The sequence below is a fragment of the Notothenia rossii genome, assembly GCF_949606895.1.
Source record: "Notothenia rossii genome assembly, chromosome: 3".
NCBI classification, from domain to species: Eukaryota; Metazoa; Chordata; class Actinopteri; order Perciformes; family Nototheniidae; genus Notothenia; species Notothenia rossii.
Window position 1 is genome coordinate 45977961 of NC_136901.1, and position 72089 is coordinate 46050049.

Genomic DNA, 72089 nt, shown 5'->3' on the forward strand with positions numbered 1-72089 from the left:
TACTAAAGACTGAAACACAGATTCAGACTAAAAACTGCAACACAGAGTCAGACTAAAGACTGAAACACAGACTCAGACTAAAGACTGAAACACAGACTCAGACTAAAGACTGAAACACAGACTCAGACTAAAGATTGAAACACAGACTCAGACTAAAGACTGAAACACAGACTCACACTAAAGACTGAAACACAGACTCACACTAAAGACCTTAACACAGACTCAGACTAAAGACTGAAACACAGACTCACACTAAAGACCTTAACACAGACTCAGACTAAAGACTGAAACACAGAGTCAGACTAAAGACTGAAACACAGACTAAAGACTGAAACACAGAGTCAGACTAAAGATTGAAACACAAACTGAAACACAGAGTCAGACTAAAGACTGAAACACATACTCAGACTAAAGACTGAAACACAGACTCAGACTAAAGACTGAAACACCGACTCAGACTAAAGACTGAAACACAGAGTCAGACTAAAGACTGAAACACAGACTGAAGACTGAAACACAGAGTCAGACTAAAGATTGAAATACAGACTAAAACACAGTGTCAGACTAAAGACTGAAACAAAGACTAAAGACTGAAACACAGACTAAAGACTGAAACACAGACTCAGACTAAAACACAGAGACAGGCTAAAGACTGAAACACAGACTAAAGACTGAAACAAAGAGTCAGACTAAAGATTGAAATACAGACTGAAACACAGTGTCAGACTAAAGACTGAAACACAGAGTCAGAGTAAAGATTGAAACATAGAGTCAGACTAAAGACTGAAACTCAGACTAAAGACTGAAACACAGACTAAAGACTGAAACACAGAGTCAGACTAAAGACTGAAACACAGACTCAGAATAAAGACTGAAACACAGAGTCAGACTAAAGACTGAAACACAGACTCAGAATAAAGACTGAAACACAGAGTCAGACTAAAGACTGAAACACAGAGTCAGACTAAAGACTGAAACACAGACTCAGAATAAAGACTGAAACACAGAGTCAGACTAAAGACTGAAACATAGAGTCAGACTAAAGACTGAAACTCAGACTAAAGACTGAAACACAGACTAAAGACTGAAACACAGAGTCAGACTAAAGACTGAAACACAGAGTCAGACTAAAGACTGAAACACAGACTCAGAATAAAGACTGAAACACAGAGACAGACTAAAGACTGAAACACAGACTCAGAGTAAAGACTGAAACACAGACTCAGACTAAAGACTGAAACACAGACTCAGACTAAAGACTGTAACAGAGTCAGACTGAAACACAGAGTCAGACTAAAGACTGCAACACATAGTCAGACTAAATACTGAAACACAGACTCAGAGTAAAGACTGAAACACAGAGTCAGACTAAATACTGAAACACAGATTCAGACTAAAGACTGCAACACAGTGAGAAGACTGAAACACAGACTAAAGACTGAAACACAGAGTCAGAATATAGACTGAAACACAGACTCAGACTAAAGACTTTAACACAAAATCAGATTAAAGGCTGAAACATAGACTCAGACTAAAGACTGAAACACAGACTAAAGACTGAAACACAGATTCAGACTAAAGACTGAAACACAGAGTCAGACTAAAGACTGAAACACAGAGTCAGACTAAAGACTGAAACACAGACTCAGACTAAAAACTGAAACACAGACTGAAGACTGAAACACAGAGTCAGACTAAAAACTGAAACACAGAGTCAGACTAAAGACTGAAACACAGACTCAGACTAAAAACTGAAACACAGACTGAAGACTGAAACACAGAGTCAGACTAAAGACTGAAACACAGAGTCAGACTAAAGATTGAAACACAGACTGAAACACAGAGTCAGACTAAAGACTGAAACAGAGACTAAAGACTGAAACACAGACTCAGACTAAAGACTGAAACACAGAGTCAGACTAAAGACTGAAACACAGAGTCAGAGTAAAGACTGAAACACAGACTCAGAGTAAAGACTGAAACACAGACTCAGACTAAAGACTGTAACAGAGTCAGACTGAAACACAGAGTCAGACTAAAGACTGAAACACAGAGTCAGACTAAAGACTGAAACACAGAGTCAGAGTAAAAAATGAAACACAGACTAAAGACTGAAACACAGACTCAGACTAAAGACTGTAACAGAGTCAGACTGAAACACAGAGTCAGACTAAAGACTGAAACACAGAGTCAGACTAAAGACTGCAACACAGAGTCAGACTAAAGACTGAAACACAGATTCAGACTAAAAACTGCAACACAGAGTCAGACTAAAGACTGAAACACATACTCAGACTAAAGACTGAAACACAGACTCAGACTAAAGACTGAAACACAGACTCATACTAAAGACTGAAACACAGATTCAGACTTAAAACTGCAACACAGAGTCAGACTAAAGACTGAAACACAGACTCAGACTAAAGACTGAAACACAGACTCAGAATAAAGACTGAAACACAGACTCATACTAAAGACTGAAACACAGATTAAAGACTGAAACACAGAGTCAGACTAAAGATTGAAACACAGAGTCAGACTAAAGACTGAAACACGGACTAAAGACTGAAACACAGTCTAAAGATTGAAACACAGACTAAAGACAGAAACAAAGACTCAGACTAAAGACTGAAACACAGAGTCAGACAAAAGACTGAAACACAGACTCAGACTAAAGATTTAAACACTGAGTCAGACTAAAGACTGAAACACAGAGTCAGACTAAAGACTGAAACACAGACTCAGACTAAAGACTGAAACACAGACTGAAACACAGACTCAGACTAAAGATTGAAACACAGACTAAAGACTGAAACACAGAGTCAGACTAAAGACTGAAACACAGACTCAGACTAAAGACTGCAACATAGAGTCACACTAAAGACCTTAACACAGACTCAGACTAAAGACTGAAACACAGACTGAAACACAGACTCAGACTAAAGATTGAAACACAGACTAAAGACAGAAACAAAGACTCAGACTAAAGACTGAAACACAGAGTCAGACAAAAGACTGAAACACAGACTCAGACTAAAGATTTAAACACTGAGTCAGACTAAAGACTGAAACACAGAGTCAGACTAAAGACTGAAACACAGACTCAGACTAAAGACTGAAACACAGACTGAAACACAGACTCAGACTAAAGATTGAAACACAGACTAAAGACTGAAACACAGAGTCAGACTAAAGACTGAAACACAGACTCAGACTAAAGACTGCAACATAGAGTCACACTAAAGACCTTAACACAGACTCAGACTAAAGACTGAAACACAGAGTCAGACTAAAGACTGAAACACAGACTAAAGACTGAAACACAGACTGAAACACAGACTCAGACTAAAGATTGAAACACAGACTAAAGACTGAAACACAGAGTCAGAGTAAAGACTGAAAGACAGAGTCAGACTAAAGACTTTAACATAGAGTCACACTAAAGACCTGAACAAAGACTCAGACTAAAGACTGAAACACAGAGTCAGACTAAAGACTGAAACACAGACTAAAGACTGAAACACAGAGTCAGACTAAAGATTGAAACACAGACTGAAACACAGAGTCAGACTAAAGACTGAAACACAGTCAGACTAAAGACTGAAACACAGAGTCAGACTAAAGACTGAAACACAGAGTCAGACTAAAGACTGAAACACAGACTCACACTAAAGACTTTAACACAGACTCAGACTAAAGACTGAAACACAGAGAGAAGACTGAAACACAGACTAAAGACTGAAACACAGAGTCAGACTAAAAACTGAAACACAGACTAAAGAGTGAAACACAGACTCAGGCTAAAGACTGAAACACAGAGTCAGACTAAAGACTGAAACACAGAGAGAAGACTGAAACACAGACTAAAGACTCAAACACAGAGTCAGACTAATAATAATAATACTTGGGACTTTTATAGCGCTTTTCATGAAATTAAGAAAAGACAACAACAAAAACAAAGAAATACAAAAAGAGATAAACAAAATAGAAAATAGGGGGGGCGGGTTGTTCAATGGTTGAATGCAGTGTTGAACAGGTGGGTTTTGAGTGATATTTTGAATGCTGTGAGGGAGGAAGAATCTCTGATGGATTGGGGTAGTGAGTTCTCATCCTGTCTCTGTTTAGGAGAAGGCTCGTAAACTGGACATTGAGGCGCGTGATCACGCTCAAACCTGCTGAGGATTGAGCGGAGGTGTGTGCAGTGCTGTTCACACAGAGCGTAATAACAGCCCTGGGCTCATTACGACCGCGTGTAGTATAGGCACATCTGGGACAGAGGAAAAACCGTGCTGCTATAACCGACAGGTTAGCAGCTGCACGGGAGGAGAGCTGTCACTTTCTCCATTCTCTGCTGTGAGAGTCGCGCTCTCATGCGGGCTGAGTTCAATTCCACTCCCAGTTAAATGTCTGGGAGGGAAGAGGACAGCTCTTCTTCCAGTTGATAATGAAACCCAGGTTTGACAGATGAGATACGAGCTGTATCGTCTGAAAAACCGCTTCCTCCCTGGAGCGAGCCAGCCACAGCCGGTCGTCCAGGTAAAATAACTCTCATCCCCATTCTGAGTAGCTGCTCCAGCCGTCTCCACCCACTTTGAACAAAGTGCGTGGAGCCAGGAATGAGAAACGCAGGAATTTGCTGTGTTTCTGGATGATGGTTACGTGAAGGTAAGCATCCTTCAGGACTATGGATGTGAACCTCCCTGGTGAACACACTCCAGCACCTGTTTGATCGTCAGCATGGGAAAAGGCCATTCCCTTGTTGGACACTGACAGATCAAGGATGGGTCTCATTCCCCCCGCCCCGTCTCCTTCGGGACCAGAAAATAGCGGGAGTAAAAACCCCGATTTTCTTCCCCTTGAGGAACCCTGGAGAAAGGCTTTCTTTAACCCGAGTTCCTGCCGCTCTGCATGGAGCACGAGACACTGTTCCTGGGATGACAGGACTTCCTGTATCCTGGGATAGAGGACAAACCGTGCTGTTATAACGGAAAGGTTAGGAGCATCAGGTTTAACCGTCAAGCCCTGCTTTCTAATAACCGACTGGTTAATTACAGCTGGCTTGTGCCGCGAGCCCCGCTGTCTGCTAACCGACAGGTAGCAAACAGCTGGCTTATGCACCTCCACACGCTGTATTGCACAGCGGCTCTCACCATGTCGCCGTTTAGGAGGAAACTCGTAAAACGGACATTGAGGTTCACGCTCAAACCTGCTTGAGGAATGAGCGGAGGTGTGTGTAGGAGGTATATATGACATAGGAAACAAACCCGGCCTGTCTAATTAACCGACAGGTTTAAAAGACAGCTGGTTTGAGCCGTGAGCTCTGCTGCCTCACAGCCGCTTATGCAGCTTTTGTTATGTCATCTGGAGGAGAGCTCTCCTGAACCGGGGGAACAGGGAGATCTCATTAGCCGACTGCCTTTCCGATGATCTCCGGGAGCTCCTGGAGAATACCGCCTATCAACGGCAGAGCCGTGATGGTGGATAGAGGGACCCGTTGACCCGGCGTCAGCCCGGCAGCCGAACCTAGGCTCGGCTACCGGGCTGACACCGGGTCACCGCCCCGTCTCCCCCGCAGATGGAGAGGGAGACAGGGCGGGGGAACCACATGGTGATCCCTGAATGGAGGGGACGTAGTCGTCCGACTCGCGCCCGCCACTCGGATCCAGGAAGTCAAGGGCTTTGTCCCCGGAGTACTCCCCCTGGACGGGCCAATCGTCCTCGGCGGCCGCAGCCGCGAGAGCGTCCGCTCTCTGCTGTCTGAGGGCCAGCGGGAGACGGGCACAATGCGAGCATGATACCCTGGGAGTGAGAGCAGCGTTCGCGTGCTCTAATCCCAGGCAGGACTCACACTGTGAGTGCCTGTCAAAGCTCATAATGTAACCCGACCCTTATACGAGGCACCTTGACTTTCCTGCACAGTCTCCATCTTACCAGAAAAACAAATCGGCAAGTAGCTCTTAAAAGAACTGGTTTTGCCTGACAATGCTTCTGCAACGGAGTGCTGAAGAAAAGTGGGAGTAGATGGTAGGGCGTACTTCCTATTTATACGGAAGTGAGCCCGGAGGTGCAACCCAGTCTCACTGCATTTCGTGTTCACCAACACGATTTTTAATCTATTGATTCGTGTTCACCAACACGATTTTCCCCTTTTTTTCGTGTCACACAGCACGATTTTAAAAGCAATGTATTTCTATTGGTAGTCTTTCCCCTTTTTTTTCGTGTTGCACAGCACGATTTTAAAAGCAATGTATTCCTGTTGGTAGTCTCACGGCATTACGTGTTATAGGAAGACCGGAAGCTGTGTGGTTCATAAAAACATGTTCTTACTCAATATCAAGCCACGATTATTGCTTTTATTTAAAATCGTATCATTTCGGACTTTTGTTGCCGTCTGTGAGGAAAAGAAATGGGGCTCATTTTTCCTTTTAATTTGTTATTCTTTTCAAAATAACACACTGTTATTTAGTCAACAATAACACACAATTATCCTTGTTTTTATTTGTTTAATTCTATAATCTCGGGCTTTTTTGCCGTCCTACAGGAACTGAATTTCAAAATAAAAATAACCGGAAACAGACGTAGATCTATAAGGGACATTTCGAGCATCATCGAGTTTAGGATGGCCGAAGACACTACACTACCCATAATCCCCAATTAAAATGAACCGATTAAACATCTCTCTGACACAGTTTAAACGCATTTCAAGTGGAAGAATTGTTCGTGTCTCCTCTTCGTGTCTCGGGAAGCTGGAAGCTGTATTATTTTCAAAAAAAAAAAAAAAGAAATATTTTTTTTAACCATAACGGGTACTTTACACAACATTGAGTCAAACTTATCCTTGTTTTAATCCTTGTTTTATTTATGTTAAATTGTTGTTGTTGTTTAATTTTCCATTTTATTTACTTTGGTTTAAGATATCATTATTTTTTATTTATTATTATCATGTTAGATGTTTAAACTTTTCTGCATTTTATAAGGCAATATATACATTTTTGTTTTTGTCCGTAGGCTACTTAGGTTATTAAAGAGTTATCGTGTCAAAATATAGGAAATGTATTAATATTTTATTGTATAATCGGTACAGGAAATTACATCATTCAGAGCACCACCTATTGGCCAAAGACGCTGCCACCGGCATTGCGATCCATCCTCTGACAAAGTAAGTTGGGTCACTAAAGTCTGATACAGTTTTGCTTTTTTTTAAGCCTTTACTCGCATGGTTCATCATACACACTGAACTGTTCTAAGTCTGAGAAATGCTTTCGCCATAATCAGCAAAGCAACATTAATGTGAAATTATTCTTGCGGGCGGCTAGCTAGCTAGCTCACGTTCAACATAAGCTTAAACTAGTTTAGCTACATTTATATCAGCTCATAAGTGGTGTGTGAAAAATATTTGTCTTAATTACGGCTACATACGTCGGTGTTAAAGTGTGAGTTATACGTTATCTTAATCGCTTTTGTTTTACACATGACAGTACTAACGCTGGCCGACATTTTAATATATGTTTGGGGGGGAGGGGCATAGTCCACGTCCATGTGCTTGTTACGCGTATGAAACAGGAAACACGTAAATGAACTCAGTCTGTCTAAAGTAGTTAAACCGTCACAATGTGCATTTAAAAAAACTAGTTTCACTACATAATTCACTTTTTCTGTTCTCTCCTGCAGCTCCCGTACCCACACCACAAACCCATAAACTGATCTACACCATCATAAAACCAACGGCACTTTTAAGAGCCAAACTCAACCTATCTCTCTGTCTATCTACCTACCTTTTTCTATCATTCATTATCTATTTCTTCATCTATCCATCTCAATCTTACAATCTGTCTCTCTATCTCTGTTTGTCTCATACAGCAGCTGTTGCATATCTGTTGTGTCTGTCCGTCTGTCTGGCTGGCTGTGTTGCAATGGCAACAAAACACAACCCAGACCCCAATAATCCCACATCCAAAGAAGGGAAACGCATGGCTCTTGAGCTGAAGCATGAACACATGCTAGCTGAAGCTAAGGTTGGTGTTTTAACCCATATGACCTTATTCATTTCCCACTTGAATTTGGCACTATCTGTTATCCAAAAAATGCTGAACAGGCCAAGAGTAACTGGATTTTGGATCAATGTAAAGGGCCTTTGCAAAACGGTTCATCATTACATCATGGGGGGCAGAGGCTTACTAAATAAAGCTTGTTCAACTTGTTTTACTTCATTAGTTGTATATGGTAGGAAAAACTTGAAGCAAAAATGTTCTTCAAGTGAATGAATTTACTTTTATTTGTCCACTGTCATATGGTATCAGTTTATCAGCAACCTTACATGAGTTGTTACTTGGTCACAGAAAGCAGCTGAGGAGAGGAAACGGGCACGCTCTGTAGGAGACACTTTACAGTCCCCTAAAAGGGGCTGTGTAGGACGTGGCAAGCCGAGAGGGAGGCGTGGAGGGCGACGCCAAGGCTCAGCTACAGGTTGAAATCCCAATTATTTTTACATTTTTATGAATTTACTAAGTAAGTTGTTGTAAAATCGAAAAAACACAGTAATTGCTTGTTGAGGGTCTACAATAATTCCAATATATAAACGCATAGTGACACTACAGTCGGAGACATTCCCACTGTGGTGTCATAAGAACTATGCTTTATTTAATTTCACAAGCTTTTAAACAATAGGTAGATAATACAAATCATCAGTTATCTGTTGTTAACCCTCTGTGTGATGTTTTACAGTCACATCCCCCCCGACTGAGGGCTTCCAGTCTTCCAGTGTGGAGGTTCTGCGTACTGAACCTTCAGCACAACATGAATTTGGTAAATCACAAAAATGGCTTTAAGTTTAAAACTAAAATCAATTTCTAAATAAATTGTGTTAGTGAGAGAAAATAACCTTATACACAACTGACAGTTCAGGACTCAAACGAGGAATGTAATTCAGTAAAGATATTGGCCAGTTCCTTACTGAGCAAAGAAATGATCCTTGATTTTTAGTGTTCATCTTAAATATAGTCATTTACAGTTAAAGTTTCCCATTCTGTTCACAGAAAAGAATATGGAGAGACTCTCTGACATTCTTTCCTCATGTCCTCCTCCTGAGCCTCAAAGAAGCTCTGCCTCATCCTGGTCTTTTCGGCAGCAGAAAGCCTCAGAGCGCTGGAAAGAAGCGAGACCACACCACCTACAATGCCTTCTAGAAAAAGAGGCTGTTGGTCATCCCCTGTGTGGCCTCTGCCACGAGCCGGCTGTTATTAGGTGAGATAACATTTACCTTTATTTAAATTACTTTACCTAATTTTTATTTGTCAGTATTAATGCTCAGTGCCCTGCTTTTCAGCTAACATGCATGACTTTTGGGATGTTAGAAAGCTGGATACCTAGAGAAAACCCACATGAAAATGAAAGTAATTCTAGGATATTAGAATAATTTGGTATTTCCTCCCAAGGTGTAGAGCAGGGCTATTCAACTACACATTCAGTTGGGCCAGATTTTATAACTACAAAATTCAGCTGGGCCAGACATTCAGCGGCCTGTAAAAAGCGGGTAGTGACACATTTTAAACCAACACATATTACTGCGATGAAAAACATGCAATTTTTATTCATTGTTCATCTAACAAAGGTAGGTCAAAAAGTGCATAAAAACACAACAAATTAGCATTAATTTAACAGAATCTGAAAAAAAGTGCACAGTTGTAGCATTACATTTGTTTGCTTTAGAAGTCAAATATTCAGGTTCTTTTTTTTTAACCAGGCACATCACAAAGTGCATTTACTGAATACAATAATAGCAGTCTTAATAAATGTCCTCACATACAAAAAAAACAGCTAAAGAGCTCCAATGCAACACAAAGAGGTAGTACTGTAGCAATATTTTTTCACTTTTCAAGTAACAACAAAAAAATCATACGTTTTGGTCACATTTGACCCAGACACATTACAAAGTGCACTTAAATGAATACAGAAAGAACTGTCAAACCCTTCAGTGCACAAACCCATACAAAGGGATACGGGTAACTATATGAATGAATACTACACAACACGTCTACTATAGTAAACTACTCTAGGTGCTTACTATCACCTCATTTGTGATTTGTCATCGCTGACTTTCTAAATGGGAGAAGGGACATTTTTTGTTTTGAACAAGAGCAGTGATTTTTGGCTCATAGGATGTCAATGCAATCCTAAGACATTGGTGAAGAGTGCTGTCAGTCAGGGAGCAGCGAGTGCTACTTTTGATTGAGTTCATGTGTGAAAAGCTTGATTCACATGTGTATGTTGATCCAAACATACTGAGCACACAGATCGCTACTTTCTGAACGTTAGGGAACTGCTGTTTTTTGACATCACTCCAAAACTTCGCTGGCCCGTTAGTGCGCTGCATGTCAATAAGCTCCAGTGTATATTTCCCCTTGTCGATGCAGGGGACCACTTCCTTTGCTCCGGTTGATACGTCCCCCTCTATTGCAACAGTGAAGGGGTCTCTGGCAAAGCCCATCATCACGTCTGTGGGCAGAGCAAGTTCATCCAATCGACCGGCAAAGTTCTCTTTCAACCTCGCAATGAAATCTGTCATCACATCCGTGATTTGTGCCGGAGATGTGATGTGTTTGGGGAGCGTCGGAAAATGCAGCATCCGACCCGTGCTCAAGTCGGTAGCGAAAAGGTCCAGCTTGACTTGGATCTGCTCCACAAGATCAATTACCGTTTTGTCTCTGTTTACGCTTCAGAGTTGAGAGGGACATGTTTTAGAGTTGCTATCATAGGACCACCGTTACTAGCACCACTAGGTGCACTTTCAAAAAACGTGCTGCGTTGTGGTTTGGTGGTTTCTATGCAACGCGGAGTGTTGCGTTCATGGTCTGTACTATTGTAGGAATTTGGCTACGGGAGGCTGGGCCACTCGGGAGTTGGTTCTGGGCCGCATCCGGCCCGCGGGCCGCCAGTTGAATAGGCCTGGTGTAGAGAGTGTCTCCCCGAGGAGTGGTTCTGTGGAGACTGTGATGTACTTCATCACAAGAACCAGCCACTCCACAACAGGGACAGTTTAATGAAGGTTTTTTTTAAACCAATTAGTCCAACAACGTGTGTTGTTAGAGTGGAAGGTGGATATGACACCCATGACCAAGGTATGCTCTCTCAAACTTGCATTTTGATGTTCACATGTCTCTTCAGCCAGCATATAATGGTAATTAGTGCTTTTCTTTTTTTTTTGACAGCTTGCATATTGCCAACTGTGAAGGCACCCAACTGCTCCTGTAAAGGCACAAACTTCACTGTGGTACCAGGCAAACCAGTGATTTTAATTACCATCAATGGTAAACAAATATATATATATTTGGATTTCTATTGAATTGTTGTTATATGTTTACTGTTGGGCTGAGGCATTGTGCTTCCACTTGGAGTAAAACCTTCATGTAATATCTGTTCATCTTTGACTATTTGTAGATGGAACTGTTGTAAAATGTGTCTTAATTATGTTTATTTACTTGTTCCAAGGGCGTTATGACTTGCATCTGCCACTATATCTCTGTCAAACTTGCCAGCAGCAGTGGACCCCCGACATGAAAGTCCTCCTTAAGAGTGGATACTGGCCAACTTCGGTCAGTATTTCCACACTTTACACCTTGGACCTCCTGAGCTCCTTTGAAGAGCTCAAGGTCATCTCTCTGGGATTCTCCAGACAGGCCTTTGCAAAGCTGCTGGAGCATCGCACAAAGTGTGGAGGAAGAGTAAGTGTAAATATTCTTTACCACATTATACATTATAACATTTCCGTAAATAGACAAAATCACAGCAATATATGTAATTATCTTCCAGTCTCAACGGAGATGCACTGCAGCGCAGCTTTCTGGAGTTCTCCTATGCCTCGTATGAGGAAGACCAGCTCTGCTGTGGTGCTCCTTTCATCTGCCCTGCCTGCACGCCGGAGATGTTGGCTGTTTCTGCCGATGGAAACAGGAAGCTGTATCGCTTTCGGCGAAGTGGAAGGTGCTGTTTTTACAATGTTGTTATTTAACTTTTTTGATTACTGTTTATATTTCATGGATATATTTGCTAATCTTTTTTTCCTCAGTTCTGATGGCAGCGCCTTTTTGAATGGGCTCTTTGTAGCAGAAGACAGCGCGGTGGCTGCATTTGTCGACAAAATACAGAGATCACTGAAAAATGCAAGTTTTTATTCGTTATTTTACCTTATAGGTATATCACAAAAATAGCCATGTATATCCGACCCTGACTTTCTTCAAATTCAGCTACTTCTCCTTACCATCTACTCCAAAATCAGATAATTAAAACAAATGTTGTAGATCGTGATTCCATTGCTTTTAACTGATTTGTCATGATGTAATGTGTGTCTTAGACCCAGGGAAGAGGCACATGTTGGGACTCCCAGTGGACAGCAGCGAGGGAGACGTCAAGGAAGGCTTTGAAGCTGGATGAAGAAGGGATGGAGGTGGCTGTATGTCGCCATGGGTTTCTTTTGAAGGCCTTAAATATGTACAGGGGGGAGATATTCGCCTACCCCCTGTATCTTCAAAAGGAACTCATGCCAGCCAAAGCCAAGTTCTTCGCCATGGATGTGGCTTGCAAGTACTGGCCGTACATGGAGAAAGCTGCAAGTGTCCTTCCTGCTCTCCAGGAGCTGACCACCATGAAGCCATTCCTCAGTGTAATGCATGCTCGAGCCCATGCTACCAAATGCGAGGTATGTGAAATATGTTTGTATCACGTACATTTATATTTTTTATATTTATAATACTGAAGTAGTAAATATCTAAGCTATACTGTTTAGTATAGTAGTATGTAGCCTCTTTGCACAACAATTCCAGCAACCTTTTACCATCAGATTATATGTAGTGGGAAGAACCAGGAGGGAGCAAGGATGACCGCTGGGGAAGAGGTGGAGCAGGTCAACAGCTACCTGTCCCGTTGTGCCCTGACAACAAAATACATGTCCAAAGCAGGTGAGTGGAAGGTTTTGCCCTATTATTGCATACTTTTTTAGATGACACATCATAACTTCATTGTTGCTTTCAAAAGCACGACTGGACATGCTCACACAGTGCATGCAATGGGATGGAACAGGAAAAAAGGTGACCCCCTTCATCAGGCACTTTCCACAAGACATGTGAAGGTGAGCCTCCTATTAAAGGTGTTGTTGTGTCCTTTGTCATTTGCACATGGCTTGTTGTTAATCATAGCAAGTTTTAATCTTGATAAATGTCCATCGTCTACTGTTTATCAGACTAGTAAGAGGCTCCTGGAAGAGACTGCAAGTCTTGAGGAACTCAAGACGGAGCTACATTGTGTCTCAGATGACATGGTGTCGACGTGGATTTCCGACGTGAAGGAATGGGCATCTAGTAATCACGACGAGATAACACCAGCTACATATCATTGTCCATGACTGTTTGAATTTACAGATTTGATCCTAAAGAGCAGCCAATTTTAAGGCAATAAGGCTGATTTTTCATGCCACGTAATGGGACCCTCACTGGATTTCAGTAGACAGGGACATAATCTTCAAGCAATAGCAAGCCAACTATGTGTCCATGTTTATCTCTGATATGTTCCAGTTTCCATAGTTGTACCATCAATTTGTGTTAAAAGGTGTTAAATATGTTGCACAACTTTGTTTCTCAAAACCGTTACGTGTTGTGTAACAGTACATTTTACTGCCAATATTATTTCTACAGGAACATCAGAAACATCGGGTACTTCTGAAGACATCCTTCAAACAGCACTGCAGCAAAGCATTGAGGGGCTTTACCTAAGTGTGAGGCAGTGGAAGCAATCCCTTTACCGACAGAATGGTATAACAATATAATGTTTTAGGTTGCAGATTCAACCTACTGAATTATATATATTTTTTGCATTTGCAAATATAGTTTGTCACATATCCCTATCCCACTACTTCATGTCTTTTTCAGACAGCAGCAAGCTTCGCCATCGACTTCGAAGGAAGCTTGCAGACGACAAAAAGCGCCTTAATGAGGAGGTACTGAAGTACAACCAGCTGGTACACGACTCTGCCAGAGGCATAGATGTTGCTGCGGTGGAGCATTCCCTCTCTGGAGAGAGCATCATGTCCGCGCTGTGGCCGTGGGAAGTTCATGGCATGGGTCAGTTTCAGATATTTCATAATAATTCATTTGAAGTTCTGTTATATGAAGGTATACCTTGCTGAGTTATGCACATATCATGTAGAGTGTTAGAACGTTCATTTAGTTTAAAGACCCAGTGAAGTGCATGTTTTTGCACCAAAATGAAATGGCAGTTTCATTCCTTACATATCATTGTGCCTGTTCATGTTGAAGGATTATTTGAATTATTTGAAGGATTAAAGTAACGGGGTATGACAGGAAAGTAAAATCTGGTATATTCATTTTGGTGTCACCTTATATATGTTCATGTGTGTTAAATTTGAAGGGACAAAGTATCCTTTCCTCCCCCAATATATTGAGGTGAGAAGGAGACACCATATTTGGGAATAGTGCCAGACTCTGGAATGTTTCCCTCGTAAAAAAAGGGTGTGTTTACACAGGCTTGAAGCAGATGTGTGTGTGTTTTCATTGCAGTAAATAGATCTGCTACAGGATTACTGGTCAACTATACCTCTGTTCTTATTCTTTCATGTGTGGGTACTAAATGGCTACAAACATTGTGGAGAAATTAGCTTAAACATCTTTTATTACTCTATGGGAAATGGAAGCAGCATGTCAAATGATCAGGGAAATCTACTTGTTTTAAATATATGTGTGTGGTTGATTGCTTTGTATTAATAATAGCAGTATGGGTAAAGGAAGCTGGAAATATGCAATGTGAAACCTTTTATTTGAAATAAAGATTCTGCAGGGAATATTCTTAAAGAACAATAGCTCAAGTGTCTGAAAGAGCTGCAGGCTAAATGAGTGTGCGGTACTTTTTACTGCTTGAGAGCATAGGTAATGTGTTCCTCGTTGTTATTGATATGAAAGTAATTAACATGTATTACGTATATTTAGCCAACTATAACAACTATATCTTAAAACATACTTTTAACTTGTGTGTGGCAGTCAGGAGGCGGGAAGATGGACACAGGAACCAAGGGCCATAAAGGAGATGTGTGTGTGCTGGCTACAAGCTGCTGTGTCGCACTGATTGGGTGCGACAGGCCATGTGTTGATCTCTGCCAATAAGATGACCTCTGGGGGAAAGCACGTACACCTCCTCCTGTGTTTTAGTATGAAAGACTGTGTTTTCCTTTGGTTCGCGCTCTTGTTTTTCACCGGCCGTTCCTGAGACCTGTCTGACACGGGTGGTAGAACCTGAGCCCGGAGTACTATGCAGAGTGCTTCGTGATTTCTTTGTATTTGTATTTTGTATCGTTACCTTGTATCATTAAAACCGGATTATTGTTTAACTTGTATTCTGGTGTTTCTTAATCCCTCCCTTTTCCCGAATTCACCTAGCTTGTCAAACGACACGCGGAGACGAGGTTGGTTTGCAACATCCTCCAAATCTCCAACAAATGGTGAACCCGACGTTTCTGAGTGGGGTGTTTTCGGGGAAGAGACCACCAGCGGCAAGAGGACGGAATAGTCCAGGGCTAAACATCTCGGCCTCTTCTGACAACTACAAACAGAGCTCTGTACAATAGGCTACCAGGTGAGCAGACACGATTTAATTCGAAACCTGTGATTTGACCATATTCCAAATTTTAGGGTTGTCAGACGAAGTTTACAGTGTTTTTTAACGATGCAAATGCGTGTTTTAGTTGTTAAAACCGAATATTGAGTTTCGGCAGGCCAGAAGGGTATTAAAGTCCCTGGCTTGGAAGTGGAGGTATAAGAGTCCCCACAGTTAAAATCGGATATCAAGTTCCGACAGGCCAGAAGGGTATTAAAGTCCCTGGCTTGGAAGTGGTGGTATTGAGTCCCCACAGTTAGACTGTCTAAGAGTAGTCAGTTGGTTGTATTAAGTCTCCATATAAGACTGACCCAAAATAACGAATCCACAGCTCGACGGGGCTGGAGATGAGTTATTTGTTATAAGTGATCCAAAGGAGAGTAACGCAAACTTCAGAAAGTCATTCTGAAGTGACCGGGCCTCACTATATCCTTTGGTGTGTTGTGAATATTTACTGGTAACAAGGACAGTAAGTCAGATCAATAGATATGAAGTCTGTGAATATTTACTGGTAACAAGGACAGTAAGTCAGATCAATAGATATGAAGTCTGTGAATATTTACTGGTAACAGAAACAGCCTAAGTCAGATGAATAGATACGAAGTCATAATGAAAGGAGAATTTCAACGGGAGGAGCGTGAGTTAAGAGCTTACGAGGACAGTGGGTTCAAGCAGAAAAATTGAATAAAAGGATAGCAGAAGTGTTAATTGTTGAAAGAAGCCCCCCTTTTCCAGAGGAGAGGCTGAGAGCTACAGCAGGGGAGAGAGAAGGGGGTGTCAGTATTTGTCTGTGAGAGTTCCCCCACCCTTTTTCCTCTCGAGAGCAGCAGCAGCAGCCCGGAGTGTGTCTGCTTGCTTTTTTCTCTAGTGATCTGAAGTTGGAGTGAAATACATAGAAAATTAACAGATCAAGGTGTGATTTGAAGTGGTAGATATATATTGAAATAAATAAGAAACAATGGTTTGCTGCTATTTAAATATAGTCTTTGAGAACTGATTGATACCGTTGCATTGCGTTGTGAATTTCATGGTATTTGTCATTAACAAAGGATTGTACTTAATTATATTCCAAGGGGAAAATTATATTAAATACAGGAACAAAAGAGTAGAAAGTAAAGAGAAGATTTTTGTGAGTTCGTCAGAGGGAATCTGTTAATGTTTAAGCATGACAGAGGTCCTGCACGAGGTTTTACTCCAGCCATCTCACACGGTTACACAAAGGGGTGATTTATGAGAAACTTGTGGTCAGGAGAAATGAGATGTTTTGGAGAGTAGACAGAGAGAGAGAGAAAAGTAAGGTTGTTGCTAAAATATAGAGAGTAAAAGTTATATAAAGTTAACTACTATTCGGGAGAATGTCATATTGTTGAATGAGTAACCTAAAATAAGTGAAGATGGTGAAATAGTTTGATTAAGGATACAACCGGTAACAACTGATTAAATACACAGTGATGGTGTACATGAACATTGAGAGTAGATTAAGTTGTTTTGTTCTTCATGCTTTTCACCAGAAGTCATTTGAATTGTTATTATTTTTAAGTCGTGTTGTTTTGTGTTATATTTCTAGACTATAATGTACCCACATGCATGTGGTTTCTTTGTCCCAGTTCATTTTAAAGTCAGCCGCCTCATGGCTAAATCTATTTGACCCCATGAGGTCAAGAGTCATTCTGTTAGACCACCATCTTGTGAAAGACAAATCATTGTTCTTTTGTCACATTTTGAATTAGAAAAGAGTTCATTTTGCTAGATCAATTTATCTATAAAGGTTGTAGTGGGAGTTTTGTGTTTGCTAACATTTTTAGGAACGACAACACCAGGAGATGAGTAAACTCAAGAATCCGTGGAGTGTAAATACATTGAGAAAAACACATTTTTATACTCTAACTTTTTGCACATCATAGACAAGGAATTTAGACAGTATAAATAAATATTCACCAAAAGTAATAAGTAAAATGGAAAGTAGACATGGGCCTACACTTGGGTCAAATTATATTACTGTGATCTGATCAGTGTGCTCTGCAGGTTTACTATTGTTCTAAGTAACAGTGGGATTTAAAATATTGGAGAAAGTATGGAGATGTTCTTTCGTAGTGTGTGAAATATGTAATGCTTGAAACAGGTATTTCAATTTATGGAAGAAAATGGTTTCCTGAAAGAGTCAGGTTGGGTAGATATGTAACAATGGATGAAACGATTTATAGAGGGAGTTTTTGTAATATCATTAGTAGACATTAATGGTGTTGTTTAGATGGCGTTTAGCAACTAAGACAGATAGTATGATTAGAAAGAGACAGAGTGGAAAGGGTTGGATTGATTCAATCTCAGTGTGCTAGATTTCTTATGGATAATGCGTCCCGGGACCTGGACTCCCCCTCTGAGTTAGAAAGGCTACGACCCCGTCCCTCCAAGCAGACAAAAGACCCAACCCAAAAGGAGGCTCCTCCTTCTCCATCAAACAGACAGAGAACCGGAGCTGAACCGTCTCCACCTGAGGCATCCAGAACCAAACCGCTTGCTGACATACAGAAATACTCTCATCAGTCCCTCAGACAGGGCATGAAGCTGAGCCACGAGATTTGGCACAGGAGCAGAGTGGGGGACATGAGAGCAGAATCCGCCCTCCAGGAAGCAGCAGAGAGGCTGTAAAGGGGAGATGAAATGCTAAGCAGTGCAAAGAACAGTGGCATGATGTGGGCTGCAGATGTGACTGGGCCAAAGGCTGCCTAAAACAGTTACAGCGGATGGATTCAAGAGCTGATGGACTGAAGAGAAGACAGAATCAGAGGAGTTGGCATAGTCGATTTGAAGTGAGGAGGTCGGGGTCACGGCTTGAGACAACCAGGGGAGGAGAAAAGGAGAACGGGAATGAGTGAGTTTACACATAAACACACTTATTCACAAAACGCGCATAGAAGACACCACATTTAAAGAACTTGAATTGACTTGATAAATAAGTAAAGATAAAAAGAGGTATTAACCATGAATTAATCGATTGGTAAATTCAAAATAGCAGTAAAGAGGAAACTATTAATGTAAAATGAGAAAATCATCCTAAAAACACACTGAGGGTTAAAGGGGGAGACATGAGGGAAATATGCACTACACTTTAAGCAGGGGGTGTTTTGGAGTAGCACAGTGTAGAACCATATTCTTCAATCTTTCCATCATATTAATAAATTATTCTTCAAGAGATTTTTATTCATGTGTGAATAAAGCAGTGATTTCATTTGTTACAATATTGATTTCACCATTGTGGCATAGTTATTACCATAGGAGGGCTTTAGGATGGAAACTGTTTTTAATCCTTGATAGAGTAAAGGGTGATGGTTGCATGTTCGGACACCCAAGGTTCCACACACTGCTAAAGAGTTTAACATTGTTTTTAAGTAGACCGGAATTGAAGATAAATGAGTATAATGAGCTATGAAATGCAGAGCTACACAGATCCTAGTAATGTTTTGACTTAAGATAATAGTTATGTACACAAGTTTCTGAATTAGATTTCTTAGACATTTTAGTACTACTTAGGTGTAAATAAATTGCAGTAGTAGTAGTACTATTATGAAGTGAGTTTTGTACCAAGTTGCAGGAAATGTGGGAAGCAGCCGTCCCGATGACAAGTTAGAGATATCTGACTTAAAGTGGTAATCGTGAATTGATAAATGATGGCGCTCCATATATGACTGATTTTTGTAGACAAAGGATACTGGCCTATGCTGAAATATCAAAGTCTCTGCAGAGCACGACACATGGCCAATGAAACTGAGACCAAATTACCTTTGACCCTGACTGACAGTGTGACTTGAGAAAAGCACTATCAATGACTGACTCTGGGGCTGACCAAACTTGACTTTACAACCTGACAGTGTGGGTGTGAATGAATTTCTGCATGTGATCAGTGTAACTGCATGATTCTAAAACAATAACTAACCGAGCATGTCTTTGGACTAATACATTATTTTGGAGCTCCATGGGAAACACAGGTTTCCTACAATTCCACGCATTTGGAAAAATGCACATGTGACCCGTTTCTAATTCCCACAGGAGTTGGCGGTTTGCAAACGTAAAACTCAAACTAAAATCTAAAGATTCTGTTTCTTTTAGGACTGCCAGCTGGAAATGAACACTTATTTTCCCTGGAGTGTTTACTGTGAAAGATGATGGATATACTTTTGTGAATGATGTTTGGTATTTTCTTATAACCACTGGTTACCTGAAGGTTTTCTTCCCATACAGGATTTTATTACACATGTTTACATGTGTAAAAAGGGGGAGTGCGGGATATTTTCATTTAGGGACTGGAAGAAACCTGCCGCCCCAACTCAGATGTTCAATCTGACCATTGATTGACAGTTTTAGATTTAACCTGCTCCATATCTGGGGATAAGATAATGTTTGATTAATGTTGACATGTTTCTAATATTGATTGAGTTATAACAGGTAACACAGATGCAGAATCAGTGGCCAAGGGGCTACTGAGAGAGGTCATTCCAGAATGAGAATGAGAAGGTGAACTGTGATAATGAAAACAATTTTGTAATATTTCAACAGGTATTAAAGTAACTGAGGTTTGAAGTGTAGAAAGAACATATTACAGCTAAGTTAAAACATAGTAATGTAATGAGATAGAATTTAATTTAGACAACATCTTGTAACTAGCCTGGTAAAGAAGTAAAAGCCATAGACTGTTTAGATCATTATGGGGATGTACATTTAATTTAAATTCATAATAGAAAGACATTTGATGACAGTATGTTGAATTTCTGTATTCATTTTTCAGCTTGATAATATCCAAGCAGTGACAGGTAGAAGCAGTCTCGCCTGGAAATTATTCACTTTGTCAGTATCATGATTTTAGTTGTTTTTAATCCATAACATTAGTGTGTTTCTTTACCAGAAACATTAGCAGTTCATATTATATTTAGATTTTAAATGGGATCTCAAGGATTTCATTTATAATAACACAGATGCTTGTCAGGAATTCAGAGCTATTGAGATATTTAGTTCACCTGAAGATGTTGGGGTTTATTTTGTTGACACAGGCCAAGTATTATAATTCTGAAGCGGCCTACCAGCGGTGGGTCAAACACCTGAGGGCCCAGAAGCACTGAGCGTAGACTTGAGGGGTGGGTATCAGATTTCTCCACACAGGTTGCTGACGCCAAAAGGGGGACCCGAGGAGCAGGAGGCCGACACAGCGGAGTTCGTCTAGCTGAAGGTCGTCAGGCCTACGTGACTCAACCCCAGGTTCTCCGGCCTCTACAGAGTGACCCAGAGGACATCTCATGCCGTCCGCCGAGGAGCAAAGGGGGACATCTGGTACTACTGGAGCCAGTGTGCGGCGAGGAACACTCCGGCTAGGACCTTGGAGGACATCAGGACGGACCTGGCTATCATCAACGCGGACATCCCTACAGCAGACGACTTGGAAGCAGGCATCAGCGGACTGGAGGAGAAGGACCTCGCGGACATCCCTACAGTAGACGACTTGGAAGGAGGCGTCAGCGGGCTGGGGGACTTCTCGAGGCAGCAGAGGAGTCTACTTCTCTCTGATCAGATTAATCAGTTCCACCTTTGAAGGAAAGGCCACATCTCCCCCTCCCTATCAGCTGCCCTTGTTGGCGTATTCTGCTGAGGGGGGGGGGCCTGATGATTCAACAACACGCAAGGATGCTGCTTTCTGGCACTCAGGCTCTCACTGATAGTTTCTTCACTGTCATTGGAGGTTGTTTTCTGTTCTCAAAGGTTTAATGAAGAGGGACGGACACAGTATCAAAGAATGACAGTAGTTTGTTTCAAATGTCTTATGTGTGTTGGTCTCGTTAATGCGAGACCAAAAGGGGGAAATTGAAGGATTATTTGAATTATTTGAAGGATTAAAGTAACGGGGTATGACAGGAAAGTAAAATCTGGTATATTCATTTTGGTGTCACCTTATATATGTTCATGTGTGTTAAATTTGAAGGGACAAAGTATCCTTTCCTCCCCCAATATATTGAGGTGAGAAGGAGACACCATATTTGGGAATAGTGCCAGACTCTGGAATGTTTCCCTCGTAAAAAAAGGGTGTGTTTACACAGGCTTGAAGCAGATGTGTGTGTGTTTTCATTGCAGTAAATAGATCTGCTACAGGATTACTGGTCAACTATACCTCTGTTCTTATTCTTTCATGTGTGGGTACTAAATGGCTACAAACATTGTGGAGAAATTAGCTTAAACATCTTTTATTACTCTATGGGAAATGGAAGCAGCATGTCAAATGATCAGGGAAATCTACTTGTTTTAAATATATGTGTGTGGTTGATTGCTTTGTATTAATAATAGCAGTATGGGTAAAGGAAGCTGGAAATATGCAATGTGAAACCTTTTATTTGAAATAAAGATTCTGCAGGGAATATTCTTAAAGAACAATAGCTCAAGTGTCTGAAAGAGCTGCAGGCTAAATGAGTGTGCGGTACTTTTTACTGCTTGAGAGCATAGGTAATGTGTTCCTCGTTGTTATTGATATGAAAGTAATTAACATGTATTACGTATATTTAGCCAACTATAACAACTATATCTTAAAACATACTTTTAACTTGTGTGTGGCAGTCAGGAGGCGGGAAGATGGACACAGGAACCAAGGGCCATAAAGGAGATGTGTGTGTGCTGGCTACAAGCTGCTGTGTCGCACTGATTGGGTGCGACAGGCCATGTGTTGATCTCTGCCAATAAGATGACCTCTGGGGGAAAGCACGTACACCTCCTCCTGTGTTTTAGTATGAAAGACTGTGTTTTCCTTTGGTTCGCGCTCTTGTTTTTCACCGGCCGTTCCTGAGACCTGTCTGACACGGGTGGTAGAACCTGAGCCCGGAGTACTCTGCAGAGTGCTTCGTGATTTCTTTGTATTTGTATTTTGTATCGTTACCTTGTATCATTAAAACCGGATTATTGTTTAACTTGTATTCTGGTGTTTCTTAATCCCTCCCTTTTCCCGAATTCACCTAGCTTGTCAAACGACACGCGGAGACGAGGTTGGTTTGCAACATCCTCCAAATCTCCAACAATGTCTAAAATAATGTTTAATAATTCATAATTAATGAATGAATGAATGATTAATTTTGCCGTCTGAGCCTAACGGAAGTTGCAGACGATAGTGGCTGTGACGTCATAAGATGTACCCAGTTGCGATTGTAAACATGGCGGAGACTTTGGAAAGTGATACTAGTGTGAGAGAAATTATTCATTTGGACAGCTTTTCGGACAGGATAGATGAGGAAAGTGATCAATCTGGTGCACTTTGAGGGCAACATTAAGAGATTTATGGATACAGCTCTCAACACTCATATGAAACATATATTTCAATAATCAAAAAACATTGGAAGGATTTCTTAACCTATTTTATACAACTAATATTACATAGATGGAAATATTTGTTTACATAGATGACCAAACCCACTGAGATAACTTAGGCTACAGTTTACCTCCCTGAGCTGACGTTATCTCTCTCAGTCCCACAGGAGAGCACTCTCCCTCTCCTTATTGTTGAAACAGCTAATCTTCGTTAGCTCCGAGCTAGCACCAGATGCTAACGACAACCCTGTAACTCTCTCAGTCTCTCTTTCTCTCTCTCTCGAATCGACCAGTGGCCTTTATTTATCATGATCAATCAAAGAATCTACGAAACAATGACACCAGCCAGGCTCACCTTCATCTTTTGGGAACAGAAACATCGCCACTTCGGCAGACTTGACATTACTACAGCCAGCGGCAATGCATCGTTTCCCCTGTGTTTTTCATCCCTCTTTCTTCACTGTCGCCTCAATTGTCAGGTTTTCTCGATTGGCAATCACTTCCAGTCGACTCCGACACACTTTCCAGGAAAATACTAGCTCAAAAACGTTGAGAAATTCGACTTTGAAAAAGAGAAAAAACGAACGGTGGTGAATGTAAACAGTGCGGCGGCGTCCATCTCGTGACGTCACGCAGTAGATCGCAAGCCACACCCACGAAGGCGAAGGTCGACTGCAGATTTCCCCGGCAAATTCAAAACTCGTCAAATTCGTTGCTATTCCAACATCCTTTGATATGGGTTCCAATGGACAATTTTGCTCATTACTATACGTATTAGCATAACAGATCATGCACAGGCGCACACTTCACAGGGTCTTTAAGGGTATATCTTCAGTTTTCTTATTGTGTATACATGTGATTATTTTGAAAGTACATGTTTGGAGTTTTAAACATATTGTTATGCTATAATGAAAATGTGATTCATGTATATACATAACTGTGATTGGATTTTAGCTAACTTTACAGCCAAGAAAAAGATACTTGATCAAGTCATGCTTACACGGAGACTGCAAGAGGAGAAAGGCATCCTATTGTGGGAGATGGCGCAGCATTGCACATGGTTGCAGAACATGGCAGTTGCTCTAAAAAATAAGGTGGCTGAGGAAGGTAAGTTGAAAGCAAAACTTAACCTACCTTGTAAAGTATGAGTTTTAAAGGAAAAAAAGTCAGCCCAAATCATTCTTGGTCACAGAAATTGGATGGAGTATAATGGCCTTTGCCCATTCGACTCGGCCATTTTACATAATGAAGTCCCTTGACAGTGACAATCATCTTTATATGTACATGGGAGAGAATATACTCCATTGAAGTGCTCTGGCCTCATGAAGCAATCTTACTTTATAGTATGTCCATATAACAATATTTTGTGTATTTTCAGATGTAGACAAGGGGAATGGAGGACTTGGGTGCACCCTAAGAAGGAAGCATGCTGAGGCGTTGGAGAGGTTGCAGGTGGTACTGAGCAGTACAAGACTGCTTTAGGTCCTGATGCTTGTTTCCTTCAACATGAAGAGGAAAGTCAAAGTGGCCTAAGCAGTCCAGACACCAGTCAAGATGAAGAAGGAAACATCATTTAGGTAATTTACTTATGAATTAATGTACAGTATCTTTGTTGATTTAGCCTCAACCTAGACATGTTGCTGTTACTTTTGTATTCATTCATGCTAAACATACATTGTGTATTCAAAAACCTCAAATTTGGTTTCTGATCTGCCCCTCTTTTTTTGTTTCTCTGTATTTCCCCAGATTGCTGCTGCTCTCAAGCACAAATATCCGCCAAGACTTGATGTGCTATCAGAAATGTAAATACTTTACTGACTTTATATTTAGAGATTGTATTCATACTCCTCAATGGAAGATCACCCTTGAATATGTTGACCATATGACTTTTCCCTATGCCGCAGCATCAGGCCAAACATTTCACTTGTACACAACTTAAATTGTATTGAAGAAAATGCTCAGCGTCCCTGGAATGCATCCTGAGCAATGAACCATTCACTTTTGATCCTTTTTGAAACACTAGAATGTAAATTCCTAAATCTCCAAGTATATCTTGCTGGTTACCATACAACTTGGTGAGCACATCATTGTCCAAGAGCAGGAGGTCTTTCCCTTTTTTTCCAGAACGGGATGCCTATGCATTATTATTTTCGATCTCTTATAGGATTTACCTGTCATTAACTTTATATGACTGCACCTGTTACACCGCAGGCCAATAACAGCTTTCCTCTAATTGTTCATTTTTGTTTCTTTTGCGTTACTTGCTTTAATTGCTTTGTCAGTTATATTTCCTTTTTGGTCTCCAGCTATTAACCTGATTGATTGAAGTACTTCAATCAACATGTACAATGCACAGTCTTTTAGGATGTATAATTAGGGACATTGATATAAACAACAAATAGTTTATTTGGTGAATCACCTCATTGTTGTTCTCAAAACCAAATAATACATTGTTATAAATTGTTATATTTGATTTACACATAGAATGTACATGTTTAATATACATAGTTAAATCATAAAAAATGGTTGTGTTGTATGATTTCTTAATACTGTATGTTATAACCGTTTGCATGACTTGATTTTATGTTCTGTTGTCCATGCTTTTCATGTTAGACTAACCCCAACGCTCTAGAGTCAAGACATACACCCTTATGGTGGCCTTTTACTTGTATTGTGGTGAAACACATAAGTAAACCATTGCCAGAGAGGACCATTTTATTGTTTTAAAAACAATGTTATTGATGTGGTTGGTTGATGAATAAATATAAATTAAGCATACCTCTGTGGTACTTTTTGTTGTTTACATCACACTGCATTATAATGCGTTTGGAAATAAATTCATTTAGAAGTAACAATATGGGTTAGCACTTGAATATTTTTGTAAAGAGATGATCCTCATCCGGAACACTGGTTGTTGGTTTAAGATAAGATAGAACTTTATTGATCCCAATTTGGGAAATCTTTGCGTTGCAGCAGCATTAAAACACATGGCATTATACAATACAAATAAAAAGACAAGAAATAAAGAAGAAAATATACATGTTGAATTTACAAATGAGCAATAACAAGATATGCAAGGTATTATATTCACATAACTATGTGACAGATGGAATATTAAATATTACACTGAATATGTCAAATGTAAAGTGAAGAGAGAAACTATGGAGCAGAGAGTTCTCTTCCAGCCAGAGGTGATTTGTTGTACAGCAACACGTTCTCACTCCCAACCCGTCACATGTTGACGGACGGTCAGGGCCCCTCCCCGTCACCGACTTGCATAGAGCTCCCTGAACGTTGGTAATAGACACGTTGGGATCGAGGCGAAATGCTCTCTTCAGATCTATTCTCACAGCGTTTATCAACCTTTTTCTTACTCAATATCAAGCCACACTTATTGTTTTTACTTTATTTTAATTGAATAATGTAGGACTTTTGTTGCCGTCAGTTATGGGGAGAGTAGGGGCTCATAAAACTGAAATGTATTCTTTCATCATTTTTTCATTCTAATTTTGTATTATTTTCTAAACCACACGGTTATTTACTCAACAACACATAATTATCCTTGTGTGTATTTATTTGTTTGATTAATAAACACAAGTTGCAGTCCGTCAGGACCAAGGGTCGGAGCAGCTCATTTGCTTTAGAGAATTTTACACCCGGAAGTAAGTATTCTCTCCGCTTCGCTTGACAAACCCATCCATGGACAAAGGTTATGGCTCGAAAGGATCCGTCTTGTGTAAAACTCTCGCGAGAGTTTGGCTGAATGTCACGTGGCTGAATGTTTACGTTTGGCAGGCAGCCTTTCAGTTACGATCGTTAACATCAGTGGGCCACAGCAAATGATGGTGAGAAGCTAAACTATCTATCAATGTCAATGACAGGGAGTGTGATTGTTGAAATAGGGTGTTAGCGGTCTTGTTGGTGTTCAAAGAAGAATGACAACACTGTAGATCACCAACACTATGGTTTATTTTTTATTCACAGGCAAGTCAACGTTGTCGCAGTAAAAGTCCCAAGATAGTTCCTGATGCAATAAAATGTTCCCTTGCAGTGTTTTACTATTAAGTCTGATGTTTCTCTATTAATATTGCTGCTGCATTAATGTGTATGTTGCATCATGTTACTTCTGTAGATGTGTTTCCGAGCCGCTCCGATTACAACGAGAGTTACAACGAGAACGTGACGTCATATTTACACTAGACCACTGGTTCTCAACGGGGGCGGTACCGCCCCCCAGGGGGCGTTCAGAGAACATCGGGGGGCGCTGGAAGCAATATTTTTGAAAGGGGGGCGTTGAGGTGTTCTTGGGGGGCGTTCACGCATAATGTCTTTTTGTCATGAAAAACGCTGGCCACAGCGTCTTTTCCTGTACAAAAAGCAGCTGTCAGCATCTTTTGTTGCTATAGGAAACCACAACTCTGCTTGCGATTGGTCAGCTGTCAGCAGTGTTATTACGGGTACGTTCGTAAATGCACGAACGGTCAGTCCGCTCGGACAACCCGTCTGTTCCGCCAGAACACCCAGCTGTGAGCGCTCAGAGCGCAGCGCTCTGGACTGTGGAACGGGGACGCTCGGAGCGCTCTGAGCGCATTTACGAATGTCCCCTACAAAAAGCAGCCGGGAGCGGACCGGAAGTCGTTGTAATTTTGGGATCGCGACTGTTAATAATCTGTGTCACTTTGTTAAATTTTGATATGTTTTGATATGACAAATTCCACTAACAGATTCGAACTAAGTGGTCAGTTTATGAAAATAATACCCGTTTCTATGTCTGCTACGACATGGAAGAGCTGGCTAGCCAGGCTGCTCCACACAGAGCTCTGTTTGTTCAAAATTACAACGACTTCCGGTCCGCTCCCGGCACGATGTCTTGTCATGTCACCAACTGGCCCACCACTACCCCCACCACTACCCCCCCCCCCCCCTAAATATTAGCATCATAAAACAACAAAAATCATATCACATCAGCAAAATGGCCGCGAAAAAGATAAAATGTAGACAGTACTCTATTGAATATCTTAGCTATGGCTTCATACCGTCTCCTAACAATGCACAACTCCCAATGTGTTTACTTTGCGAACATGTATTTTCCAATGAGGGAATGAAACCCTCACGTTTAAAGGAGCACCTTACCAAGATCCACCCGGATAAGGCAGATAAGGAGCGACGGTTCTTCCAGGCCCTCAAAGAGAAACATGGTAGGAGCACCATCAGCAGTCTCTTCGCTAGGAAGACCACCCAGACTGACAGCGGGCTAATAGCGTCATATAACATCTCCTTGCTGATAGCCAAATGTGGGCAGCCGTTCACAATCGGAGAGAAGTTAGTACTCCCTGCCATCAAAGAGGTCATATCTACTGTGATGGAGCGTGATCCCACACAGGTGCTGAAATCCATCCCACTCAGTAATGACACCGTAGCACGCAGGATTGATGAAATGGGCGCTGATACAGAGGAGCAGCTGTGTGCCATCCTGCGGGAAACTCCATTCAGCCTTCAGCTGGATGAGACAACCACTTCTGACAAAAATGTTCTGTTGATGGCCTATGTCCGCTATAGCACCTCCAACAGTCAGGAGATGGCTGAGGAATTTTTATTTTCCAAATATCTGGTCACAGACACCAAGGGCCATACCATTTTTAATGCACTGGATGCTTATCTACAGGAGAAGTCAATCCCGATCAACAACATCCTTGCATGTGCTACTTTCGGTGCGGTTGGCAGGTACCGTGGCTTCACCACTCTGCTGAAGGAGCAGGACCCGCATGTCCTCACAGTCCACTGTGTCTTGCACCGCCACAACCTTGTGGCCAAATCTAAAAGTCCACCTCTCCACGAGTCTCTCAATGTTGCAGTAAAGGCAATAAACAAAATAAAAGCCCACGCCCTGAATAACAGATTGTTCCGACAGCTGTGTCAGGAAAATGATGAGACCTTTGAGCGTCTTCTTATCCACACTGATGTCCGCTGGGTCTCAAAAGGAAACTGCCTTGCTCGTTTTTGTGAGCTGTTTGACAGCATCGTGGAGTTCCTGGAGGAGGTGGATGCAGCTCTCGGGGAACAGGTGTCATCCAGCCGCTGCGACATCATGTACCTCGCAGACTTCTTTGGCAAAATGAATGAAGTCACGCTGAAGCTCCAAGGAAAAGGAGTTACTCTGATCCAGAGCAAGGCGGTCATCCACAGTCTCACCTCCAGGCTGGATCTATACCGGCAGAGCATAGGCAGGAGGCAGTTTGCTCATTTCCCGCTGTTGACCAAGGTGATCTAGCCTAGGCTACTAAATAATGATAATAATAAATAATACATGTAATAAATGTAGGCTACTCTATGCAACACTATATTTTTGTTCCTGGTTAGTATAAATAACTTATGTTCTGAATGTATTATGAGAATAAAGAAACATCAATTAGTAAACTAATTAGCAATAAAATAACCAATTTAAAATCGGATGGAAACATTCTGCACCGATAACAATTTCCTGGTTATACTCATTGCAGGTGTCTGAGGCTCTTACCGATGAGCGCCTCCTCATTTACACAGACCACCTGTGGATGGTGAATGCCGACTTGAAGATCCGCTTCAGAGATCTTTTGGACCTCGATGTTCCCACCTGGGTGGTGCAGCCCTTTCAGGCGGACGTGGCGGAATGCGAGCCAGCAATACAGGAGCATCTCATCGACATCCAGAGTGATGATGAGGCCCAGGCTATTTTCCGCACCTCTGGCTGGGGCAACATGTGGGTCAAATACTCTCAGCGTTACCCGGCTCTCTGGAAGAAAGCGAGGCTGCTTCTTCTGGCTTTCCCAACCACATACCTCGTGGAGCAGGGATTCAGCCAGGTCCTCCACATGCAGTCCAAGTACCGCAATCGCTTGAACTTGACGGCCTCAGGTGCACTGCGACTGAAACTAAGTTCTCTGCAACCCGCAGTGAAGAAACTGGCGGAGATGAGAACCACCAAGCGCAGGGCTCACACTAACCTTCCCCCCCCCCGCAATTTGGCGAAATGCAACACCTTTCCGACCTGTTAGTTCTGTAGGCCTAATGTACAGTTTTGTAGCCTACTGTTTGTTCTGCACTGGACATGTGTGAAATTGCTGCTGTTCCGTAGCAGTCTGTTTGTAGTCTCTGCTCTTGTCTGAGTTTGTTTAACACTCATAAATATCATTTTTATTCACATTCACATGGCTTTTCTGCTCTCTGGTAAACTAATGATAATGATATTCCAACTGCCCAGTTAAATCAAATCTATTATTTGGCATTCAGTGACATGCTTTTTAAATGATATAACACAGAATATTAGTCAACATTAATATTCAGGGAAGAAAATAAGTCTACTTTTTTTGATGGGGGGCGGTAAGAGACCTGGATAATGGACAGGGGGGCGCTGGCCCAAAAAAGGTTGAGAACCCCTGCACTAGACGGATCCTTTCTAGCCATAACCATGGACAAACCCTGTGATAGTCCTCAAGCTCTGATTGGATGTTTGAGTGTGCGCCGAGGGTTACGCCGAGCGTCGAACAGCACTTTGAAATGGGATGGAACCACGGCAGACTGTCCAAAACTGGATTTGAACGGGTCCACCCGCTCCCCCACCCCGTCCCCAGAACTACAAATGTAGTAACTGTGTAGTAACTACACACTATTGTGTGTTTCGAAACATGTTCTATGGCACGTCTCTGCTGGGAATTGTTAAAAGAGGTTTTCGTATTTCCCATAATAAGAAGTTGCCAGTAGTAAACTGTGTACATCCCTGGAGGTTTAGGGGATAGGAGACACTCACATTTAAAACATATAATTAATAAATGGGTGAAAATTGCTTGTGCACATAATGGGCAGCATTAATATATACCCACATGCCAGCTAAGGTCAGAAGAGCTTTATTTAACAGCTGGTCTTATGTCTGTGACCCCTCCTGTTGTTCATTGATAAGCCTGAAACATGCACTTGTCAAGGTTCAGAGGCACATTTTGCAAATATGGCAGAAGCCATCGATCATCTTAAGATAAGATATACTTTATTGATCCCAAGTTGGAAACATTTGCCTTACATCAGCATGTGTAACAGTTGTAAATATGCAGTGGTGTTTATTTGTAAATCATTTAGTATAATCACACAAATTCTGTGTTTCATATTTAATAATTCTGTGTTCTTTATTTATTGATTGTTCAATACGTGACAAGGCCGGAGATGAACAACTTGGGTCACAGGTTCCTCAACAGTGCATCACAAGACATCTATCAATATGTGTGTATTCCTCCACCATTAAACTGTCATTCTGCACATTTCTTATTCTATCTACATATATCTTATAAGAGTATAATACATATGTATAATATCAGTTAAAATAAGTGCTTAAACATACAGTAGTTAACATTGCAGGAAAGCAATATATTAGTACTTTGTCAGGCTTAATATGTATACCCCCAAAGCTTTTTTCTTATTCAAAAGAAGACCTTAACCTAAAGTATTCTTTAATGTTTGAATAAAGCCTTATTAGTTTGTCTGTCTGTGTCTCCTATTAATATCTAATAATACAATAATACATTTCAATAACGTGCTTTAACCACTAGGTGTCCCTTTCTATCAGCTGTGCACCGTTATGGTGTAAATATACCAATATACCGATTGGATCAAATATAAAAGTCAGCCGAATTAGTGTTGAAACTGCAAGGAGTTGACCGTCCGTCAACATGTGACCGGTTGGGAGTGAGAAAGTGTTGTGTACAGAGTTATTGCAGTGGGCAGGAATGTTTTCCTGTATCGGTTCCTGTGACAGCGGAGCTGCAGCAGTCTGTTGGAGAAGGAGCTCCTGTCTGTCCAGGTTGGGGGGGTTATCTGTCTGTCCAGCTGCAGGTGGAGAGGATGGGTGGGGTTACCCATGATGGAACCCAGAATAAGGTTTGTTGGCTTACACGCCTTTCATCGTAGTGGAAAATGTTGTCATATGCAATATGTTTGGATAGCTTCACCATTGAAATGCGTTTGATAACACTAGATGCTCTAGTGCCAAAGTTGTGGCCCTAAAAAAATATCAACTATTCATTTGTATGGCATCCAGAGCTTCCACATTTATGTTTTTTGATTTAAAATATCATCAATGTCATAAGCAATGGTTACATTAAAACCCTCCTATTGTATTCGTTTCCCCCCCTTACTTTGGTGTTCGCGGTCAAATTTGACCGGTCCTGTTTTAACTGCTATTACATTAACACAAAAACCATGAATCATCCCCACATTTAATTCATTTCATCAACATTGTATGTTGAGTTGGCACCTCAGCTCAAAACATACAAAAACACAGAAGAATAGAAAGTTAACCCATTGAAATGATATGAGAGCAGTGCTACAAACTACAATTCCCATTAGATACGTGCCCAACAATCGTTACGAAGTACACAGAGATGACATATTTGTAGTTCTTCCGGCGTGTGTGCGTGGACTCGTTCGAATTGTCTTGCGTTGACGGCCGTATAGGCTCCATTCCCTTTCAGAAATCCGTCAATCGGGCGCGATCCGAAACCAAACCCTGTGTTTAAAAAAATATAAAATACAAATTTGCACTTTTGCCTCCTTAGCAACGGCAGTATCGTTTGGGTGGCGATCTGAGTTCGGGTACCGTATCTGTGACGTGACAAAGGGTCGCCGTGACAACGTGGTGATGAGATGTGGATAACTTTCCAGATAAAGACCATCCTGATACTCGAGTTGTGGTTTTCAATAAGTGAAAAAGAAAATTCTAAGTAATCACTATCATTTTAATATCTCAAGCATTTGTCCCCAAAAGCTTTCAAATGTAATAGCAAAACCAGTGATCCAGATCAGGATCATTTTAATTAGGCCTATAATTAAATGATATAATAATAATACATTTTATTTTTAGAGCGCTTTTCTGAAACCCAAAGACGCTTTATATGCAAGCCTACCTCCAAAGCGTTATACTTCGGAAGTTAAACAAATTAGATAAGGCAGTGGATGGCAAAGTACCAGATTTCACACATGAATATGCTTAAAATAGGTTATTGTGTTCCTATCACTGACAATTAAATAATGTAGTATTTCAACTGTAATTTCCTAAAAAGTCAAATGCATTTTGGTGGAGGTTTTCATCTTATTTCTAATAGAAACATTAAATATGACTCAAATGGAGCATATAAACAAGAGAACAAACGTGCAAAAACAAAACTGGTGTTCCATCAGAACAACCTTCTGGATCCGCACCAGTCTGGTTTCAAGGCAGGTCACTCAACAGAAACTGCTCTCCTTGCTGTCTCTGATGAACTGCACACTGCTAAAGCAGCCTCCCTCTCCTCTGTCATCATCCTTCTGGACCTGTCTGCTGCATTCGACACAGTGAACCATCGGATCCTCCTTCGCACTCTCCAAGAACTTGGAGTTTCAGGCACTGCACTTTCCCTCCTCACCTCATACCTCAACGACCGCACCTACAGGGTTACTTGGAGAGGGTCCGAGTCCGACCCTTGTCAATTAACTACAGGGGTCCCTCAGGGCTCGGTTCTTGGTCCCCTCCTCTTCTCCCTGTACACAAACTCGCTCGGGTCTGTCATTAGCCCGCATGGTTTTTCATACCACTGCTACGCTGACGACACCCAACTAATTCTGTCCTTTCCCCGCTCAGAGACCCAGGTCGTCGCACGCATCTCTGCTTGCCTAGCAGACATCTCTCGGTGGATGTCTGCTCATCACCTCAAGCTCAACCTTGACAAGACTGAACTGCTCTTCCTTCCGGGAAAAGATTGTCCCACTCTTGACCTAACAATCAACATCGGCACCTCTGTTGTTTCCCCGACTCAGACTGCAAGGAATCTGGGTGTGGTCCTAGATAACAAATTGTCCTTCACTGCAAACATCGCTGCTACAACCCGCTGCTGCAGATACACGCTTTACAACATCAGGAGGATACATCCCCAGCTGACCCAGACATCAGCGCAGATTCTGGTCCAGGCTCTCGTCATCTCACGCCTAGACTACTGCAACTCCCTCCTGGCTGGTCTACCTGCATGTGCCATCCGACCTCTGCAGCTCATCCAGAATGCAGCGGCTCGTCTGGTCTTCAACCTTCCCAAATTCTCCCACACCACACCGCTCCTCCGCTCCCTTCACTGGCTTCCAGTAACTGCTAGAATCCACTTCAAGACACTGGTACTTGCGTACCATGCTGTGAATGGATCTGGCCCTTCCTACATCCAGGACATGGTTAAACCGTACACCCCAGCACGTGCACTCCGCTCTGCATCAGCCAAACAGCTCGCTGCACCCGCACTGCGAGGGGGACCCAAGTTCCCGTCAGCAAAAACACGTGGGTTTGCTATCCTGGCTCCAAAATGGTGGAATGAGCTCCCCATTGAAATCAGGACAGCAGAAAGCTTACACATCTTCCGACGCAAACTGAAAACTCATCTCTTTCGACTCCACTTCGAGCGATAGAATTACTAACAAAGCACTTATATACTAATAAAGGGCTGGCTTTCTAAATGCCAGTTGAGTAGCACTTGAAATGTTTGGCTCTATGAAACCTGATGTACTTATATGATTCTGTTTTCTTAAAGGTTGTATCTTCCTGGTCGAATGCACTTATTGTAAGTCGCTTTGGATAAAAGCGTCAGCTAAATGCAATGTAATGTAATGTAATGTTCAAATAACAGATTTTATTTGTATGCATTATCCCGGAGAATTCTTCGGCTGCCAGGAATGAGCCTACTCCTGGCCACTGAAAACAGAATGGAATAATGTTAGTAACAGTTACTGGTTTCGTCTTTCCGAAAAGCATAAACCATGTGTGAAGCAAACATCTTATAACTCAATTTATATAAGTAAATGTTTCATTTACCATTTAGAAAAAGTGAACATAGAAATGAAAACAACTGTTCTAACAAACAATAAAAACAAACAAAAACACATACATTAACAACAATGAAGTTAAACAATCGTTTGTTCCTACACTACTTCAGCTGCTTCAGAATAACAGCAGTGAAATATATAAGAGGACTGGTGGTAGATTTGGATGTTTTGCATTTGTTAAATATCATGTGTTTGTTCTCCAACATGGGACTACATCAGATGACATGAAGCCAAGTAACTGGAAGATATATACCATACTGGACAGGGCTCCCACTCCACCAACATTTCTGCTTTTCCCTATCAAGAGAAGAAAACAAATCTCTCATTTCGGAAAGACCAAACGCATATTAGCTATTTAGCAAACAATTGTGTTGGAAGTTTGTAAATCATAAAGCACACCCTATGCATTACTTTTATTCCCGTCTAACCTTTCTCATTCTTTCTTTTATTACACTCCTGATGGGGAAAGTTTCTAGGCGAGTGTGGTAGGAGCAATCTGTGAACATCAAAGCAGGTTCCACATACAGTATTAGTCATATTAGAAATAAAATAAATACAACCATGAACACTTAAGTAGCAACCAGACTTGCACGATGAAAAGTGACCACACTGTTATCACTGGTCAAAAGTTACTGTATACATCATTGAAATGGAACCAAGCTGCCCTCAGTCCTAACATGGGATGCTTGTTTGAATGGCCATACCACTGCTGAGCCTGAGATGACCAAAGAAAATACTGCACTGCTGCTTCCTTTACTGCCTAGCATTCTCATCACCACCTTATCAACTATGACTGTATTTATTTTAGTCTAATTAGACAATTAAAGCCCTTTGGATTTTTGGATAATGTATCAGTTATAGTTATTAGTCACAATATAGCATTGTTAACTCACTGAAGAAGCATCAATCACTGCGTTTACATGCACTTTGCTAAAGTACATGTCGATAGATTTATTAGAATACCAATCAATTCGACTCATGCAAATGTTTATAATCAGTCAAAATACTTAATACTGTTAATATACCTGACTTTTTCTTTTTGCGTCTAGGACCAAGTACTGTGTCCCTCACGGACCCTGTCCTGACAGCTGTGGGTTGAAGAAGAAATATTACTATATACATACAGTACACCAAGTTAAGCTTAAACTCAAGTTTCAAAATACATCCCACAAATGCAGCATCACATGATGCAATAGGTGTTAGGTACAGATATTTTTTTGTTATTGCGATTTAATTGAGGTTGATCTATGAAGTCTAGGTGTTTTGTTGTCTTGCCTATATAATTGACTCCATTCTTTATGTGTAAGGAATAGTTTGATAAATATTAACATGTTGTGCTGTAACGTTAAATGAATTTAACTTTGATTCAAAAACCTGAGTTTATTCCCCGTATGTTCATTATGGGAAAGTGTCGTATCTAAATGCAGTTCTTGAGTATAAAGTTTAAATATGCTGCATGACGTTGTTGCATGAGTTGCTTCGAAGTTTACCCCTATGGTCAGGGATTGCTTTAGGTAGACCACAATATTAATGATATCAACCTCTCGTACAATGTATGGACATGAGCCAAATCATTTTTGATGTAATCGACCTACTGCCCAACGCTACAATGTAAGACCCTTTCTGTGTGTAAACCAAATCCCATAGGAGTTTTATTTTGTGATTTATCCAATGTAAAGTAAGCCTGCTGTTGCTTTGCATTTTTGTGTGAAAAAGGTTTTCTAAACGTTTAATATGTATTTATATCCGAGTACCTAAGGATATACACATACCCAAGTATCCCATTTTCCTTTCATATTTATGAAATTGTAGGTGAAATTGTTATTTAGATTAAGCTATTGTTGTTATTATTATTTACCTATTGGAACAATCATTATTCCCAAAAATGCAAGATGTGCAATTAGGTGCTTTGGGATATTGTAGAAGCATGACTTGTCAACAAGTTACCTACAATCATTTTTTAGGAAAATATCGGAAAACACTCTTGACTTTTATAAATATAAAAGCTGCAAATCTCAGAGAACAAATGTCACTGTGTGTGCTGTGTGCTCTGCATGTGTGACCATTAAAGAGGGTTTCATCCCTCCGATTCTCTCTATCTATTTTATTACCTGGCCCCTCCGTGGTGGTAGCCTGTCTCACATCATCGCGCTGCGGCTGCTCCTCCTGCCCCACCTCTATGATGCACTGCTTCACGGGGGGGGGGGGGGTCTTCAGCACCTCCACCTGCACGGTGCTTGTCTCTGGCACCAGGCTCTCTGTGGTCCCTGCCTCCTGCCAGTTGTTTTCTGGTTCAGATGGGTCACAGGGTGTGAGGTTCAGCGTGACTGTCTCTTCCTCAGGATCTTCCGCGACCCCCTGGCCAGTGGAGTCCTGTGTCCAACCTGTGCAAGTTAAACAAATGTTGGTCTTGACTTGCTTAAGACAAAGAGGTTAACTCTAGGGCCGGGACTCGATTAAAAAAATTAATCTAATTAATTAGAGGCTTTGTAATTAATTAATCGAAATTAATCGCATTTTTAATCACATATAAATATCTGACCTGAGAACAGTGAGAAGCAATTTTTTTTCACCTGGATTTTAGTATACCATTGAATAATGATTGAATACATAAGCTTAAGCAACAAAACATTGTTTATTTTTTTCAAGGTGGTCCTTAACAAAGACCAACAGAAAAGTGCAATTTTTGCCATAAAGTGTAGCAATAGCATATTTAGGAATATAGTACATTTCAGAGATTCAGGTAGCCTATAGGTAGGTAGACCTTCTGTAAACTATAACACTTTGTTTTTTAAGTAAAACACAATACTTTCAAGTACATTCAGAACATTGGAAACCCTGACTATTAGAAAACATCTCTCTGTTGCTTCAGAGGCCATAACAGACTTTGTTGATTTACCAACAGTTGGTTTAAAAAATCTAATACATTTCAGTCCAACTCTCTCAATAACCTTGGCCAAAACAATAAACAGTTCAACATAAAGTGCCAGTTGCACCAACAACGTAATAAATAGTTCAACATGAAGTGTACCATTTAAAATAAAATAAAAAAGTGCCAGTGATTGACCTCAATCCCTCCTATTCTTCCAATATCCTGATGAAAAATAAAATCTCTCTGTTGCATAGGCCACTGTTTGATCAACGCGAATTGTGTGTGTGTCCTTGTACTCCGAGTCGGGCTAACGTCCACGCTAGCTTCCACGCTAGCTGCTATATGTTTTGTATTGAGGTGATACTTGAGGCTTGTTGTGCTGCGGTGATATGCGAATTCCTTTTTGCATAATTTGCAAACAACCGTGCTCTTATTGACGCTTCCATCCGTCCGTTTTTTAAAACAAAATGTCCCATTCACGGGGCCAACCAAAGCGGTCTCATCAGCTTCTTCGTTCACGTTTGACTATTGTTCACTGTGGTTTGTTGTTGTCTGAAGTCATGAACGTTAGTTGGTGCTCCAGTATAATCGGTACCCCTGAAACTCATCCAGTGAGAAACGTTCCGCGGTGCAACAATAAGTGCGATTCAAATGCGTTAATTTTTTTAACGCGTTAATTTTTGTGTAATTAATTAATCTTAATTAACGCGTTAAAGTCCCGGCCCTAGTTAACTCATATATCTAGAAATAAGAAATACAACGTGCTTAAGGTATGTTTCCAGACAGGGTCAAAAATATACTCGTCATGTCATAGGACTGTGTGCAGTCAAAGTTAATAGCAGAGAAATTGTGGTATTTATCCAGTGAACCATTTATGGTTTTGTTTTTGCGATATTATTCTTCCGATTTGTGTCTACATTCTACATGTGATGTGACATGTCAATTTGTCGGTAGACAACATATAGATGTGTGCATGTATGTTCCCTTACATTATTTACATCCACACATTTTGTTCAGAATTTATGAGACTGACGCAAACGTGTTTTGCATAAGTGCAATCAAATAAGTAGCAAGTCGCTTTGGATAAAAACATAAATGTAATGTAAAGGGACCTCTGGATGCACTGGATAACTGCTTTTGTTTACAACCCGAGAAACATGACCTTAATACAGAACTGCCAAACTGAATATGTGGTCAACTGGGATCGTCTTCATGTATTGTGCTCTTTCTTACCATTAACCTCAAAATATTTCTCCCTTTGGGCGTTGATAAAGGAAACCGTTTAGGAACGGTTTGCTAAAAGGAAATTGCTTAAGGGATGGCTCAAGCCTAAACATACATTTCAGTCATCAAACCTAACTACCTTGACATTAACAACTTTACAACTTTCAATTTGTATACAATGAATGCGCAAGTGGTAGCACAATACCCCAAAATGGTTTTTCAAATTCACGTAAACTTGCCTAACTATTTCCTGATAAATAACAGTTAAATGTCCACAACTCCCCTCTGCAGAGTAAGCCATGTCTCATTAGGCTACATACTCAGTGTTTAAAAATGTATTTATTGTATGTAGTTTGCTAAAATAAAAACCGTCAAACGTTGTCCATAACCCTAAACATCTTTGCAATTACTTTCAACTTTTGTAATACTTTGCAGCTAAAAATAGTGACAGTTAACAGGTAGAAAAGATGTGTGTTAGTTGTCTCACAAAAATATAGTTTGCCAAACCCAAATAAATGGCTCGAATGACTGCTTTCTGGCTGTATCAAAGGATAAATACTGGATCAAGTTGTTGTCCCACAAGATTTGGATGGATTGAAAACAGTCGCTGTAAGTTGTTGCTAACTTAACTGACTTTATTAAATGAGTTGATCCAAACTCATTCCATATAACTGTGTTGGTTATAAGGAAATGCTAAGCTCTCCATTGATACAAACATTTTGTGTACACAATACTGTGAAGATATAGTGCAAGCATCTCACCTTCACAAAGGTACTCATAAAAAGTGCCTATCTTGTCAAGGTAATCCTGGGCATAGGCGGTCAGTGTGCAGCGAGGGGTTAGGATTTCACATTTGACGTCCTTTTTCCTGGTCTCCTTGCCAAGAAGCAGCACTGGTTTAAAGCCAATGGCATGGAGTTTCTCAAGCTGTAATGACAAAATAATATATTTACTGTTTAAAGAAATGGAAAGGAAACATCAACAACAACTATATAACTACAACTATAACATTACTGATGACAGCATCTAGTTGTATGCTATTCATAAACCTAGATGCTGAGTTAAGCTTTTGCAGAATCATGTATTTACCAGGAAGGGTTACACAGTAGAAGCAGAATTTTTTTATAGACAAACACAAAATACAAATAAATCAGTATCCTGAGTCCCAGTTCAAACCCTGATAATCTTAAAGTTAAAGTACAATAAGATACAAATGTGTGACCACTCAACAATTAACACTTACAATGACTATTGCATAATTAAAAATGTAACACAATCCAAGCATAGCTTGACACTGTTGAAATTGAAATTGCGTGCTACGATGTAAAACGTATGTTGTGGCTGCAGTCGTAAGAGTAATATAGAGTAGTAACATACAATTATGTAGTCTTATTAAAGGTGGGGTAGGTAAGTTTGAGAAACCGGCTCGAGATACACTTGTTGTTATATTCCATGGAATGCTCTTAACATCCCGATAGCAATGAATATCTGAAGTGCTTTGACAAAAAATACATAAAGAAATTCATCTGTGAAGCCGTGGTACTGTAAAAAGCACGACCAATCATCTGAGCCGGCTAAAGTAACTGGATGGCCTACCTGCCTGTCAGCCTTCCATCTGTGCACACACTGATCTCTGCCCTCATTGGTCATGTGCGCGTTCGTGTGTGTTGGAGGAGGGGCTCTGTGAGGAAGGGGCAGATTTTCTCCGGTTGTGTATTTTCAAATTCTAGCGATCTCGAGCCGGTTTGTCAAACTTACATACCCTACCTTTAAGGTCTAAAAGTTTGTACATAAGCAAGAATGGAACACAACATGGAAGTGAAGGAAGTGCTCTGTTTATTTAAATGTGCAGTTAAATTAAAATAGTGTCCCTTGGCTGTGAAAGTTAAGATAAGAGTAGTTTTAAAATTGAAAGAAAAGAGAATATTAAATAATACCTTTGCAATAATATCTATATTTGAAGTTGATATCAAAGTGTATATTGGTTAATAAGATACAAACATCATTAAGAAATAAATGTATATAAAAACAACATTCAACTTGATCCTTGCCCAATATATTGGCAAACAGTCAGGGTCCGTCTGTGTCAGTTCTTTGGTGTCAGCTTGGTGTGTCCGGGCCTTAACATACAGTAAAAAGTGTACATACCAAGACGATGGCTTCATCCTTGATGGAAGCAATGTTGTGGTTCTTTTTCCGCCCTGACACCCAACCCCCTCGCTTCTCATCAAACGTCTTGAGCTTCTTCTCAAGCCGCGGCTTTTTTGGCTGCTCCTTAAGGCAATGTGCACAAAATAAAATGTTCTGACAGAAGGGACATGTCTTTTTTGTAGACCCACCTGGCTGATTAACGCGGGATTACAAACAAACAGACAGACAGGCAGACAAACTGACAAACACAGGAAAGTAGAGAAGTACACAGCATAGATAGCAGGGTGAATAAAGAAATAGATGATAGATATAAGAGAGCTAGATAGGGAGACAGGGAGATAGGTTGAGTTTGGCTTTTAATAGTGCCGTTGGTTTTATGATGGTGTAGATCAGTTTATGGGTTTGTGGTGTGGGTACGGGAGCTGCAGGAGAGAACAGAAAAAGTGAATTATGTAGTGAAACTAGTTTTTTTAAATGCACATTGTGACGGTTTAACTACTTTAGACAGACTGAGTTCATTTACGTGTTTCCTGTTTCATACGCGTAACAAGCACATGGACGTGGACTATGCCCCTCCCCCCGAAACATATATTAAAATGTCGGCCAGCGTTAGTACTGTCATGTGTAAAACAAAAGCGATTAAGATAACGTATAACTCACACTTTAACACCGACGTATGTAGCCGTAATTAAGACAAATATTTTTCACACACCACTGCTGATATAAATGTAGCTAAACTAGTTTAAGCTACCGCGGTGAATTTGGTTTTAGGTTGGATATTCGATGGACATTCACGGACCCGCCAGCAGCATCAGTTTCCCCGGGGAGATCTTCTCCGCGAAACGGAGGGGACCATCAACAAATGACTTTTCAATTACAAAAGAACATTTTTCTTTTTAATGAATCGACAGCTTCCCGATCGAGTGAATGTGAAGCAAATCACTCAAAAATAAATGCTGGGTCAAAGAACTACACTGGCTGTATAGGATACTGTACACCTCGTTTTATTGCATTTTAACCCTCTATATATTTTATATTAATATTTTTGATTGAAAAATGAGCTTATTTCTTCAATACCTTCCAGGTCATGTGACCTAACCACTCAAAATCAATGTTGGGTCAAAGAACTACACTGGATGAATAGGACACACCTCTTTTTATTGCATTTTAATACTTAAAATATTGTTATATTAATATTTTGATTGAAAAATTAGTTTATTTCTTCAATACCTTCCAGGTCATGTGGCCTAATCACTCAAAATCAATGTTGGGTCAAAGAACTACACTGGCTGAATAGGACACACCTCTTTTTATGGCATTTTAACCCACTAAATATTTTATATTAATATTTTGATGGAAAAATTTGCTTATTTCTTCAATACCTTCCAGGTCATGTGACCGATTCACTCAAAATCAATGTTGGGTCAAAGAACTACACGGGCTGAATAGGACACACCTCTTTTTATTGCATTTTAACCCACTAAATATTTTATATTAATATTTTGATGCAAAAATGAGCTTATTTCTTCAATACCTTCGAGGTCATGTGACCGATTCACTCAAAATCAATGTTGGGTCAAAGAACTACACGCGCTGAATAGGACACATCTCTTTTTATTTCATTTTAACCCTCTAAATATTTTTATATTAATATTTTGATTGAAAAATGAGCTTATTTCTTCAATACCTTCCAGGTCATGTGACCTAATCACTCAAAATCAATGTTGGGCCAAAGAACTACACTGGCTGAATAGGACACACCTCTTTTTATTGCATTTTAACGCTCTAAATATTTTATAATAATATTTTTGATGGAAAAATGAGCTTATTGCTTCAATGTAGGAGCCTGTGACCTAAGATGTTCATCGTGATAACTACACTGTATGTTCGTACGAATAAAAACCTTGAACCTTGATTAATTTATTAAAGTGCTACTTGTTGTTTTGCCAGCTGACCGGCTGGTCCTGTGGCTCGTCTTCTTTTTTTTAACTAGCAGATGCTCAATCTAAGTCTGTTCTTCAAAGTCACTGTCGGACTCAGAATTCTCAGAAATATGACCCTCACATTCTGATGCACCTTCCTCTTCCTCTACATCATCATCAAATGGTTCTCTCTCTTCCAAAATCATTTGCAAGGCCCTCTGAGCAGAGAATAATTTGGTCATCTTGATCAGTTGTGATGACACACACACACACACACACACACACACACACACACACACACACACACACACACACACACACACACACACACACACACACACACACACACACGCACAATTTCCACACTTGTGTTAGCCCCGAACATCCTGTATGTAATATAAATGTGTAGGGGGGGTGTACAGTGGGTGGTCATTGAAAATGTGTTCTGATATATGTTCTTCACAGAAAATTAGCCAACACCATTGAGTGTGAGTTTGAACAAATAATGTATTATATTATTTTTCTTTAGATAAATAATGAAACACTATACAAGGGTTAATATTAATTATTTTTTGTATGGAAAATTCTGTTTATTTTTTCAATAGCTTCTCTGTCATGTGACCGAATGTCACACTCAATTTTGTTTTAACAGCTTCTCTGTCATGTGACATAGAAGCCCAGGGACGTGTGTTTGGCTGGACAGGAAGGAAAGAACGAGGGCATATGGAGTGGAGACCATCACGTTTGCCAAAGCAAGCCCATTTAGCAGTGTTCCTCCATGGCTTTTCCCAGAAGCTAAAATAGATATGAGTATCATAGAAAGGAAAAAAGAGTGGCAAATAAATGAAGTGGGAATTAAAACAAGTATGTATCTGAATGAAAAGTACTACAATTACCTACAAATGTACACAGATGCATCTAAGAACAAAGAAGAGTTTGTTGGAGTTGGTATATACATCCCAGACTTTAAAATATCAATCTCAAAAAGAGCGTCTGATCAATTATCAGTATAGCAGAAATGCTTGCTGTAATAATAGGATTACAGTGGGTTGAAGAGGTCAGACCAGATAGGGTGGTGATATGCACAGATTCATTGTCCATATTAAAAAGCATACAGTCAACAACAACTGTCAGAGAAGATATTCTCATAGAACTGAACCATAGCCTGTTAAGACTGCAGAGAGGCGGTATAGATCTGCGCTTCTGTTGGGTGCCTGCACATGAGGGGGGGAAAGGGAACGAGTGTGCTGATAAATGAGCAAAAAGTGCACTACAAAAGGAAATAACATTACAGTTCAACTTGGAGAAGGAAAAGCAGTAATTAAGAAAAAAGGGATGGAGATCCGGCTGAAAAGGTGGGAGGAAGACCAGAAAGGCAAAGAGTATCACAAAGTCCAAAAGACAATTACAATTAATATTTATAAAGAAAGAAACAGAAGGGAGGAAATCATGATAGACTCAGACTAAATCCCACAGCTTTGAATGGTACTCTGTATATCATGGGGAAAAGTGACAGTGACAAGTGTGGGAACTGTGGAGTTAAAGAACATGTAGAACATATTTTTATAAATACTTTTTTAAAATGTTATATTCAATGTTACAAAACAAAAATGATCACGTTCAAGTCTTAAATTCATCCTGAGGCCAAATTACACAACATCATGTATGTGTTGCTTCTTTGGGGCTTGTTTTCATAGACCTATTTCTCTCAAATCTGGCAACAGAGTGGGCAGGGCGCAGTGTCTAATTGTAGCAGTAAGCTAACGAGTACTGATAAGCTTTATTTTGTTTTGATCCAATGCTGCACAACTGAACTGATCCAATGCTGCTGTGAAAAAAAGAAGCTATATCCATGTTGGATAGAATATCCAATTTAAATAAAAAAATAACCTTAAGGGACAACTTGAATGCTTTTTTTCTTTTTTTTCTCTTAATGCATTTCATAAAGATCGGATCGGGAAAAATCGGTATGGGCAAATTGTCAAAATCAAATGGTCGGAATCGGTGCGGGATTAAAAAAAGGTGATCGGGACATCCCTAATTGTGATATCTATAAAGCTGAAAGAGAAAAACTAAAGGATGAAGTTATTGAGGCAGAGAGGGAGAGGGGTTGGTATTCTGGGAACAGAAGGAGAAGGAGAGGGAGCTACCAGAAAGGCACTGTTTACCTTCCTGAGTGAAACTGGGGTAGGGCGAATTATTATTATTAATATTAGGTCAGGAAAGATCTAGGTTTTTTGTTTTTATTTTATTTATTTAATATTTTTTGTTGATTTATTTATCTGGCCCAACATTGATTTTGAGTGATTAGGTCACATGACCAGGAAGGTATTGAAGAAATAAGCTAATTTTTGCATCAAAATATTAATATACAAATTATTTAAGTATTAAAATGCAATAAAAAGATGTGTGTCCTATTCAGCCAGTGTAGTTCTTTGACCCAACATTGATTTTGAGTGATTAGGTCACATGACCTGGAAGGTATTGAAGAAATAAGCTCATTTTTCCATCCAAATATTAATTTAAAAATATTTACTGGGTTAAAATGCAATAAAAAGAGGTGTGTCCTATTCAGCCAGTGTAGTTCTTTGGCCCAACATTGATTTTGAGTGATTAGGTCACATGACCTGGAAGGTATTGAAGAAATAAGCTCATTTTTCAATCAAAATATTAATATAAAATATTTTAAATATTAAAATGCAATAAAAAGAGGTGTGTCCTATTCAGCCAGTGTAGTTCTTTGACCCAATATTGATTTTGAGTGAATCGGTCACATGACCAGGAAAGTATTGAAGAAATAAGCTCATTTTTCAATCAAAATATTAATATAAAAATATTTAGAGGGTTAAAATGGAATAAAAAGAGGTGTGTCCTATTCAGCCGGTGTAGTTCTTTGACCCAACATTGATTTTGAGTGAATCAGTCACATGACCTGGAAGGTATTGAAGAAATAAGCTCATTTTCGCATTAAAATATTAATATAAAAATATTTTAAGTAGTAAAATGCAATAAAAAGAGGTGTGTCCTATTTAGCCAGTGTAGTTCCTTGACCCAACATTGATTTTTGAGTGATTAGGTCACATGACCTGGAAGTTATTGAAGAAATAAGCAAATGTTTCCATCAAAATATTAATAAAACGTATTTAAAGTATTAAAATGTGTGTTCAATAAATGTATGCTCTGGAGTGAATTTGCTTCACATTTGCATCATGATCGAGAAGCTGTCGATTTATTAAAAAGAACATTTTTCTTGTGTAATTGTAAAAGTCATTTGTTGATGGTCCCTAAGTGAAAGCCTCGTTTCGTGGAGAAGATCTCTCCGTTAAACTGACGCTGCTGGTGGGTCCGGGAAACTGACGCTGCTGGCGGTTCCACGAATGTCCGTCGAATATCCAACCTAAAACCAAATTCACCGCGGTGTTTAAGCTTATGCTAGCTAGCCGCCCGCAAGAATAATTTCACATTAATGTTGCTTTGCTGATTATGGCGAAAGCATTTCTCAGACTTAGAACAGTTCAGTATGTATGATGAACCATGCGAGTAAAGGCTTAAAAAAAAGCAAAACATGTATCAGACTTTAGTTACCCAACTTACTTTGTCAGAGGATGGATCGCAATAGAGAGGCGAAGTCACGCCCATCTACTTCCGGTCCATGGGACCCCGGAAGCGGAAAATTATACATTGAATTCAATGGAGAGAGAAAACGTATCTTTTGATCCCGTTTGAATTGTGCCACGAACTACACATATGATGTTTGTCAATCTTAAACAATCATTTCCATGTCAAAAAAGTCGCATTTTGTCGTAAAACTGTTGAAATATAAGACTATGAAAAATACGCGACTACAAAGACTACAAATCCCAAATCCCATTCTGGGTCGCGCATGTGATGTCACAGGCGATAATGCTCCAAGTGGTTGCGACTCGTAATTAAAGCGAAGAAGAAGATTTCATAACTGATTTATTCCCTCCAATAAATATAAGAGATTGCTCCAATAAATTTACTTTTACAAGATGCCTGTGTGCTTTGTACCATGTTGTAATCACAAAAGTGATCATACCACTTGCTCGTTCTATCGCTTCCCCTCTTATGAAAGGACCAGGAGTCGCTGGATCAGACATATCAGGTAATATCATAGGTAATATACATGTTGTGAATGGAACATAGTCAAGTTAGCTACCTAGCTAGTAGCGACGAGTAGCGAGCACGTTAGTTAGCATTACATTACTTAGCCTTGTCATTTTTAGTAGCCTTACCATTAAGTTATTATTTTATTACATGAAGTACACCAAAATGTTAAACAGTAAGAGTAGTCATCATGGTAAGTATTTCGTGAAACATTTGAAGAGTGGCCTACTGCGCCCTCCACCGGGTGCTAAGGAAGCAGTTCAGGGAGAGTCGAAGGAAGGCAGGCAGGCAGGGAGCTTTGCATGACATTCTTCTGGACGTGTTTCATTGTGATGACAGTGAGGGTGAGTCAATCTGTTGGTTGGAAAGACAGTAGTTGAGTGATTACTGAGAGAAAATTATTAAAATAGATAATTATTCAGTGTTGTTACTTTAAAGTGTTGTTACTGACCTTTTTCTCTTTTATTTTCTTTACCTCACCTGTAACTGCTGAGACCCTGAGGAACATGCACACTGGACTGACCTGCTCTGGCAACCTGATTTCCACTGTACGTAATAGTATTTGGTTATGGTATATTATTTATATACATCAAAGGCACAATGCACCCCCCAGAGAGACACATGTATTGATTGTGATATTTTGCATAGGTCATGTGAAATCATCTTTACATACTAGAAAACTGTAGGAGCGGCAACTTGTTTTGAAATTGAATTTTTAATATCCGATAATAAAGTTGATCTGTTTTCTTTATTCTTCTCTCTTCCCAGCTCCATCCATCACCGTTCTCTGTTCCTGCTGGTCCTGCTTGCTAATAAATGCTTTATTTTTTTACACAGTTACAAATAAAGTCAATGTATTGTATGACATGAAGTTGTGCTTCATTCTGAGTCAATAATAAATTCATTCTGCCTTCAACTGCAAAATGATTGTGGACTGCACCGACATCCATGTAGCTGCCCCCCAGTAAGATGAACCAAGCAAAGCTGACACTCAACATACAGCTGTGCTCTTAAGTTGACATGAAGAATTTGTGAAATATTGGTAATTATTTGGAAAAAATGACTGACGATGCAGAAAACTTTTTTTATTTAGGAACAGTGGTCAGGTGAAGCATTTATCACTACATATGTGTCACACTTAAAAGGCCAAACACACTGGCCAAACACACCTCGTTTACAACTCCCCAGTTGACAGCCATGACTCCGTCTAAATTGTACCCCCCAAGCACCCTCTTCATGAGGGACGCGCATGGAGTGGATGAAAGTCCCGACCTCAGCACAGCACCAAAATTGCTGGCTGTCAACCTGCCCTGCCTGTGTAACTGCCACTGAGGATTTGTCCGCTGTCCTACGGTGGCTGTCTGGATGGCAGCTTGCTGGTCTCTGCTCAGTCGCATTGAGGCAAGAATTGCCTCAAGCCCCCGACCCCACGCTCCTTCACCAGCTCCGGCACGTTGAAAATGGCCTGATGTTGAGGCTGCAGCTCTGGCTCAGGTGACAAAAGCCATGCCATGCCATGCTGCGCCCCTCAGTGCAGACCTGAACAAGTCTACTTCCTCAGTGGCGATGTCTCTGGCCAGTGGGTTGTATGTCTCCTCTTGCTGTTGGTAGAGTTGAGACACCGGCTGGACTACTTTTGAAGTGCCAGGCTTCCTCCACTGGCACTCAACTTCTGTGGAGCTGATCTGCCACATGGCAAATATTGCCAATGCTGCAGCGTGGCTGCATTTGTACATCCCCCGTGCACAACCACAGACGGCGCTCTGCATCACGCCATCCTCTCCCATGTAGATCTGTACAAATAAAGTAAGTACCATGTTTGTTAACATGCTATAATAGATTGAATGAGCAATACAAGGATGGTCCAGATCTGGGGGTGGGAGGGTTTATTTTTCCATAGTTTTGTCCTCTTGTCTGATTGTTGTTTGTTTTTTCTGAATTTTTTGTAATTTGTGTTGTATTGGTTGTGATTGTACATTGTATTTTTTTAAATGTGTATTACATTTTTGAAAAACATTTGATCAACAAAAAAGGATTTGGTCAGGGTCTAGACTCAGTGTGTAGTTTATGAATTAATCAATGCTCTCTACATTAGGAAAACATACCAGTGTACCAGAGGGAGTCACACACAGCTGTGCCTAGATAACCAAACAAATTGACAAGATAACCAAAATCCTTGAATCTACACACAGCAAATAAACTCAAATTACACAACGAGATGTAAAAAGGAGATCACACATATAGTCGATATAAAACTGGCCGCTTCAATCTGAAGAGCAAATAAAACAAAACACGGGAGTGTACCTTGTTCTTGTGAACACTAATGTTATCCACAGCATACACACCCGTATAGAGAGGCGAAGTCCCTCCCCTTCCGGGAGCCTCCATGGGACCCCGGAAGCGGAAAATTATACATTGAATTCAATGGAGAGAGAAAACGTATCTTTTGATCCCGTTTGAATTGTGCCACGAATGACACATATGATGTTTGTCAATTTAAAAGAACATTTTGCAAGTCAAAAAAATTTAAATGTGTCGTAAAACTGTGAAGTAACACATTTTTTTGTGTTAAGCCGCTCAGTGAACTACATGTCTCTGGTCCCGCACAATACGCGTCACCAACACAAAGATGACCGTCACGTTGGCACATTTCACCTCATTCTTTCAGAATGAGAATAAAAGTATAAAACGAGGTGAAATCACTACAAGTCTGGGCATGTTGAGAGCTGTACATACACGAAAGGGGAGTTAGTAGGTTCTGTAAGAGCCAGCATGCGGGACCGGCTTTACAAGGTTTCGGTGAGTAACATGAGTGCAATGTTTAACGTTAATGTCAGTCAATAAGGAGGAGAATGAAAAAGAAGATGATGAACCACAGACCCGGCATATAATGACTGCAGTGTGCAGTGCTGTGTTAATTTATGTTACTGTTATCAATAGCATTAGTTGACTGAGAAAACCGTAAAGAAAAAAAGTTTAGCGATGTTACGAGTCGACTAGTATAATATGCCCACGGCTGTGATTGACAACCTGGACAGCCAGTCAGAAGCTAGAATGCCAACCTAGAGAGCCAATCAGAACCTAGAACGGGTGTACTGTATACGGGTGTGTATGCTATGGATAACATTAGTGTTCACAAGAACAAGGTACACTCCCGTGTTTTGTTTTAGTTGCTCTTCAGATTGAAGCGGCCAGTTTTATATCGACAATATGTGTGATCTCCTTTTTACATCTCGTTGTGTCATTTGAGTTTATTTGCTGTGTGTAGATTCAAGGATTTTGGTTATCTTGTCAATTTGTTTGGTTATCTAGGCACAGCTGTGTGTGACTCCCTCTGGTACACTGGTATGTGTTTTCCTAATGTAGAGAGCATTGATTAATTCATAAACTACACACTGAGTCTAGATCCTGACCAAATCCTTTTTTTTTTATCAAATGTTTTTCAAAAATGTAATACACATTTAAAAAAATACAATGTACAATCACAACCAATACAACACAAATTACAAAAAATACAGAAAAAACAAACAATAACAATAATCAGACAAGAGGACAAAACTATGGAAAAATAAACCCTCCCACCCCCAGATCCGGACCATCCTTGTATTGCTCATTCAATCTATTATAGCATGTTAACAAACATGGTACTTACTTTATTTGTACAGATCTACATGGGAGAGGATGGCGCGATGCAGAGCGCTGTCTGTGGTTGTGCACGGGGGATGTACAAATGCAGCCACGCTGCAGCATTGGCAATATTTGCCATGTGGCAGATCAGCTCCACAGAAGTTGAGTGCCAGTGGAGGAAGCCTGGCACTTCAAAAGTAGTCCAGCCGGTGTCTCAACTCTACCAACAGCAAGAGACATACAACCCACTGGCCAGAGACATCGCCACTGAGGAAGTAGACTGGTTCAGGTCTGCACTGAGGGGCGCAGCGTGGCATGGCTTTTGTCACCTGAGCCGGAGCTGCAGCCTCAACATCAGGCCATTTTCAACGTGCCGGAGCGGGTGAAGGAGCATGGGGGTCGGGGGCTTGAGGCAATTCTTGCCTCAATGCGACTGAGCAGAGACCATTAAGCTGCCATCCAGACAGCCACCGTAGGACAGCAGACAAATCCTCAGTGGTAGTTACACAGGCAGGGCAGGTTGACAGCCAGCAATTTTGGTGCTGTGCTGAGGTCGGGACTTTCATCCACTCCATGCGCGTCCCTCATGAAGAGGGTGCGTGGGGGGTAAAATTTAGACGGAGTCATGGCTGTCAACTGGGGAGTTGTAAACGAGGTGTGTTTGGCCAGTGTGTTTGGCCTTTTAAGTGTGACACATATGTAGTGATAAATGCTTCACCTGACCACTGTTCCTAAATAAAAAAAGTTTTCTGCATCGTCAGTCATTTTTTCCAAATAATTACCAATATTTCACAAATTCTTCATGTCAACTTAAGAGCACAGCTGTATGTTGAGTGTCAGCTTTGCTTGGTTCATCTTACTGGGGGGCAGCTACATGGATGTCGGTGCAGTCCACAATCATTTTGCAGTTGAAGGCAGAATGAATTTATTATTGACTCAGAATGAAGCACAACTTCATGTCATACATTACATTGACTTTATTTGTAATTGTGTAAAAACATATGAGCATTGATTAGCAAGCAGGACCTGCAGGAACAGAGAACGGTGATGGATGGAGCTGGGAAGAGAGAAGAATAAAGAAAACAGATCAACTTTATTATCGGATATTAAAAATTCAATTTCAAAACAAGTTGCCGCTCCTACAGTTTTCTAGTATGTAAAGATGATTTCACATGACCAATGCAAAATATCACACTCAATACATGTGTCTCTCTGGGGGGTGCATTGTGCCTTTGATGTATATAAATAATATACCATAACCAAATACTATTACGTACAGTGGAAATCAGGTTGCCAGAGCAGGTCAGTCCAGTGTGCATGTTCCTTAGGGTCTCAGCAGTTACAGGTGAGGTAAAGAAAATAAAAGAGAAAAAGGTCAGTAACAACACTTTAAAGTAACACCACTGAATAATTATCTATTTTAATAATTTTCTCTCAGTAATCGCTCAACTACTGTCTTTCCAACCAACAGATTGACTCACCCTCACTGTCATCACAATGACACATGTCCAGAAGAATGTCATGCAAAGCTCCCTGCCTGCCTGCCTTCCTTCGACTCTCCCTGAACTGCTTCCTTAGCACCCGGTGGAGGGCGCAGTAGGCTACTCTTCAAATGTTTCACGAAATACTTACCATGATGACTACTCTTACTGTTTAACATTTTGGTGTACTTCATGTAATAAAATAATAACTTCATGACAAGGCTAAGTAATGTAATGCTAACTAACGTGCTCACTACTAGCTAGGTAGCTAACTTGACTATGTTCCATCCACAACATGTATATTACCTATGATATTACCTGATATGTCTGATCCAGCGACTCCTGGTCCTTTCATAAGAGGGGAAGCGATAGAACGAGCAAGTGGTATGATCACTTTTGTGATTACAACGTGGTACAAAGCACACAGGCATCTTATAAAAGTGAATTTATTGGAGCAATCTCTTATATTTATTGGAGGGAATAAATCAGTTATGAAATCTTCTTCTTCGCTTTAATTACGATTCGCAACCACTTGGAGCATTATCGCCTGTGACATCACATGCGCGACCCAGAATGGGATTTGGGATTTGTAGTCTTTGTAGTCGCGTATTTTTCATAGTCTTATATTTCAACAGTTTTACGACAAAATGTGACTTTTTTGACATGGAAATGATTGTTTAAGATTGACAAACATCATATGTGTAGTTCGTGGCACAATTCAATCGGGATCAAAAGATACGTTTTCTCTCTCCATTGAATTCAATGTATAATTTTTCGCTTCCGGGGTCCCATGGACCGGAAGTAGATGGGCGTGACTTCGCCTCTCTATACAGTACACCCGTTCTAGGTTCTGATTGGCTCTCTAGGTTGGCATTCTAGCTTCTGACTGGCTGTCCAGGTTGTCAATCACAGCCGTGGTTCATATTATGCTAGTCGACTCGTAACATCGCTAAACTTTTTTTCTTGACGGTTTTCTCAGTCAACTAATGCTATTGATAACAGTAACATAAATTAAAACAGCACTGCACACTGCAGTCATTATATGCCGGGTCTGTGGTTCATCATCTTTTTTTTCATTCTCCTCCTTATTGACTGACATTAACCTTAAACATTGCACTCATATTACTCACCGAAACCTTGTAAAGCCGGTCCCGCATGCTGGCTCTTACAGAACCGACTAACTCCCCTTTCGTGTATGTACAGCTCTCAACGTGCCCAGACTTGTAGTGATTTTCACCTCGTTTTATACTTTTATTCTCATTCTGAAAGAATGAGGTGAAATGTGCCAATGTGACGGTCATCTTTGTGTTGGTGACGCGTATTGTGCGGGACCAGAGACATGTAGTTCACTGAGCGGCTTAACACAAAAAAATGTGTTACTTCACAGTTTTACGACACATTTTAATTTTTTTGACTTGCAAAATGTTCTTTTAAATTGACAAACATCATATGTGTCATTCGTGGCACAATTCAAACGGGATCAAAAGATACGTTTTCTCTCTCCATTGAATTCAATGTATAATTTTCCGCTTCCGGGGTCCCATGGAGGCTCCCGGAAGGGGAGGGACTTCGCCTCTCTATGCCGGTGGCAGCGTCTTTGGCCAATAGCTGGTGCTCTGAATGATGTAATTTCCTGTACCGATTATACAATAAAATATTAATACATTTCCTATATTTTGACACGATAACTCTTTAATAACCTAAGTAGCCTACGGACAAAAACAAAAAGCTATATATTGCCTTATAAAATGCAGAAAAGTTTAAACATCTAACATGATAATAATAAATAAAAAATAATGATATCTTAAACCAAAGTAAATCAAATGGAAAATTAAACAACAACAACAATTTAACATAAATAAAACAAGGATTAAAACAAGGATAAGTTTGACTCAATGTTGTGTAAAGTACCCGTTATGGTTAAAAAGAATATTTATTTTTATTTTTTGAAAATAATACAGCTTCCAGCTTCCCGAGACACGAAGAGGAGACACGAACAATTCTTCCACTTGAAATGCGTTTAAACTGTGTCAGAGAGATGTTTAATCGGTTCATTTTAATTGGGGATTATGGGTAGTGTAGTGTCTTCGGCCATCCTAAACTCGATGATGCTCGAAATGTCCCTTATAGATCTACGTCTGTTTCCGGTTATTTTTATTTTGAAATTCAGTTCCTGAAGGACGGCAAAAAACCCGAGATTATAGAATTAAACAAATAAAAACAAGGATAATTGTGTGTTATTGTTGACTAATGTTGGAGATTTGGAGGATGTTGAAAACCAACCTCGTCTCCGCGTGTCGTTTGATAAGCTGGGTGAATTTGTTAAAAAGGAGGGATTGAGAAACACCAGAATACAAGTTAAACAATAATCCTGCTTTTAATGATATACAGTAACGATACAAAATACAAATACAAAGAAATCACGAAGCACTCTGCAGAGTACTCCGGGCTCAGGTTCTACCACGTGTGAGACAGGTCTCAGGAACGGCCGGTGAAAAACAAGAGCGCGAACCAAAGGAAAACACAGTCTTTCATACTAAAACACAGGAGGAGGAGGTGTACGTGCTTTCCCCCAGAGGTCATCTTATTGGCAGAGACCAACACATGGCCTGTCGCACCCAATCAGTGCGACACAGCAGCTTGTAGCCAGCACACACACATCTCCTTTATGGCCCTTGGTCCCTGAGTCCATCTTCCCGCCTCCTGACTGCCACACACAAGTTAAAAGTATGTTTTAAGATATAGTTGTTATAGTTGGCTAAATATACGTAATACATGTTAATTACTTTCATATCAATAACAACGAGGAACACATTACCTATGCTCTTAAGCAGTATTAGAGATGCTTTTCAAATAGTCAAACTTCTCACAGGCTTACCTATAGCCCCTCCATTTGTTTGAGCTATTGTTCACATCTTTACTTCAAATAAAAGGTTTCACATTGTATATTTCCAGCTTCCTTTACACATACTGCTATTATTAACACAAAGTAACTAACCACACACCTCTATTGAAAACAAGTCGATTCCCCTGACAATTGACCTGCTGAACCTCTTCGGAATGTGTCCCTCCCCCACCTCTCTCGTCCCTGTCATAAAAACTGCTTCCATTTCATATAGAGTAATAAAAGATGTTTAAGCTAATTTCTCCACAATGTTTGTAGCCATTTAGTACCCACACATGAAAGAATAAGAACAGAGGTATAGTTGACCAGTAATCATGTAGCAGATCTATTTACTGCAATGAAAACACACACACACACATCTGCTTCAAGCCTGTGTAAGCACCCCCTTCTTTTACGAGGGGAACATTCCAGCGTCTGGCACTATTCCCAAATATGGTGTCCCCTTCTCACCTCTCTCTCCATACACAAGGACTTCACCTCAATATATTGGGGGAGGGAAAAGATACTTTGTCCTTTCTAATTTAACACACATGAATATAAATAAGGTGGCATTAAAAGGAATATACCAGATTTAACTTTCCTGTCATACCACGTTACTTTAATACTTCAAATAATTCAAATAATCCTTCAATTCCCCCTTTTTGGTCTCGCATTAACGAGACCAACACACATAAGACATTTGAAACAAAACTACTGTCCTTCTTTAATACTGTGTCTGTCCCCCTTCATTAAACCTTTGAGAACAGAAAACAACCTCCAATGACAGTGAAGAAACTATCAGAGTGAGAGCCTGAGTGCCAGACAGCAGCATCCTTGCGTGTTGTTGAATCATCAGGCCCCCCCCCCCCCCCTCAGCGGAATACGCCAACAAGGGCATCTGATAGGGAGGGGGAGATGCGGCCTTTCCTTCAAAGGTGGAACTGATTAATCTGATCAGAGAGAAGTAGACTCCTCTGCTGCCTCGAGAAGTCCCCCAGCCCGCTGACGCCTCCTTCCAAGTCGTCTGCTGTAGGGATGTCCGCGAGGTCCTTCTCCTCCAGTCCGCTGATGCCTGCTTCCAAGTCGTCTGCTGTAGGGATGTCCGCGTTGACGATAGCCAGGTCCATCCTGATGTCCTCCAAGGTCCTAGCCGGAGTGTTCCTCGCCGCACACTGGCTCCAGTAGTACCAGATGTCCCCCTTTGCTCCTCGGCGGACCGCATGAGATGTCCTCTGGGTCACTCTGTAGAGGCCGGAGAACCTGGGGTTGAGTCACGTAGGCCTGACGACCTTCAGCCAGACGAACTCCGCTGTGTCGGCCTCCTGCTCCTCGGGTCCCCCTTTTGGCGTCAGCAACCTGTGTGGAGAAATCTGATACCCACCCCTCCAGTCTACGCTCAGTGCTTCTGGGCCCTCAGGTGTTTGACCCACCGCTGGTAGGCCACTTCAGAATTCTAATACTTGGCCTGTGTCAACAAAATAAACCCCAACATCTTCAGGTGAACTAAATAACATATCTCAATAGCTCTGAATTCCTGACAAGCATCTGTGTTATTATAAATGAAATCTTTGAGATCCCATTTAAAATCTAAATATAATATGAACTGCTAACGTCTCTGGTAATGGAACACACTAATATTATGGATTAAAAACAACTAAAATCATGATACTGACAAAGTGAATAATTTCCAGGCGAGACTGCTTCTACCTGTCCCTGCTTGGATATTATCAAGCTGAAAAATGAATACAGAAATCCAACATACTGTCATCAAATGTCTTTCTATTATGACTTTAAATTAAATGTACATCCCCATAATGATCTAAACAGTCTATGGCTTTTACTTCTTTACCAGGCTAGTTACAAGATGTTGTCTAAATTAAATTCTATCTCATTACATTACTATGTTTTAACTTAGCTGTAATATGTTCTTTCTACATTTCAAACCTCAGTTACTTTAATACCTGTTGAAATATTACAAAATTGTTTTCATTATCACAGTTCACCCTCTCATTCTCATTCTGGAATGACATCTCTCTCAGTAGGCCCTTGGCCACTGATTCTGCATCTGTGTTACCTGTTATAACTCAATCAATATTAGAAACATGTCAACATTAATCAAACATTATCTTATCCCCAGATAGGGAGCAGGTTAAATCTAAAACTGTCAATCAATGGTCAGATTGAACATCTGAGTTGGGGCGGCAGGTTTCTTCCAGTCCCTAAATGAAAATATCCCACACTCCCCCTTTTTACACATGTAAACATGTGTAATAAAATCCTGTATGGGAAGAAAACCTTCAGGTAACCAGTGGTTATAAGAAAATACCAAACATCATTCACAAAAGTACATCCATCATTTTTCACAGTAAACACTCCAGGGAAAATAAGTGTTCATTTCCAGCTGGCAGTCCTAAAAGAAACAGAATCTTTAGATTTTAGTTTGAGTTTTACATTTGCAAACCGCCAACTCCTGTGGGAATTAGAAACGGGTCACATGTGCATTTTTCCAAATGTGTGAAATCGTAGGAAACCTGTGTTTCCCATGGAGCTCCAAAATAATGTATTAGTCTAAAAACATGCTCGGTTAGTTATTGTTTTAGAATCATGCAGTTACACTGATCACATGCAGAAATTCATTCACACCCACACTGTCAGGTTGTAAAGTCAAGTTTGGTCAGCCCCAGAGTCAGTCATTGATAGTGCTTTTCTCAAGTCACACTGTCAGTCAGGGTCAAAGGTCATTTGGTCTCAGTTTCATTGGCCATGTGTCGTGCTCTGCAGAGACTTTAATATTCTACTAGCTGGAGTTGTACTAGTGACATCATTGTGTTGATGTCAACCAATGCAACAAAGTTTTTCTCGTGTTCGCAGCACCATTTTCTTCAGATGTTTAACAAACAAATGATCAATACACTTTATTAATATACCGCCCCTAGGAAACACAATAACAAATGTTCTGACAAATGTTCATGCAAGGCATTCTTAAGTGAACCTGCAGAAAACGGCCTTTTGAATTAATATTCCAAATTAATCAATAATAATAATAATCCATTTTATCAATTTGTTTACCCTTAGAAGTGAACATACCTCATAATGTTACATCAGGATGTTAAACTAAGCTTTGGCCAAATCGATCATTATTACTGTTTCAGATCTAAGTGGAGGTTGAACAAACAAAATCTTTTTTTTTGTTTTGTTTACATCATGTAAACCACTAACATATTTCCCAATTTCAGCATCAGCCTTGTTACTCTCAAATTACATCCTAAATAGGAATATTAGGAATGAAACAAATATTTAATCTTCAGAAATGTTCTTAACAAATAGAGAGTAATGCCATCTCTCTATCTAGTGAATAGCCAACATATTTAAAAAATGTCAGATATACAAAAATAAGCCTAAATACTCTTTTACTATCAAAGTCTAAAGCTAGACCTAAGCTGAACAGTTTTGGTAATTGAAAATGTAATCTAGAAAAAAACAAAACTGGACCTGTGTTCTTGTGTGTTCTTCAAAATACATTAGTAAATACCTTGTGAAGTATTCACAATATAACTATTCCTCTCTAGGATATGAAATCCATTCATCTTTAACCAGATACTATTTCCCTATTTATTTTTAGTTCATGATAATAATGGTATAACGTCCACACGTTTACCCATAGCTAGTCACTATGTCAAGATTATCATGTGTGACATAATAATCAGATGTCTTGTTTGCCAAACAAGGATATTAAACCTTAACCCTTTCAGCATTCCAGACCATCATTAAACAATCAGCCTCCTTTCCTAAACATTAAGCATATCGTTCTACACCACCTTCTGATAAACTCTTGCACAGTTATGCTGTAAAATCATTGCATGATTTCTTCAGAGTCTGAACAGACTGAGACCAGCCTGTCTCAAGATCTTGTCATATTGAGAATAGGGCTGCAACTAACGATTATTTTGGTAGTCGACTAATCGGTCGATTATTTTTTCGATTAGTCGACTAATCTAACGATTATTTCTGTCACACCCTCCATCTCTGCTTCCTGTGGGCACGGCTCCTTTTCCGGGCTCCAGTGCATGTTCTACCTCAAGTCTGCACACCTGTGAATGTCACCCTGTTGTCCAGTCCCAGGATCAATTCAATCGCATTTTATTCTTGTCATTTCGCAGACCCTTGTTAATTATTATTTTAAGTTTGGAATTAATTACAGCGTCCATAAAGCTCTAGTGTGCTCTACTACGCTGTAAGCTTGGCGCTGTTTAGCAGCTCGTTGGTGGACACGCAGCCTCAACATAACTGACATAGCGTTTGCTTAGCAAGCATTAACCATGAGACGTTCTGTTTTCCAACATGTAAGCTAACGTAAACATGACTATGGCTAACTTGCTCAAACTTACCCATGATCCAAAGTAGCAGTCCTCACGGTTCCAGGGTGCTTGCGTTTTAAATGCTCGTGCATCACTGTAGTGCTGCCGTGGAATGCCAATTCCCCTTTACAAATTCTGCATTTCACTGACTTCTTTGGCTTGTCGTCTGTGAAATACTCCCACACTTTCGAAACTCTCGGTCTCGCTTTTTTGAGCTCTTCATCACCCTCATTCTCTCTCCTTTCCGCCATCGTTCGTATTCTTTCTTCTTTGTTGTTAGTACAGAATGCAGTCATGGCAGACAATGGAGAGTATACTGCCCCCAGCACTTCCTGTAGTGCATTGCAGTTACAAATGAACGTTTGCGCAGTTTTGAATTAACGTTACCGGCTCTCTGATTGTTTTTATACGACGCGTCGACACTAAAATTCCGCGTCGACGAATTTTTATGATCGACGTCGTCGATTATGTCGACTAATCGTTGCAGCCCTAATTGAGAACAGTCAATGATTCATTGTCCTCTTCAGCTGTAGTCAGTGGCAGGGCCCCCAAAAAGCTAGAACCGGCCCTGGTCAGTGGGCTCCAAGGAAACTCTCTCTGGCATTGTGATGTCCTGAGGGGGAAGGGACCTCTGGATCAATGTGATACAATCAGCAGACACACGTTGTCCTCTGTGCCGCAGAAATCCCCCAAAACTGCAGTACCTCTTCACACCACGGTTGCCTTGACAACGAGGCACAAGCAAACTTTGAAACCCTCCTCTGAGATGTGTTCTTTGCACAGTTCTTCTGTTTGCAATGAGCAACTTTTCACCAACACCCTGATTCAGAGTACAACCCAAAGGTGGCGCACAACTATCCAATGCTGCTGTAATCACAGCAAATCAGCTACTGAGAAAAACTCAATGTAAATCTCTCCCCCAGCGGGTGACAAAATAAAACAGCTGAGTGTCTATATGGTCAGGAATGCTGAAACATGTGAATGTTAAACCCATTAATGGTAACAGTCTTCCTATTCTTCATTACTTCAGTTCTCAGTTAATAGGCAAAACAAAAACTTTTCTTAACCACTATAGATTCATCTTTAATCTTCTTGCTTATTCTATTCTTTTCAAATTGTTTATCTAAGTTGTGTGTTACAAGCATGGTTACATTTGTAACAGAATACAAAACTAACTGTATCCAGCGCTATATATTTAAAACAAGTAATCTGACTACAGTTAATGAATATATTTTGGAACACTTAAAGGAATTATTACAAAATGTAATCTTCATTATTACTAAAGCTGAAACCTAAATAAATCATCACGGAACATTTTTCTGTCCTTATTACTTAATTGTTTCAATAAAAACTAAAAGCATTGTGAAAACTCCCATTTTTGAGAACATCTCTCAACACTTTTATTCCATCTAAGCACGAATGTTTATGACAAACTCGTCCTATTAATCCCAAACGGTCTTTAATGGTATCTATTGTGAACTTTCTTAATATTAATTGTAAATGCAACGTACGTTCTCTTTAGAACAAAGACAGGATAGTTGCAGCTGAAACTGGTTAATAGCAATGTTCTGTTAACCTAGATAAGCCTGTTGTTCTTATATCTAGTAAATATATTCTTATTTTATGTTACTCCCAAAACAATATGACATTTTCCAGAATAGTAGTAACTCTATATAACCTGTACTCTCTCTATACTTCTTCAAACCGTCTCATTTCTCCTGTCTTTCTGTCTCACTGCGCCCTGCAGCTGCCTCCGCTCCAGCCCCTCACAAATCACCCCTTTGTGAAACTGTGTGAGATGGCTGGAGCAAAACCTCGTGCAGGACCTCTGTCATGCTTAAACATGAACAGATTCCCTCTGACTGACACATTTACAAAAACCTTATTTTTACTGTCTACTTCTTCTTCATAAACTAAAAAACACCATTGTGGTGAATCGTTTACGTTTTCCGTTTCCTATCTACTTTAAACAACCCTCAACTGAGAGTAACTGTATATGATAACAACTCCTAAATAACCTCACAATATATATATTTCTTCCAATGAGTTCGTTATTTCATGTCTAACAAATGTTCCTCTTTCCATGTCGTATTCTAGATGGAAAAATCCACCTATCATATTTAATTTGAATAAAACCTTAACTTTAATGTACTTCATATTCTCAGTAAATCTCTCTTTACTTTCCCCTAAGGTTACTGTATGTAACATAATTTTCCTTGAAGTATAATTAAGTACAATCCTTAGTTAATGATAAATACCATGAAATTCACAACGCAATGCAACGGTATCAATCAGTTGTGAAAGACTATATTTAAATAACAGCAAATCATTGTTTATTAATTTCAATATATCTACCACTTCAAATCACACCTTGATCTGTTCATTTTCTATGTATTTCGCTCCAACTTCAGATCACTAGAGAAAAAAGCAAGCAGACACACTCCGGGCTGCTGCTGCTGCTCTCGAGAGGAAAAAGGGTGGGGGGAACTCTCACAGACAAATACTGACACCCCCTTCTCTCTCCCCCGCTGTAGCTCTCAGCCTCTCCTTTGGAAAAGGGGGGGCTTCTTTCAACAATTAACACTTCTGCTATCCTTTTATTCAATTTTCTTTTGCTTGAACCCACTGTCCTCGTAAGCTCTTAACTCACGCTCCTCTCGTTAAAATTTTCCCTTCATTATGACTTCGTATCTATTCATCTGACTTAGGCTGTTTCTGTTACCAGTCAATATTCACAGACTTCATATCTATTGATCTGACTTACTGTCCTTGTTACCAGTAAATATTCACAGACTTCATATCTATTGATCTGACTTACTGTCCTTGTTACCAGTAAATATTCACAGATTCAACCCCCACAGAACAAAGGATTAATGAGGTCCGGTCACTTCAAAATTGCTTTTTGAAGGTTGCGTTACTCTCCTTTGGATTTTACTTATAACTCAACTTCGATTCCTATGAACCTAAGAATTGTTATTCAGATTCGTCTCCTGGATGCCGTCTGAAAACGGTCACTGGACGTCCCCCAACGAGTCTTCAGCCGTCTCCTTTCTGAAAAAAGTACGGGGCCTTTCACCTTCGTCTTACATACCTCGTTGATTCACTTTTATGTTATATAACTTTCCTACCTATCTAAAATATGTATTTGTATATTCCACCGCAACAACTATGACACCGGAATATGTCTCTGACAACTCTAAAATTTAGTTTAGCCAATTACAGACCTTCGACAGAAACAGGCTTGTCTGCTCACCTTTCAATTGAAGGATCCTCGTTTTAGTTGTCAGAGATTATTCTAGGCCTCTTCTCCGGACCATTCGTCCGCTTGCCGCTGGTGGTCTCTTCCCCGAAAACACCCCACTCAGAAACGTCGGGTCACCACTTGTTGGAGATTTGGAGGATGTTGAAAACCAACCTCGTCTCCGCGTGTCGTTTGATAAGCTGGGTGAATTCGTTAAAAAGGAGGGATTAAGAAACACCAGAATACAAGTTAAACAATAATCCTGCTTTTAATGATATACAGTAACGATACAAAATACAAATACAAAGAAATCACGAAGCACTCTGCAGAGTACTCCGGGCTCAGGTTCTACCACGTGTGAGACAGGTCTCAGGAACGGCCGGTGAAAAACAAGAGCGCGAACCAAAGGAAAACACAGTCTTTCATACTAAAACACAGGAGGAGGAGGTGTACGTGCTTTCCCCCAGAGGTCATCTTATTGGCAGAGACCAACACATGGCCTGTCGCACCCAATCAGTGCGACACAGCAGCTTGTAGCCAGCACACACACATCTCCTTTATGGCCCTTGGTCCCTGAGTCCATCTTCCCGCCTCCTGACTGCCACACACAAGTTAAAAGTATGTTTTAAGATATAGTTGTTATAGTTGGCTAAATATACGTAATACATGTTAATTACTTTCATATCAATAACAACGAGGAACACATTACCTATGCTCTTAAGCAGTATTAGAGATGCTTTTCAAATAGTCAAACTTCTCACAGGCTTACCTATAGCCCCTCCATTTGTTTGAGCTATTGTTCACATCTTTACTTCAAATAAAAGGTTTCACATTGTATATTTCCAGCTTCCTTTACACATACTGCTATTATTAACACAAAGTAACTAACCACACACCTCTATTGAAAACAAGTCGATTCCCCTGACAATTGACCTGCTGAACCTCTTCGGAATGTGTCCCTCCCCCACCTCTCTCGTCCCTGTCATAAAAACTGCTTCCATTTCATATAGAGTAATAAAAGATGTTTAAGCTAATTTCTCCACAATGTTTGTAGCCATTTAGTACCCACACATGAAAGAATAAGAACAGAGGTATAGTTGACCAGTAATCATGTAGCAGATCTATTTACTGCAATGAAAACACACACACACACATCTGCTTCAAGCCTGTGTAAGCACCCCCTTCTTTTACGAGGGGAACATTCCAGCATCTGGCACTATTCCCAAATATGGTGTCCCCTTCTCACCTCTCTCTCCATACACAAGGACTTCACCTCAATATATTGGGGGAGGGAAAAGATACTTTGTCCTTTCTAATTTAACACACATGAATATAAATAAGGTGGCATTAAAAGGAATATACCAGATTTAACTTTCCTGTCATACCACGTTACTTTGATACTTCAAATAATTCAAATAATCCTTCACTAAATAACAGTGTGTTATTTTGAAAAGAATAACAAATTAAAAGGAAAAATGAGCCCCATTTCTTTTCCTCACAGACGGCAACAAAAGTCCGAAATGATACGATTTTAAATAAAAGCAATAATCGTGGCTTGATATTGAGTAAGAACATGTTTTTATGAACCACACAGCTTCCGGTCTTCCTATAACACGTAATGCCGTGAGACTACCAACAGAAATACATTGCTTTTAAAATCGTGCTGTGCAACACGAAAAAAAAGGGGAAAGACTACCAATAGAAATACATTGCTTTTAAAATTGTGCTGTGTGACACGAAAAAAAGGGGGAAATCGTGTTGGTGAACACGAATCAATAGATTAAAAATCGTGTTGGTGAACACGAAATGCCGTGAGACTGGGTTGCACCTCCGGGCTCTCTTCCGTATAAATAGGAAGTACGCCCTACCATCTACTCCCACTTTTCTTCAGCACTCCGTTGCAGAAGCATTGTCAGGCAAAACCTACGGTGGCCCTGAGAGGCCAGGGTGCTGCAAATAAAAGAACGCTGCAAATAAAAAAACCGCTGCAAATAAAAAAAACGCTGCAAATAAAAAACGCCGCGATGCAAATAAAAAAGCCACAACGGAAGTGAATTACCGGGGACTATTATTGCTGATGCACATACGACGGAAGTTAATTACCGGGGACTATTATTGCTGATGCACATGCGTTTTTTTATGCGAGAGAAGAAGAAGGCTGGGGGATCTCCGGGAAACATCTCATGGGTAAGTTTATAATGTTAAAGTTACACAGGATGTAGATAATATCTGTCGCTGCCGTATTTATGACTTTAAATGACGTTAGTTTGTGTGTGGGAGCAGATTATGTGTGTAGTGTATAATGTTAGTAGAACATAGCTTTGATCAAAACTGCAGAAAGCTATTTTCAAGTTGTTTGCTTGTCTGTAAAAACTGTTTGATTCTGCTCGATTTATCCGTGCAGCTTGAACCGTTTTAAATCTAGACCACACACACACACACACACACACACACACACACACACACACACACACACACACACACACACACTCACAGTATTCTTGCGTGTTTAACTGCCTGAAACTTGTCTTGCCCTTGTCAGTGGGGAATGTCGTGATTAAGACACACTTGCAATCCATTTTGGGAGATTCCTTGTATTAAGCCAGCGTTGAAAGTAGTACTGATTAGTCTTTCCAAATGTGTTAGTGTTATTTAAAAACTAGTGCAGTGCCCGTTCGGGGCATGGTCGTTCAAAGCTTGTGCCTGTACTAAGCGGACCGATTGTTTGGCTCCCATAATTGCTGCTTGCAATGTTGTCCGGGGGGCGTACCTGATCGGAGCGCGTAGATTCGTCAAAAATAAAGGTTTAGAAAAATGAATCCCAAAAAATTCTAAATGAAGGATGCAAATCATCATGCAATCCGCAAGCCATATCCGAAAGCTTAGGTCGATCTGACAAACAGTCAGAGAGATATGCGAGCCACAGACACACACACAGACACACACACACGGACATTTCTTGCTTTATATATAGATAGATAGATAGATAGATAGAAAGATGTTCATGCAATTGAAGCGCAAAGCAACCTAATGATACTTTTATTTGTTTTCTTGCAGGTCATAATGTATTGTCCTTTTTGTGGACAGCAGCAGGACTCTAAATCAGCCTTTTGCTGTTCATGTGGCAAGGACCTCAAATTCCTGTGTGATGTTGATAAAACAGGCACAAGTGGAGGTAATTTTTATTTTTTTATTTTTTGAATTAGGCTTAGGCAATGTACACTCTATATCTTATGAGTATGGGTGAGAACACTGTATGTCTCTCTGTTCTTTGTCATTGACGATTGATTGGACTCTTATTTCAAGCAGAGGCTACAGGAAAAAGCACACTGGAGTTATTCCGGACTTTCCGGAGTGTAAAAGAGAAGGAGAGACGAGCAGGTTTTAAGAAAAAAAAAACACCATCAAAAGACAACCTGAAGGTTGTGAAGGTACATTTTTTTGCTGAGATAGACTAATAATTTGCCGACAGTCCATTCTGTCATGTATTTATAGTGTCACTGAACTAGTTAACAGTCGCCTATTTCGTTGTTTCTCTGTAGATTTCAGTAGGCCTTATGAGGCTGAAAGATGGTGTACTGAAGACTGTAAGAGGAACAGTACTTCCCCTTTTGATGCGACCAGAGTCGGATGCGGACGAATTGCAGAGAGCTGCTGAGCAAAAAATGAAGACCTTCGACAGAAATGTACATGGTGGTCCCTACGTACTGCTCTACCCTGACGGTACAAAGATAACTAATATACCAGGAACAGAAGTACCCTTCACTCTAAACGAGTACAAAGAGGTAGTGGGGAAGGCCTACCAACGTATCACACTGTACATTTGTACAGCTGAAGATTTCTTTACATCTTGTAAGTAATTGTGAAATTAATTACCAACCAAAAAGAGCTTTTTAAATTGATTTGTTTGTCAAGGAAAGCACTCTGTTGTTCTGAGTAGTCTAAAATCCTCTTATACCTGTTCTTGTATTTCACAGCTCAGGAAACCAGCTCTGAATCCAACTCATCGGATTCAGAGGTGATCATCATGAGTCCAACTTCTGCAGAATTCAATGCAGCTGATACATTAGTGAGTACTACATTTGTTGTATCTTAGATCGCTTATATTGTAAATTCTATCTGGAAGTGAAAATGTTTCTAGATTTCACATAGACGGCATATTTTTACGATGAAACATGTCCCAAAATAGCATTTTAAATTGCGGTAAATGTTGCAGCGTCCTGGCTTACACATATTATACAAACTTAAGAAAACAACTTTATTTAGTGCAGATCCCTGCAAAATCACACAATAATAATGTGTATGTTTTTCACTGAAAGTAATAATGTAAGAAGGATCATTCCCCCTGGCGCAAATCACATACACTTTCTGTTAGAATAATAGAATTCAATATTTATGTTCAAATGTGTTAAGCTCTAGTTCTGTCAAATTTGAAGTGTCACACTGATATATTGTTTTTTACTTCCAGGTATGGGAACCTGCAGAGTCAGGCAGTGATTCAGCAGCTCCGGTAATTGTGGCTCCAAAACATTGTCTTTTGTTCACATTTAGCCTTGTCTGGAAATATTGTCACACAATTAATGTCTTAAACTACATGAAATAACGTGTCACACTGACCCAGAGATCCACGTTTGTGTACATTAGAATAGTCTTTTCTTTCTAAATCAGCCCTCAGATAGCCATGATTTAAAATACTTCAACTTATCTGTCCCATCCCTGTTATGGTTTGTGATTCAGGTCTTATTTTCTGACTCACAAGAGGGCCCAGGAACATCAGGAGGTGTGCTGGAAACTGCGTGCTATAGGTATTATACTTTCCTTTCTACAATTCAAGTATGTTTTATATGAAAACATCAACAATGTAAACTTGTGTATGTCAATTTCTCAGCAAATATACTCAGCTGTATGCGCCCATTGTAATAGAGGATAAGGATGACTCAGACAGTGTTGAGTGCAGTCATGACATTCCAGAGGATACAAAGTAAGAGAAAAGTTACCCTTACTTCAACTGTGGTTGTTATTTTTCCTGATCAAAAATGTGTGCTATGGTGTACCATTTAACATGGTCATAATTTATCTGATGACAGGGTGGACCAGCAATCACTTTCTGAGATAACTGCAAACCTGGCCCTAGAGATTGACCATCGAGCTGTCAGCAGATTTAACATCTGTCGCTCGAACATCTGGGATGGAGCAGTCAGAGGATTCAAAAGGGCAACATTCTCAGAAAAGAAAGACATCCTGGTGAAATTCTCTGACGATGAAGGGAGGTTTGAGGAAGGTCTCGATACAGGTGGCCCCAAGAGAGAATTCCTCTCCCTTCTCATGAAAGAGCTGAACAAACGGCCCATATTTGATGGACCTGTGGAGAGCCGCTACCTGGTCTACAATTCAACAGGTTCTGTTTTGTGTATAATGTTTTAAAAGAACCCATATTTCAACCTTGCAGTGTTTTCAAATATAGAAACTGATTTAATATTTCTTTATTCTGCATTATCTTGGACAGCTATCAGAGAGGATGAGTATTATTTAGCAGGGAAGATGATTGCTGTGTCCATTGTGCATGGTGGACCTGGTCCTAATTTTCTGTCAGAGGATCTGGTCAGCTACATCTCAGGGCAGAGCAGTTTCAAGGCATCTGTCGGAGACATTACAGATGAGGAGATAGGGAAAGTCCTACAAGAGGTATGAGAAGGGTGTGAAATTCTAGAATAGGTAAAGAGAGAGTTTTGTCCACTTAAACCATTCTTTCAAGATATACTTCTGGCATTACCATTTTTTATAATTACGTGTCATATTTGAAATGTGTGGGACTCTGTTATCTCTTCTTTTAAATTCAGAATTCACCCTCAGTGGAGATCCTTCAGGACTTGATGATACGGAACAGTGCCATGTTGCAGACTGCTGGGTGCTTCAGACATGTCAGGTCATGTGAAGAAAAAAAAATGATAGTAGAGGATTACCTGAAGTGGTACATAATCCACAGGAACAACACTGCAATCGAAAGGTAGGTTTTTGTATTTCATTGTTATTGCTAAAATAATTATGAAAAACGTGTTGCTGTTGTCCCATTTTCTTGCTTACTTACTTCTATCTTTGCATGCATCTTTTAATTGTATTTTAGATTCAAGGCTGGACTTGAAAGTTTGCAGTTTCTGACAGCTCTGCAGCAGCATCCGACGGTCCTGACCCCTGCTCTCTGTCATGCCGATGTGAAGCTGTCTGCTGCAGAGATGGAAAATCTGTTCCAGCCTGAATTTAGTCAACAGGGAAGCAACAGAAGGGCTCAGGAAGAGAAAGCTATGAGTTACTGGGCAGATTATCTTCTCGATTGTGAAGGTTAGTCAATTTGCTCTTGTCTGATTTTTATACACACAGATTATAAAGAGTTCCGGTGTTGATGTAGATAGTATTTACTGTCAATTGATTCCAATGTTCTCTACTTTTTAGAAAATGACAGCTCAGTGACCTTGGAGGAGGTGTTAATGTTCGCTAAAGGTGTGCCATGTGTGCCTCCTGCTGGTATGAGTCCTCTGCCACGCCTTCAGTTCCTATGTTCTACAACGTCAACATTCCCAATGGCAAATACCTGTGCCAACATTTTAAAGCTTCCTCTTTTGGACACTTATGGTGCCTTCAAAGCCAACATGAACTTTGGCATTAATAATTCCCCCGGCTTTGGGTGCCTTTAAACAATTAAATAACTTGTGGTAAAAGTTAATGTTCCCACACACAGTAGCTACACAGTCCGTTGTTTTAATGTTGCGATCTGTCAGACCAAAATGTTGTGACGTAAGAGAGATGTGAGTATTTTTCATGGCAGATTTGTCCTATTTCATATCTAACATGTGAACAACACCACACATTTGTATTGTATTGTTATTATATTCTCGTTAGGTAGGTAAGGTAGACCGTGGTTAAATCAAGAGTTCAGAACATGTGTTAAGATGTTTTACAAATATTTACATAAACAGTAAATAAAGACTGCAAAAGGCACCTTGTTGTGCAAATGTGCCAATTTTGTTTTGCCCATTTTATCAACATGTTTTTACATGGACTTTGTGAAAGAGTAAAGCTGAATGACTCTTCATTAAATGGTTTAAAAGTGTTTCATTTTAACGTAAGGACTTGTTTTTCTACGTAAGGCATATATGTTACACACTCGCTACAAAGATGACACGGCTGTAGCTGGTTCACAAGATTTTATTCTCAGATCCACTGTGAAAACAGAAATAACAGTAGCATACAGTATGTGACTGATGCAATGAATGAATGTTATTGTTGATTCATCAATTTGTTATGGGCTGTGTCTGAAATCACTCAATATTCCCTATATAAGGAGTAGGGAGTAGTGAATGAGAGTGATTTCGGACACGCCTTGGTCTTTAAAATGTCAGAAAGTGAAGCCTCACAGAGAACAAATTAATCCAGCAAATATTCACATTTTAGAGGCTGGAACCTGCTTATATTCAAAATTAAAATCAATTACCAAAATATTAGGTGTATAATCTTCTGACGATCGACCATTCAACTGATAACACGGATGTAACACTAAACATGTTTTACAAAATACATGAATATGCTGTATGTTTATTTAAACAAAGAAAGGTTTCAGTCTAATGACTTATGCAAAGATACAAGCTGAATATTTCACTGGACTTATCTACTCAGAATTGCAGCATTCTAAATAATATTCAACCTACATTGGAAACTTGTACACACAAAAAAGGTTCTGGGGGGCTGGTGGGGCAATGTATTCTACACTCCAGACATGTTTTTCATGGAAATGTAATTCTGAACAGCAGCTGTCCAGTTCACTGGTGGAGCCAACCCACTCCGTCTTTGCAAGTCCACAAAATGCATCTCCAGATTCTCATCACCACACAAATTGTACTGGGATGATGCTTGCATGATGCCATCAAAGTGGTGTAGGGCTTCCCAGGACACTGGAAATCCACACTCCCTTCCGCCAAACCTATGACCAGTCATAAATTGAAACATGAGTCAAGTGATTACAAATGGATCATTTAACCCCCCAAACATGCTAAATAAGCATATAACTAAAACTCCATTGAGTCAGTTCTTCGTTAATTAAATCCTAAACAAAGAGCTTTGACTTGAGAAATTAATCTCAGGTTGACAGCAGCTCTTTCAGTCAAATATGGTCATTCTACTCACTTTCTAACACAAGGTACTTTTTGGAATTGAGTAAGATAAATCGACAGAATAGCTTTGGATATCTTCTGATTTAGGTTTTGTGTTGGAATCCATTTTTAGTCGTTTAAGACTTGAAATCATTTTGAAATAATGAGTTTTCAGACTAAATGAATCACGTTATTTATCAAGTGACAAACTTGTCATATTGGGCTGATACACCAAATTATATGAAGTCAGATATATTTTAAAGTAATATTACCAAACAATTTGAATACAAACCTGTGAGGCAGGTGGTACATGGCATCAGGTTTACCTGATGGACACTGAGACAGGCGAACAGGTCTGATGGTGTGGTTGTTCCACAGCTGTCTGTACTCATCGAGGTCTTTTTGGAAGATGCCCAAAAACACATATCGCAGCAGACACTTGTGCTCATGGCTCCCATTGAAGAGGTGCCTCTCTCTAAGGTCACTGAAGAGCTCGATCCAGAACTGAGTCCTAATGGTGGAATTCAAAACTTTTGTATTTCATGAAAAAAAGACAACTTCAAGTAAAAAGTCACAATATTTCTAGAGATGTTGAACATTTCTTGGTGCGCTCCTACATTATTTCATTTGGGAGCACATAAACTCCCTTGGGAAAATGTTAGTGTACAGCTCTAATGTAATTTCACAATTTTTTTCATCCAGATAGATTTAAAGTATTTGGGCACCTCTGTAACACACACACACACACACACACACACACACACACACACACACACACACACACACACACACACACACACACACACACACACACACACACACACACACACACACACACACACACACACACACACACACTTGGACCTGACCTTAAAAGGCTATACCTTTGCTTTCTGAAGAAAGACCACCAACTCTCGATGCGCTGGTTTGCAGTTGAGGTACCATACATGTAACTGAGGGCTCCTGCAAAATCATCTGTGTGTTGAGATCGTAATGTGCAGTTAATGGCTGCCATAGTGCCGTTTTCAGTTCCACAGTCAGTGCGAAGGCGGGCTGGAAGTAGTCCAAACTCCGATACACACTGCAGGTAGTACTGCGCAATGATGCCCGGATCGTTGTTAGTGCTGCCACTCCTGAGCCACATAACTTTCCTTGAAAAGCCGTCGATGCAGCCACTGATGGCAATACCAAAGGGTTTAA

The 72089-nt window shown here is 40.2% G+C and overlaps 4 protein-coding genes and 4 long non-coding RNA genes across 13 annotated transcripts in view; 5 read left to right on the forward strand and 3 right to left on the reverse strand.

The window, feature by feature from the left end:
• The first annotated feature begins 7869 nt into the window (after positions 1-7869).
• Positions 7870-9240, forward strand: LOC307033644. Of its 2 annotated transcripts, none has more exons than XR_013806595.1 (3): positions 7870-8015; positions 8340-8466; positions 9036-9240. It is a non-coding gene; the product is annotated as an uncharacterized lncRNA (long non-coding RNA). The 2 variants fall into 2 exon arrangements; XR_013806596.1 differs by lacking the exon at positions 9036-9240 and adding an exon at positions 8725-8796 and having other exon boundaries at positions 7874-8015.
• A 205-nt stretch (positions 9241-9445) lies between these two features.
• On the forward strand, positions 9446-11559 carry LOC307034214. The gene is made up of 3 exons (XR_013806821.1): positions 9446-11117; positions 11208-11306; positions 11488-11559. It is a non-coding gene; the product is annotated as an uncharacterized lncRNA (long non-coding RNA).
• Positions 11560-24453: 12894 nt separating this feature from the next.
• On the forward strand, positions 24454-25770 carry LOC307033477. The gene is made up of 2 exons (XR_013806515.1): positions 24454-24569; positions 24739-25770. It is a non-coding gene; the product is annotated as an uncharacterized lncRNA (long non-coding RNA).
• Positions 25771-28051: 2281 nt separating this feature from the next.
• Positions 28052-30396, forward strand: LOC307032484 (zinc finger BED domain-containing protein 5-like). The gene is made up of 2 exons (XM_079670465.1): positions 28052-29254; positions 29493-30396. Exons 1-2 carry the CDS (start codon positions 28055-28057, stop codon positions 30024-30026), a joined length of 1734 nt encoding a protein of 577 aa, XP_079526591.1. The 5' UTR covers positions 28052-28054; the 3' UTR covers positions 30027-30396.
• A 4383-nt stretch (positions 30397-34779) lies between these two features.
• Positions 34780-43268, reverse strand: LOC307032939 (uncharacterized protein; the record flags this gene model as incomplete). The annotated part of the gene is made up of 8 exons (XM_079671214.1): positions 34780-35154; positions 35286-35353; positions 35883-35945; positions 36969-37241; positions 39715-39880; positions 41102-41227; positions 41332-41342; positions 43169-43268. 8 exons carry the CDS (start codon positions 43266-43268, stop codon positions 35068-35070), a joined length of 894 nt encoding a protein of 297 aa, XP_079527340.1. The 3' UTR covers positions 34780-35067.
• Positions 43269-54620: 11352 nt separating this feature from the next.
• Positions 54621-57145, reverse strand: LOC307032263. Its single transcript, XR_013806193.1, has 2 exons — positions 55141-57145; positions 54621-54969 (listed from the first exon to the last, which is right to left on the reverse strand). It is a non-coding gene; the product is annotated as an uncharacterized lncRNA (long non-coding RNA).
• A 7635-nt stretch (positions 57146-64780) lies between these two features.
• Positions 64781-69853, forward strand: LOC307032605 (uncharacterized protein). Of its 4 annotated transcripts, none has more exons than XM_079670710.1 (12): positions 64781-64932; positions 65803-65920; positions 66052-66176; positions 66288-66597; positions 66723-66814; positions 67214-67255; positions 67483-67550; positions 67634-67726; positions 67833-68143; positions 68252-68752; positions 68870-69084; positions 69196-69853. In XM_079670710.1, exons 1-10 carry the CDS (start codon positions 64867-64869, stop codon positions 68434-68436), a joined length of 1410 nt encoding a protein of 469 aa, XP_079526836.1. In that variant the 5' UTR covers positions 64781-64866; the 3' UTR covers positions 68437-68752; positions 68870-69084; positions 69196-69853. The 4 variants fall into 4 exon arrangements, with proteins under 4 accessions (XP_079526836.1, XP_079526838.1, XP_079526837.1 ...); XM_079670712.1 differs by having other exon boundaries at positions 66052-66167; XM_079670711.1 differs by having other exon boundaries at positions 66055-66176.
• A 450-nt stretch (positions 69854-70303) lies between these two features.
• Positions 70304-72089, reverse strand: part of LOC307032606 (uncharacterized protein) — a 3674-nt gene continuing 1888 nt past the window's right edge. For both annotated transcript variants that reach the window (XM_079670714.1, XM_079670715.1), the window contains exons 3-5: positions 71774-72089; positions 71182-71400; positions 70304-70720 (exon numbers count right to left, since the gene is read on the reverse strand). The exon at positions 71774-72089 is cut by the window's right edge and continues 426 nt beyond it. In XM_079670714.1, coding sequence (XP_079526840.1) covers positions 70504-70720; positions 71182-71400; positions 71774-72089 — 752 coding nt within the window. In that variant the 3' untranslated portion in view covers positions 70304-70503. The remainder of the gene's footprint in view (positions 70721-71181; positions 71401-71773) is intronic.

What these genes read in the sequence shown, in the direction of transcription:
- LOC307032484 (XM_079670465.1), top strand. Translation starts at nt 28,055, where the DNA reads ATGTGTTTACTTTGCGAACATGTATTTTCCAATGAGGGAATGAAACCC. An exon ending in ATTTCCCGCTGTTGACCAAG is followed by an intron (nt 29,255 to 29,492) that starts GTGATCTAGCCT and finishes TACTCATTGCAG; the next exon opens with GTGTCTGAGGCTCTTACCGA.
- LOC307032605 (XM_079670710.1), top strand. Translation starts at nt 64,867, where the DNA reads ATGCACATGCGTTTTTTTATGCGAGAGAAGAAGAAGGCTGGGGGATCT. An exon ending in GCAGTGATTCAGCAGCTCCG is followed by an intron (nt 67,256 to 67,482) that starts GTAATTGTGGCT and finishes TTTGTGATTCAG; the next exon opens with GTCTTATTTTCTGACTCACA. An exon ending in CTGGAAACTGCGTGCTATAG is followed by an intron (nt 67,551 to 67,633) that starts GTATTATACTTT and finishes TCAATTTCTCAG; the next exon opens with CAAATATACTCAGCTGTATG.